Below are 72,089 nucleotides of genomic sequence, written 5' to 3'. Positions count from 1 at the left end.
TGTTTAAAAAACACCCAAATCAACACCGATCGACTCAAAAATAATTTACACCAAAAAGTCAACTCCACAGATTTTGCTGTGTACAGCAACTGCAAAAGGACAAAAGTCATACAACTTTTGCATCACGTTACATACAGTGGGGCAAATAAGTATTTAGTCAACCACTAATTGTGCAAGTTCTCCCACTTGAAATTATTAGAGAGGCCTGTAATTCTCAACGTGGGTAAACCTCAACCATGAGAGACAGAATGTGGGAAAAAAAACAGAAAATCACATTGTTTGATTTTTAAAGAATTTATTTGCTAATCATGGTGGAAAATAAGTATTTGGTCAATACCAAAAGTTCATCTCAATACTTTGTTATGTACCATTTGTTGGCAATAACGGAGGCCAAACGTTTTCTGTAACTTTTCACAAGCTTTTCACACACTGTTGCTGGTATTTTGGCCCATTCCTCCATGCAGATCTCCTCTAGAGCAGTGATGTTTTGGGGCTTTCGTTGGGCAACACGGACTTTCAACTCCCGCCACAGATTTTCTATGGGGTTGAGATCTGGAGACTGGCTAGGCCACTACAGGACCTTGAAATGCTTCTAACGAAGCCACTCCTTTGTTGCCCTGGCTGTGTGTTTGGGATCATTGTCATGCTGAAAGACCCAGCCAAGTCTCATCTCCAATGCCCATGCTGATGGAAGGAGATTTTCATTCAAAATCTCTCGATACATGGCCCCATTCATTCTTTCCTTTACACAGATCAGTCATCCTGGTCCCTTTGCAGAAAAACAGCCTCAAGCAGGATGTTTCCACCCCCATGCTTCACAGTGGGTATGGTGTTCTTCAGATGCAATTCAGTATTCTTTCTCCTCCAAACACGAGAATCTGTGTTACTACCAAAAAGTTCTATTCTGGTTTCATCTGACCATAACACATTCTCCCAGTCCTCTTCTGGATCATCCAAATGCTCTCTAGCGAACTGCAGACGGGCCTGGGCGCGTACTTTCTTCAGCAGGGGGACACGTGTGGCAGTGCAGGATTTGAGTCCCTGTCGGCGCATTGTGTTACTGATAGTAGCGTTTGTTACTGTGGTCCCAGCTCTCTGTAGGTCTTTCACTAGGTCCCCGCGTGTGGTTTTGGGATTTTTGCTCACCGTTCTTGTTATCATTTTGACGCCACAGGGTGAGATCTTGCATGTAGCCTTGGATCGAGGGAGATTATCAGTGGTCTTGTATGTCTTCCATTTTCTAATAATTGCTCCCACAGTTGATTTCGTTACACCAAGCGTTTTACCTATTGCAGATTCTGTCTTCCCTGCCTGGTACAGGTCTACAATTATGTCTCTGGTGACCTTCGACAGCTCTTTGGTCTTGGCCACAGTGGAGTTTGGAATGTGACTGACTGAGGTTGTGGACAGGTGTCTTTTATACCGATAATGAGTTAAAACAGGTGCCATTAATACAGGTAACGAGTGGAGCCTCGTTTGACCTCGTTAGAAGAAGTTAGACCTCTTTGACAGCCAGAAATCTTGTAGTTGAAAGTTTGTAGGTGACCAAATACTTATTTTCCACTCTGATTTGGAAATAAATTCTTTAAAAATCAAACAATGTGCTTTTCTGTTTTTTTCCACATTCTGTCTCTCATGGTTGAGGTTTACCCATGTTGACAATTACAGGCCTCGCTAATCTTTTCAAGTAGTAGAACTTGCACAATTGGTGGTTGACTAAATACTTATTTGCCTCACTGAAGGCTATATATTAAGCAATGTTTTTTCATAAGTGTTTTAATTGACTCTCTTACATGATAAATACAACAATGGGTTCAGTAATTTGTAAAAACACAAAGCCAATATGTATATACGATAAAAAAACACCTATTTAAAATTTTATTTTTTATTTTATTTAATCAGATTACAAATGTATTTAGTATTGCTTTTTCATAAGTGTTTTAATTGACTCGCTTACGTAATTGATACAACAATGGATTCAGTTATGTGTAAAAACACAAAGCTAATGTGTATATAAAGTGGTACCACTACATACGCTCGCTTCGACACACAATCTTTTCGACATTCTACGTAAAATTTGACTCGCCATTTGTTTCTACATCCGCCGTCATGCTCGAAATACGACAATTTATTAAAGCGCTGCAGTTTCTTTGTTTTGCCGCAAGACGGACACACGGCGAATTTCTTGTGAGAGAAATCAAAATGGGTTCCAAGAATGTTAGTGCAGGTGGTGAAAAAAAGGTAAAAGGTGAGGCTTACCATTGAAATGATGATGGAAATCATAAACTATGAGCATGGTGGGCGCGTCCGTGAACTGGCTTGACAATAAGGCCGTAGAATGTCTACAATCTTGACGGTCCTCCTCCGACCTCTGTTCGCCAGTCTTGCTTAACTTTATAAGTTAAGGTGACAATTATTATTATCGTAACATTGCCAAAAAATCGCCAGCTTTTATCAGGTTTTTAATAGTGCTGTCAAATTTATCGCGTTAACGGGCGGTAATTAATTTTTTAAATTCATCACGTTAAAATATTTGACGCATTTAACGCATGCGCGGAATGACCCGCTCATGCATTGCCTCAAACAGATTACAATGACGCAGTTGCTAAGAGGCAGAGAAAGGCGAGTGACAAAGGCGTTCATTAGATCGTGCCGTTTATTGGCATAAGCTTCGGTAACTCCTTCACAACAAACATAAGTATCATTTAGTGAAAGCACAACAAAAATAATATCTCTCAAAAAATATAATGTTCACAAAAAGAAAAGTGCTGTATTAATGAGGCCCTATTTTCACACAGTTAAACAACAATGCAAAGAGAACTGGCATTCCCAATCAAAATAGCTATCCAAAATACACATAAAACTTACTCAGACTTTGGTCAAACTCTATTCAAACATTTTGTTTAGCCCAACAAATACACTGGATGGCAATATTTAGTCACAATATACAAACTATCAGAAGTCTCGTACGTTATGAAGCCAGCACTCAAATGACCTGGATGGACAACTAACAGGGAACTGCGGCATCAGTCGAGGGACAAAACACACTCATTGGCTTGATTTCTAAGTAATTTAAAACTCGCCATTGACACCTTGTGGTATATTTCAATCACTACCTTACGTAGTTAAAGACACTGTGGAAGAACGGCAGGGAACCCGATGTGACGTCACCGCTCGGCGACGTCAACAATGGCGAGCTACTAGTTTATTTTTTCATTGAAAATTTGACTAATTTTATTCAAACGAAAACATTAAGAATGGTTTTAATATAAAATTACTATAACTTGCACTAACATTTATCTTTTAAGAACTACAAGTCTTTCTATCCGTGGATCCCTTTAACAGAAAGAATGTTAATAATGTTAATGCCATCTTGTGGATTTATTGCTATAATAAACAAATACAGTACTTATGTACAGTATGTTGAATTTATATATCCGTCTTGTGTCTTAGCTTTCCATTCCAACAATAATTTACAGAAAAATATGGCATATTTTAGAGATGGTTTGAATTGTAATTAATTATGATTAATTAATTTTTAAGCTGTGATTAACTCTATTAAAATGTTTAATTGTTTGACAGCCCTAGTTTGTAATCATTTATTGCAGAACTTGTGCAACACAACATTCTTACTGTCTGCCACAGCTATGAAAAGTGAAAGTAAAAGGTCCTCTCTCACTCTGGTACGTCAGCCACACGGTGCATTCAGGTACACCATGCAAAACACATCTGCCACCTTAGAACCCCATTCGTTACATTATTACAGGTATTATCATTATTATTATTATTATTACTATGATTATAATTATATTTTTATTCTAATTTTTATTCATAATTTATTTGTTTTGCTCTGTGTAATTGCTATTTGCAATAGTACCAACATTCATTCATTAGTGTAGGTTTTCGGGCTGTGGAACAAATTAATGGAATTATAATGTATTCTTACGGGAAAATCCTGCTTGACATCCGACCATTTCGACTTACAAACAAGGTCCTGGAATGATTTAACTTCATATGTAAATGTACCACTGTACAATGAAAAACACCTCTCTAAAAGTTAAAATCATGTTATGTACAGTATATATTAAGCAATGCTTATTCATAAGTGTTTTAACTGGCTCTCTTACATGATAAATACAACAATGGATTCAGTATTGTGCAGAGGTGGGTAGTAACGCGTTACAAGTACTCCGTTACATTTCCTTGAGGAACTTTTTGAGAAAAATGTATTTATAAGAGTAGTTTTACCAAGCCATACCTTTTACTTTTACTTGAGTAGATTTTAGAAGGAAAAAAATGCTATTCTTACTCCGCTACTTTGGGCTACACAAGAGTCGTTACATTTTTCCTCCTCCTTTTTTTTTTTTTGCTAGAGATGCTATTGCCATGAGTAACGCTTCTAATTTCACCAATGAGACGGTGCACATCACATAATCACGTGACTCCGTTACACCAATGAGACGCAAGCTTGCCGTTCTATGATCACGCCAGCCTGTTCAGTCACATGGCGCCTTTGAAGCACCGTAACAAATGGAGTATTTGACATAGAGCGGTGCCCTCAACATGAATCAAAAGTGCGGCTTTAAAACAACTCTCAGTTATTTTTGGCACCGATCGACCACGATATGATCCTTTTAATTTCATAATTGTAACTATGAAGGAACTACAGTATTCACTATTCAAACTAGGAACTATTTTCTCCACTAGAGGGCAGGGCACTCATGCTCTTTGGATGAATAATGCTTCATTGTTTTTGTTTTTTTCTCTCTTGCTGGAATTTAATGATTTTTTCCCCCCTTTGGCTTAATGTGGTTATGTAATGGGTTATTGTACAGTATCATTATAACAGCAGTTCATGTAGATAAGTTTGTGCTGAGAGAAAAAAATACCATTGTTTGAAAAAAAATAAAAAATAAGCAGTTACTCAAAATGTTACTCATTACTTGAGTATTCTTTTCACTGGATACGTTTTTACTTGTACTTGAGTGCATTTGAATTGAATTTATGCTCTGACAAGTTCACCTTTCCAAATATTAATTGATTTAGATCAAAGGCGTAGGTTTGCATAGGGACAGTAGGGACAAAACACTGCCAACTTTTCAGGATGCTACCAACTTCTAAGCAACCTTATTTGCGTTATACACTCACTAGCCACTTTATTAGGTTCATCATGCTAGTAATGGGAGCACTCAATTGGTACCAAGGGGCCCAAAGAGTGCCAGGAAAATATTCCCCACACCATTACACTACCACCACCAACCTGAACCGTTGATACAAGGGAGGATGGATCCATGCTTTCATGTTGTTGACGCCAAATTCTGACCCTACCATCCGAATGTCGCAGCAGAAATCGAGACTCATCAGACTAGGCAACGTTATTCCATTCTTCTATTGTCCAATTTCGATGAGCTTCTGCAAACTGTAGCCTCAGTTTCCTGTTCTTAGCTGAAAGAAGTGGCACCCGGTGTGGTCTTCTGCTGCTGTAGCCCATCTGAGATGCTCTTCTGCCTACCTTGGTTGTAACGGGTGGTTATTTGAGTCACTGTTGCCTTTCTATCAGCTCGAACCAGTCTGGCCATTCTCCTCTGACCTCTGGCATCAACAAGGCATTTCCGCCCACAGAACTGCCGCTCACTGGATATTTTTTCTTTTTCGGACCATTCTCTGCAAACCCTAGAGACAGTTGTGCATGAATATCGCAATAGATCAGCAGTTTCTGAAATAGTCAGACCAGCCCTTCTGGCACCAACAACCATGCCACATTCAAAGTCACTCAAATCACCTTTCTTCCCCATACTGATGCTCGGTTTGAACTGCAGGAGATTGTCTTAAACCGTGTCTACATGCCTAAATGCACTGAGTTGCCGCCATGTGATTGGCTGATTAGAAATCAAGTGTTAATGAGCAGTTGGACAGGTGTACCTAATAAAGTGGCCGGTGAGTGTATAAAGACTTCAGTTTTATAGGTCATTTAGATTGTCTTCCCATATGTTTTAATAGTTGTAATTGACCCCACCATTATTAAGTGAATTATTTTCATGATGTTCAGACCTACATGTACCTCTTTTGACTTTCTGAATGTGCCGGTCCATTTTTTTCCCTCTTAAGCGCACATTGGATTGGCTGATGACTTCAACACACACAAACACACATTAGATATTAGAGATAATAGCAAAGGCCTAGGTTTACATATGGACAGTAGAGACATAACACCAGCACCTTTTCAGGATGCTTAAATTGTCCACACCAACTTTTAAGCAAATCTTATTTGCATTATGTAATGAGTTCACTCATATAGGTTATATAGATTGTCTCCTCATATGTTGTAAGAATACAAGTGACCCTACCATTATTAAACTAATCGATTTCATGATGTTCATACTAAGATATACCCCTTTTCACCTTTTGAATGTGCCAGTCCATTTTTCCCCCTCAAACGCACGAGTGATTGGCTGATGACTTGCATTTATTTAAAATAAATTTATTTTCTATATTATTAAAAAATATATTTTTATTTGCAGCCTATGCGGACATTTTTTTTTCCAGAATATCATACATTAATTATAATCGTTATAAGTTTGGCTGTTCTTGTGGGAAAAAAAACAGTAGTGTTTTACCATGAGGGAAGGCTCTATTTTATGAATTTATTTTTGTTATGCCCTGACTCAGGACATTTTCAGTTATATTTTGATTTATTTCGACAAATATTAGTCTTAAATGAATAATAGTCTTAAAACAAATGTTTACATTTTCGAATTCTTGGATTGTTAAGAGATTCTTTACAAGTTTGAATTTATTGTGTATGTTAATATAATTTAAGTTCCAATATTGTTATTTAAGTTTGCTAATAAAATCCAGACACATCCAAGTTTTGAAAATGTTTCTGTAGTTTTTCAAAACAAAGGTTTGAATCGAATGGTTTATCACCTGAACCAATACACATGAAAGTTAGTAAAAGTCAATACAGATTTATTTTGCATTGATCATTCAGCCTATCAATTGATTAGGTTCATATTCGCGCAAAATGAGGCCCTGACCCCTGTTCACCCAATCTGTTTGGTCTTATTAATGTACCATCCCCAGCAAAAAAGTGTACATGCATGTTACGCTGTTATATCCTCCCTACCAATATTGAGACCAAAACCTACGCCCTTGGATATTAGGAATATTGTAAGTTTTTTTTTCAGGCAGCAGCAGCCACTGTAAGAAATGTAAAAAGACATCAATGTTGTGGAAGTGGGGAACACACCACTAATTTTGCTACTGAAAGTCTGACCTGCATTAGAGTTAGCATAACATTCAATTGTGTGAACTTGCTAACCTGGAAAACTCGAGTAGGAAGCTGCTTACAGAGAAGTGTGCTCCTTTACATGTTTTCTACATTTAACGTTAATTAAACTGTGAAAAATGTAGTGAACTGAGGTTTACCCCCATTTCCCCAATTTTACTTTTTATATTATTTATGTGGTCTTAAAGCAGCCCACAGGAGCTTTTTTTTTTTTCTTTTTTTTTTTTTGTTGAGTTTGGTTTTGCTTGTGGTCAAAAGCAGTCATGTTTTCACTGACAAACAAGTTTTTTTTTCAGTTATATTTAATTTAGACAGTTTTGAGTGGTCATAATACAAATGTTTATTTTTTGCTCTTATGGATAGTTAAGAGATGATTAACAAGCTTGCACTTATTGTGTAAATACAATTTAAGTTATGTTTCAAATAATGCAATTTAAATTTGCTCATAAGATCTGTTTTCAAAATATTTAATAGTTTTTGAAAACAAAGGTTTGAATTGAACGGTGTAGGCTGAACTTAAAGTGCATATGACACCAAAAAGCATGTTTATTTCAATTTTCACTCGGTTTTTTAGCTCCTGAATGAAATGGACCGCTTGGATGTGTGTGGAAGCAATCGTTTTATGTATTCAGTTTTTGAATCCTGCGCCATGAAAATGAGTGACGACCGGTTTCAGTCTCGGGTTTAGGATGAATGCGAATGTGACGTCACCTGGGTCAGCATCCCACAATACAGCATTAATTTATAGCATGCAGATGGACTACGGATTCAGTTGATTTTGCGGATTAATTGGTTTATTTTTTGCATCAGGCCAGCCAAACGGCTGCTGCAAATTGTTGCTGCACCAGTGAGAGGCATGTGAGCCTTTTTGGGTTTCAAAAGGTTCCCGTTCACCGCGGATATTGGCCAAAACAAGCCCTACTACTGTGCGACCATTGGACTTACAAGGAAGTGAGTAAACATCGTATTTTGTATTATGTGAAATACTGGGATCATGGCACACGTTTTAATACAGAGGTGGCTTGCATTTTGTGGCTGATTGTCCAGAATGCCACTTGGCCGACGACTGGCGGCTTGTTTGCACCCCCCCCCCCCCCCCATACTCGGCTTATTGACCTCTTCGTGCGCCCGGTGATCTGTCAAATTTTCAAGCCCATCAGAAATTTCAACATTGTGTTAAAAATGGCCACGAATACAGCGATTACAAAGTAAACACCACAAACTTTCTTTAAATAAAGGGCTATTTAATTACGTTTGATCATGGACTGACATCTAGAGAAGTTCTCCTACATATCCTGCCTTGTTAGCTGCAAAACAACTGCAAGCAGCCCTCTGTTTATGTCGTCGCCGTGTAGTTAAGCATTATTTTACGCCATATTCGTGGCAGCTATGCTCTCCTCTGACGTCGGCCGGTTTGTCCGGCGGTACTCTCCAGCTGCTTCCCCGGCGAGCTCTCCTGTCCGTAGCAGGGCAACGAGCTGTAACTTACATTGAGCCAATGGACAACCCCGCCACCGTGTGATATGAGCCAAGTTAGTTTTGTGTGATTTTTCACTTCGAAAAGCGAAATTAAGACTTTGAGACGTCACCCAGTTCAGTTTAGCATGTCGGCTAGCTGTCACGCCTTTTGGTTTGTTTACATTCTCCGAAGCCGGGGCAGGGAAATGACAAAAGCCTGACTAACTACGGTGGCATAAAGTATCGTTCGGCAGGTGCAACAGTAAAGGTTAAGTCGACAGTTTTGACAGTTATGGAGTAATTTTTCCATGTCATACTGAGTAAATGCATTTTTATTATTTCATATTCCATTTAGCACAAGACTATTATTTGTCATGACCATACCATTTATTTAGCAATCGGGTAAAAATGATTCGATAAAAAGAATATCCTGTAAAAATATTGGCGTAGAGAGACTGAAACAATTACATTTTACGGCTATCGTTGCCGCATTTTCCTCATTCTGAATAATTCCCCCTCAATGGGCTGAATTGGAAATCAGATGAAACAATCACCCTGCCGACGTCATCCACCTGTTGGGGACGCTAGAGCCCTATAATGGTAGGCGTGGCTAAACGGCAGATAAAAAGAGTAATTTCTCATCATCTGTGCTTTGCCAAATTGTTGTATGTAGTCAAATCGTCTCAAAATATGATTCTAATCAGGGGTGTTACGGGGGGGGGCATTGCCCACCAACGTATACGCTCTGCCCACCCAAAGAAAACTGGATGTAGTACTAACGGCAATCTGGGCACCGCGTATGGTATCCCATTCATATAGTACTGATGTGTTCTAAGTTTTAACCTTTGTGTTGTTACCTCATCTTTCTCCTTAAAAAGAAAAAAAAAAAAAAAAAGAAATGAAATGTTGGTTTGTTCATAGGGGGAGCTACACACATGTATGCATATTTTTATTTATGTATTTTATTTTTTTTTACATTTTATCAAAGTTTTCACCAGTGTTCACCTGGCTGTTGAGTTTTGAAGGATTCGGAGGGGTCAAAGTGGGGCTCAAAGCGTCGGCGGGACAAAGAATGACTGCTAGGGGGCGCTACATAGTGTATTTGGAATTTGTCTTTACTGTTAGGTTTTGTGTTGGTTTCTCCTAGTGTGACTTGTCCCTGTGATTGCCCATTGCTCTCACCTGTGTGTGTTCTCCCAGTGTATCCTGCAATCTGCATCCACCTGTGTTACCCAGCTGTTCCTCGTGTCATTATCCCTTGTCTGCGTGTGTCTTTTTTTGTCACTCCTTGTTGCGTCATTTGCCACGTTTACATGGAGCCAAATATTCCAATTACAATCGGAATATTTGTTCAAACCGAATAAATGTGTTCCATATAAACACCTCATTCGGAATGAACAGGCCCAAACCAAATGGAATTTCATTCCGATTCACAGGGGTGGAATATTCCTTTTCCCAAACCGATTAGAAGTAAAATTATATCATGTAAACAGGGAAGCGGAATGGTGTCTGGTTGCGTTCTTTCTGCGCATGCTCCGTACTGACGTGGTGACGTCACTCGGTGACGTAAGTAACGTCACTTGCAACATGGCTTCCAAGCACACGCACAGCGCACCCACACAACTTTTTAAATGAACGGCATATCATTCTGAAGTTTTGGTTCCACTCGAAAGTTAAAACAGCAGCTGATCTGACGATCGATCTCCATGTTTTGCAACGTGACGCTTTGTTTTGATTAATCTGCGCATGTCAGACGGCAGTTGTCAAACGTCCTTTCGGGATAAAGGCAGTCACATGTAAACGCTGGATCGGAATAGATGAAGTGACATGTAAACAGCTGATGTGAAATTTCCATTCGGAATGATTTGAATCGGTATGAATAAAAGTCAGCATGTAAACGTGGCTATTGTCTATGTCAATGTCAGCGTCTTTGTCTGTGTCAAAGCCAAGATCTTCCAAGCCCTCGTGTTCCGTGTAAGTTTTTGAAAAGCAGTCTTTTGTTAGTGATACTTTTGTTTGCCTCAGTGCTATCTTTTGATTACCACAACCTCTGTTTTGTACTTTGTTTTTAGTTGGCTTTAATTAAATCCTTTTTGCACTGTTATCTGCTTCGCCTTTGTTTTCCCTGCAATTGGGTCCGCACAACCTGCCTGCCCCACACTACCTGACAGAATGACGCAACCACTCCTGGACCCAGCGGGAAAGATTCATTTTCGGCCAGCGCGCCGACACCCTCAACCCACCCACAGACCACAACACATTTTTTGGGATTCTGATTTTTCAGACTTTGAGGAGGATCACAATTTATATGACCTCCTCTATTCTGATTCTAACTCCGACCCAGATTTTTTTTCCATGCCCTTTTCTTCACCCTCTCGGTTTTTTTCAGGCCTCCCTCATTCCATGCCACCCAGTCTGTCCATGAACCCTGTCCAAAAGTCTCGGCGATCTCGTCCACGCCGACGTCGTGGGCATGTCTTGACGGCTCGGCTTCCCGAGGCTCCCGCGCCGGGTCCCCGCAGTCAAGTTCCTCCCGCGCCGGCTCCCCGCAGTCAAGTTCCTCCCGCGCCGAGTCCCCGCAGTCCTGTGCCCGCGCCGACTCCCCGCAGTCCTGTGCCAGCAGACCCCTGCGACTCCGCTGCTGTTCTGCCAGCAGACCCCTGCGACTCCGATGCTGTCCCGCCAGCAGACCCCTGCGACTCCGCTGCTGTCCCGCCAGCAGACCCCTGCGACTCCGCTGCTGTCCCGCCAGCAGACACCTGCGACTCCGCTGCTGTCCCGCCAGCAGACGACCACGCTGCTGTCCCGCCAGCAGACGACACCGCTGCTGTCCCGCCAGCAGACGACACCGCTGCTGTCCCGCCAGCAGACGACACCGCTGCTGTCCCGCCAGCAGACTCCGAAGTTCCTGGCCCTCGCCCCGACGATGCTGCTCCCCGCTTCTTGCCACGGCTTGGCGGCATGAAAGACCGAGCACTGCCTCGTCTGGGACACCCGCCTGATCGGCCCGTGCGGTCGCCCAACGTCTGGCGCCCTGGACGCCCTCCAGATCGACCCTTGCGGTCAGCCCATGTCTGGCGTCCTGGATGCCCGCCTGACTGGCCCTGACGGGCTGGTGTTGCTAACTCCTCCGAGCAACCTTCTGACTTTTCGTTTCTTCGGGACGTCTGGGATCCGTCCCTTGAGGGGGGGGTACTGTTAGGTTTTGTGTTGGTTTCTCCTAGTGTGACTTGTCCCTGTGATTGCCCATTGCTCTCACCTGTGTGTGTTCTCCCAGTGTATCCTGCAATCTGCATCCACCTGTGTTACCCAGCTGTTCCTCGTCTCGTTATCCCTTGTCTGCGTGTGTATATAATGACCCAGTTTCTTGTCACTCCTTGTTGCGTCATTGTCTATGTCAATGTCAGCGTCTACGTCCGTGTCAAAGCCAAGATCTTCCAAGCCCTCGTGTTCCGTGTAAGTTTTTGAAAAGCAGTCTTTTGTTAGTGATACTTTTGTTTGCCTCAGTGCTATCTTTTGATTACCATAGCCTTTGTTTTGTACTTTGTTTTTAGTTGGCTTTAATTAAATCCTTTTTGCACCGTTATCTGCTTCGCCCTTGTTTTCCCTGCAATTGGGTCCGCACAACCTGCCTGCCCCGCACTACCTGACACTTTACAATGTATCAAAGATTGCACCTGTGTTGACCTGCCTGCCGATTTTGGTGCATTTTGAAGCATTCTAAGCGGGTCAAATTGAGCTCAAAGGGGCTGCGGAACAAAGAATAACTATAATAATAATAATAATAATAATAATAAAAAAACCGAGGAACCACAATAGGTTACCTAAAAAAAGAACATTGTTACCTGCATGTCCATACTGTTCATGTGTTCTAAGTCATATCAAATCAAATCAACTTTTATTTGTTTAGACCACACATGTCCAAAGTCCGGCCCGGGGGCCAAATGCGGCCCGTGGTCAAATTTCATCCGGCCCCCAGTCTCTGTCATAAAATCGCTAACGTCTGGCCCACACGCAGACTTAATAAATTGGTCAACAGTACTGCTACCAGCATGTGAAATAGCTTACACACTAAATGCTGCTCCTCATTTACCCACTAAAAGTCAGCAGCACCCTAAGAGACATTACTCCGTATGACCCTCTACTTCCAATTTTCTAAAATGGCAATAATCAACAAAAAAGAGAAAGTTGACTGCGTTGGCTGATGCTTCAAGGATAGGTGGAAATTGGACTATTTCTTCACTAAAATACGCAACAACTTGTCTGCCTCATTTGCAAAGAGACAGTCGCTGTTTTTAAAGAGTTCAATGTGAGGCGATATTACCAAACAAGACACACTGACATGTACGACAAGGTTACAGGGAAGATATGTAGCGAGAAATTGAAGCAACTTTAAGCTAGTTTAATTTCACAGCAGCAGTCTTTCGCAAGAGCCCGCAAGTTGAAAGAGAACGCCACAAAGGCTCGTTGTGAGATTGTTGAAGTTGTAAAAAATTGTAAAACAAAAGAAAATGTGACACACGGAATGGCTTGCTAAAATATATTGTTCTACGTAGAGGACGTCAGCCAAGGTCGGCCCCCCACATTTTTACCACACCAAATCTAGCCCCCTTTGCAAAAAGTTTGGACACCCCTGGTCTAAACTGTAAGTCCTGATAGGATTTTGAGTTTTAGCAGTGTTCAAAATAAATGCTGTGCTGTATTGGAGCACATTAGGCACCAGTGCTACTTGGTGTTGACAGTTGACAGTTTAATTGACAGTTAGCATTATTAAGTTTTTATTTTACACCCTAATCACTCTACAGCGCTGTTTTCACAGATTAAATAAAGCCTGTATGTAAGAGTTAGCCACGCATCGACAGTGGCCATAATGAATAGAAACCTAGCCCTCCGCAGGGATAACATTACGTGAGCAAGTGACAGTAACGTTAATCTTATTTATGAGCGCTGAGAAGTTTACTGCTTTAAGATGGCGGCTGTTTTATTAACGCCGCCGAGTCGGTAATTTCGCATCTAGTTCTACGTACATGTGATATCTATGACACGCATCAGACGCTACCTGCTACCACCGTAGCAACATGTGGGCGTAGTTTTTAGCAACGTCAACGCAGTTTGTAACAGCTGTCGGCTGCAGTAAGGTATTTTTTTATTGCTTCTTCCTCTACGCACGTGACGTCAGCACATTGTCCCGCATTAAAAGTAGTCCGGGCAAAACGCGATGCTTAGTGCTGGCAAAATGAAATGATTCCTCGAGGTGAATAAAATTACTCTGATCAGTTTTTAAACTGGAGTTACTCGAGTTGCTGAAAATGTGACACACAGAATGGCTTGCTAAAATATATTGTTCTACGTAGAGGACGTCAGCCAAGGTCAGCCCCCCACATTTTTACCACACCAAATGTGGCCCCCTTTGCAAAAATTTTGGACACCCCTGGTTTAGACCAAATCACAACAACAGTTATCTCAGGGAGAATACAAAACATGTTTTAAGGTGCAGTAGCCCTACGATGGATTTCTACCTACTTGTACCTTTTTTTTTTTTTTTCTGTTTTATTGTGTTATGTATATATTAGGCATAAGGTGTACATTTAACTAGGGCTGTCAAACAGACACCTTATTTGTTTCAACCCAGCCATAAAAAGAAAATAATTATATTTATTAGGGCTGTCAAACGATTAAAATTTTTAATCGAGTTAATCACAGCTTAAAAATTAATTAATCGTAATTAATCGCAATTCAAACCATCTCTAAAATATGCCATATTTGTCTGTAAATTATTGTTGGAATGGAAAGATAAGACGGATATATACATTCAACATACTGTACATAAGTACTGTATTTGTTTATTATAACAATAAATCCACAAGATGGCATTAACATTATTAACATTCTTTCTGTGAAAGGGATCCACGGATAGAAAGACTTGTAATTCTTAAAAAATAAATGTGAGTTTGTATATTGTGACTAAATATTGCCATCTAGTGTATTTGTTGAGCTTTCAGTAAATGATACTGTAGCGACTTAACTGAACAGTTAACTGTTCTGCCCAAATGCATGATGGGAAGTGGTGCAACCATGACTGTGTGTGGTGGCTGCAAGTGCTATATCTTCTCTGCGTTGGGTACACTACAGGGTATTAAGAAAAAGATCAACTCCTGTCATTCTTCCCCAAAATATTTATAGTTGCTGTGAGAGAGATGACAAAGCTTTTGCCAATTAAAAGCACGGCCCCAATGAATGCTTGTATCTACTCCACTCACTTGGCACTGCCTCTTATCTCTGTATACAAGTAAAACGGCGCTATTGTAGGCTGTTTGCGGCAATGCGTGAATGACTCGTACCGCGAATGCGTTATTTGCGATAAATATTTTCACGTTTTTTACCGCCCATTAACACGATAAATTTGACAGCCCTACATTTAACAAAACAAAATAAATTTGGGATGAAATGCATAACTGATGCTACAACAATCTAACGATATACTGGCAAGCGGGGTGGCCAACCAATTTATAGGGGTGGCCGTGGCCACCCCCTGGTGGCGCCACTGCCCTCCAAGACGTTCACTGGTGTCTACAGCCATGCTTTCCCCTGGAATAACCTCGCCTTAAGACCCAAAGCATGCGTGACAACTAAATGTGTCAGCGTGCGGGTCTGTGGGAGAGCAAAGTGCTCGAGATAAGCTAGTTTCTCGCTCTCACACACGCACGCAAGTAGTCATGTATTATTTATGCTGTTGCTCCACGTGTGCTGCCGCTCTGGGATGGTCCTTGTTCGGCCCTGTGATTGGACACACCTCCAGGCTCCATCGTCTCATCCAAGCGGGGGCGGGACCTGGCTTGCACACACACCCACGATTGGCCCCGAAAAAGAAAATTTACAGCTTTATCTCCGCGGGTTCGAGGAGCAGGTCGCGGTGTTATAAATAGAGCCTCCAGCCCGGCGGGGGAGTGAAAATGAGCATCGGCGTCCGGCGACCGCTCCATGATCACTGTGAGAAGGATGCTGCAGCAAGCTCTAAGAGTATCCGGCCGGAGCGCTGTCCCTCTCCTCAAGTGGATGGAAAGGTGGGCAGAGGGCGCTGCGGTCGCTCCCGACGGGACTGCGGTGAGGAGTCTGGACGACATGCCTGGCCCGTTGGTGCTCCGCTTCGCCTGGGACTTATTCGCCCGCCGGGGACTGTCCAAGTTGCATCAGTTGCAGGTAGGCGCGTGTTCAACTTGTCAGCACCCGAAGAAGATATTTGAATGCATTATGCAAATTGACTAAAGTTTGCAAATGACTGCTTTTACAGCGAGAAGGAGCTGGATTTAGCAGCAAAATGTTAATGTACTTTCTCACTACTTCTTCTAAAAGAAAAAGCTCAGTTTGGATCCAGAGAAAGTCTTTTAACTGTATTAAATTGTGCTGTTATTTTTTCTGATTGATTTGCCAGAAATGTTGAAAGTCATGCAAAGTATCAGTATGATCATGCAGATTAACAACCACGTGCTGTTAATTTAACGCTTTTTGAGAGTGCAATTAAAACTTGAATTTAAGGTTCTTTGCAAAGCCAGGTACTCTTATCTTGCATTTCACCCAGTAGCCTTGCCTATTGCTTTTGCCAGTGAGGATATATGGAGTATATCAAGGGCGTAGGTTTGCATAGACTTAACACTACCAACTTTTCAGGATGCTCAAATTGTCCCCACCAACTTTTAAGCAACCTTATTTGAAAGAGTGCAGTTATATTAGTAATGTAATAAGGTAATTTAGATTGTCTTCCCATGTTGTCATGATAGAGATGTCCCGATCACGTCATTTTCAAAGTATCGGAATCGGCAAAAAAAATATCGGCCATGCCTTTTTTTTAATATATATATATATATATTTTTTTATTTTTTTTTTTAATTAAATCGTTTTCTAATTGTATTTAACGTTACAGACATAATATGTTACACTCATCCAGAGTATTTAGTTTAGGCTTAAGGTAGGATTAACAGATTTATCCCAATAACGGTGGTAATTCATTTTTTAAAAATGTATCACGTTAAAAAATTTAACGCAATTAATGCATGCACTGCACGACCCATGCACGCATTGTCGCGCTCCATCTGAAATGGCGCCGTTTTACCTATATAGAGAGATAAAAGGCAGTGTAAAATGAGTAGAGTGAATTTTGGCAGCCTTTGGAGCCTTTTTTTAATTGGCTAAAGCCTTACAATCCCTCTCTCTACGATTACAAATATCTTGGGAAGCAATGTGGGGAAGCAAGGTAGCAATTGATCTCTTTCTTAACACCTTATGTTATTTCCCAACGCAGAGAAGATATATCAATTGGTAGTACTACGCACAGTCATGGATCCACTTCCCATCATGCGTTTGGGCATGGCCACAGTATCATTTACTGAAATCTCAACAAATACACTAGATGGCAATATTTAGTCACAATATACAAAGTCACAAGTCTTTCTATCCATGGATCCCTCTCACAGAAAGAATTTTAATAATGTAAATGCCAGTGTTGTTAATCTTACTGAAAAAAAGTAATTAATTATAGTTACAAATTACTTCTCCCAAAAAGTAATTGCGTTACTAACTCAATTACCTGAATGTAAGAGTAATCAGTTACTTGGCAAAGTAATTGGTGATAATTACTTTTTTTTTTTTTTTTCCTCAAAAAAAAAAAAAAAAAAAAAAAAAAAAACGTTGGCCACACTATGTGAAGTTTTTTGTGGAGGTTTTTGGTACAATTGGCCCGAGCCCAATTCTTTACCCTAATTTACCCTTTACCCTGAATCAACTGTTAAAAGTTGTTAAAATTGCTCCCATTATTGCATTAGTTCCCTTCTCTCTACTTTCGACATATGAAAGTTTTAAAACTGTTTCATCATTTAAAGAAAGATTCAAGTCAAGATTTTGCCGATTTAGAAGTATTTTAGATAAAAAGTTACTTAGGTTCGCGAGGTTCTTCTCTACAATAGAGCCGTCCTAAAAAGCCTACTGCTTTAAGATGGCGGCTGTCATTTTGCATCTAGTTATATCTATATACAGTACATGGGATATCTACCATGTCTACCATATCTACCATAACATGCGGGCGTAGTATGTCCGGCTATCGGCTACAACATGTATTATTGGAGCTACCTAGCATCGCGTTTGCTCGGCGTCACAACTCTCTTGCCTCCTCCCCGCTCCTGCTCTGCTCTGTCGTCTCGGTGAGTCCGTCTCCCTCAGACTTTTCGACCAATATAGTAACGCATAGTAACGCATGCCTTTCCGTCCTCAGTAACGGTAACGGCGTTGCCAAGATGAGAAAAGTAATTAATTAGATTACCCACTACTGAAAAAAATAACGCCGTTAGTAACGCCGTTATATTGTAACGCCGTTATTAACAACACTGGTAAATGCCATCTTGAGGATTTATTGTCATAATAAACAAATACAGTACTTATGTACTGTATGTAGAATGTATATATTTGTCGGAGTTTTATTCATTTTTTTCTTAATGCATTGCCAAAATGTATATGATCGGGAAAAATTATCGGGAATGATTGGAATTGAATCGGGAGCAAAAAAAAAGCAATCGGATCGGGAAATATCGGGATCGGCAGATACTCAAACTAAAACGATCGGGATCGGATCGGGAGCAAAAAAACATGATCGGAACAACCTACATGATAGTATACTGTAGACCAGTGGTCTCCAAACTATTCCACATAGGGCCGCAGTGGGTGCAGGATTTTGTTCCAACAAAACAAGACAACACCTTTGCACCAATCTGGTGTTTTCAGTTGATTGCAGCCAGATGCTGCTTGTTTTAGCAGGAACCTCATTGGTTAAACTGTCTGTGCTTGATCGGTAGGAACCAAAACCAGGACCCACAGGACTGGTTTGGAGACCCCTGCTGTAGACCCTACCATTATTAAGTGAATTATTTTCATTATATTCAGACTTGCATTTACATTTTTACCTTTTCAATTGCTGAATGTGCCAGTCCACCCCCCCTCAAACGAACGTTTGGTTGGCAGATGAGTTGAAGCCCCTCCGTCCCGTCACAAATCACACACACATACTCACACAACCCCAACAGATTCATGTCGACAACATGCCGCCTCCTCCGCCCCCTTCGGAGAGGAGGGATATAATTTTTTTTCGGCCAGCAGCAGGTAAAAAGACATCAATGTTGTGGAAGTGGGGGAAAAAACACTAATTTTGCTAATGAAAGTCTGACCTGCATTAGAGTTAGCATAACATTAAACTTGCTAACCTGCAAAACTACTGTGGTTAGGCCAGCAGCCTCCACAAGGAATAACGAAGTCAAGCCAGCCGTTCCTTATTTGGATCATTGTTTGCGTTATGTGGATTATGGTAATATCGTCCCTACCAATGTTGAGACCAAACCTACGCCCTTGGAGTATGAATAAAAGTGGATTAAAACATACAATTATTAGAAAGTAACTTTCCGATATGGCATGCAAGAGGAACATGTTTTTTATTTTGTTTTGTTTTGTTTTGTGCAAATATAACCAGAACTTGAAGAGAGCTTTTTGAAGATATATTGTAAAATTTTTATTGTAACATTGCAGTTAAGTCCCCTAAAAAGTACGACAAAAAGTGGGACCTCTTTTTAATTAGCATTGTTCGATACAAGGGCGTAGGTTTGCATAGGGACGGGAGGGACATAACACTGCCAACTTTTCTGGATGCTCAAATTGTCCCCACCAACTTTAAAGCAAACTTATTTGCATTACTGTAGAAAGAGTTCAGTTATATAGGTAATATAGATTGTCTTCCCATATGTTGTAATGATAGAATAGACCCTTCCATTATTAAGTGAATTATTGTCATTATATTCAGACTTACATTTATCCATCTTCACTTGCTGAATGTCCTGGTCCATTCCATCCCCCCCCCCCCCCCCCCCCCCACCTCAAACGAACGTTTGGTTGGCTGATGAGTTGAAGCCCCCCCGTACCGTCACAAAAACACACGCATATTCACACAGCCCCAACAGATTCATGTCGACAACATGCCGCCTCCTCCGCCCCCTTCGGAGAGGAGGGATACAAGTTTTTTTTCCGGCCAGCAACAGGTAAAAAGTAGGGCTGTCAAAAGGATCGCGTTAACGGGCGCTAATTAATTTTTTAAATTAATCACGTTAAAATATTTGACGCATTTAACGCACATGCCCCGCTCAAACAGATTAAAATGACAGCAGTGTCATGGCCACTTGTTACTTGTGTTTTTTGGTGTTTTGTCGCCCTCTGCTGGCAATTGGGTGTGACTGATTTTATGGGTTTCAGGCTTTCAGCACCATGAGCCTTGTGTAATTACTGACATCCAACAATGGCGAGCTACTGGTTTATTTTTTGATTGAAATTTTTACAAATTTTATTAAAACGAAATCATTAAGAGGGGTTTTAATATAAAATTTCTACAACTTGTACTAACATTTATCTTTTAAGAACTACAAGTCTTTCTATCTATGGATCGATTTAACAGAATGTTAATAATGTTAATGCCATCTTGTTGATATATTGTCTTAATAAACAAATACAGTACTTTTGTACAGTATGTTGAATGTATATATCTGTCTTGTGTCTTATCTTTCCATTCCAACAATAATTTACAGAAAACTATGGCATATTTTATAAATGGTTTGAATTGCGATTAATTACGATTAATTAATTTTTAAGCTGTGATTAACTCGATTAAGAATTTAAATCGTTTGACAGCCCTAGTAAAAAGACGTCCTTGTTGTGAGAGTGGGGGAAAAAACACTCATTTTGCTACTGAAAGTCTGACCTGCATTACAGTTAGTATAACTTTAAACTTCCTAACCTGCAAAATTACTGCGGTCAGGCCAGCCTCCACAAGGAACAACGAAGTCAAGCCAGCCATTTCTTATTTGGATCATTGTTTGCGTTTTGCGCATTACGGTAATATCGTCCCTACCAATGCTGAGACCAAACTTACGCCCTAGGTTTGATAGAACAGCTTCATTCATGTTTCTGTTTGCCTTCTGCGGAATGACGAATGAGATCATTGGTAGTCCCCATGTAATAAAGTCAGAGCAGTCATTAACTTTGGTCAAAGAAGAAAACGTCCAGATGCGCACAAGTGTGGTAGTTTCATGAACTCAAATGTTTTATCCCAGCTGGAGGGAGTTCAACGGTACGGCCCCATGTGGAAGGCGAGCTTTGGCCCCATCACGACAGTCCATGTGGCACATCCAGCACTTATTGAGCAGGTGCTAAGGCAAGAAGGCCAACGCCCAATGCGCTCTAACCTTTCCTCCTGGAAGGACTACAGGAAGCTCAGAGGTCAGCACTACGGGCTGCTGACATCGTAAGTGTTCTTTTTTTTTTAACTTTTGAACTAAAATGATTGGCATCAAGCCAGCTGGGGCAAAGGCTGTGCTAGTGAATGACGTTTACTACTTCTCTTTCTGCTAATCAGTGTTGTTTTTGGCAGCCATTTTAATTTTCGTCCTAGTCTTTTGGGCAAAAATACTTATTAGTCTTAGTCATATTTTAGTTATTTCAAAATGTGTTCGTCTTCATCTAGTTTCAGTCAACGAAAACTCAGACAATTTCGTCTAGTATTAGTCGACAATTCTCAAGATGGTTCCGTCTATAAACTTCAAAACTTTTATTCCACGAATAAATAAATACAAGGTTTCCAACAATTTCGAATGAACATGACAGACGAGCACATAACTGTAGAGTCTACAAGGACATCACCATTTTAACGTTGATAATACACACTCAGCAGGAAAACAGCACATTATTTTCAATTAATTGAACTCACCTGGACGCCAGGAACTGCATGTAAAATGTTTTCCAAAAGTTTAAGAAGACACAGAGTCACCACACTAAATGCTAATGCTAACGCGAATGGAATGCTAACGCGAACGCTATGCTAACGGTACAAGTTAGTGTAATGTGTGATGATCACTCAGCACCAGAGGTGGGTAGCAGCGAGTTACATGTACTCCGTTACATTTACTTGAGTAACTTTTTGAGAAAATTGTACTCCTAAGAGTAGTTTTACTAAGCTATACTTTTTACTTGAGTAGATTTGTCAAGAAAAAACGTTACTCTTACTCCGCTACTTTGGGCTACACAAGAGTCGTTACATTTTTCTTCTTTATTCTACATATTAGATTTTTTTTTTTTTTTTTTTTGCCGGCGATACCAAGAGTAGAGATGTGCCTGCTGTGTTACCGGCGTAGCTCTACCGATTTCACCAATGAGACGTCGCAACAATAATCACATGACTGCATTATACCAATCAGACGCTTGCCGTTCTAGCTTCACGCCAGTCTGTTAATGTGGTGTGTTTAAAGCACTGTAAAAAATAAAGTATTACATATAAAGCGCTGCTCTCAACATTTCTCGAAAGCGCGAATTTTAACTTCCCTCCCAGTTTTTATTTGGCACCGATTGACCACGGAAAACCGGAGTTATGATTTTTTAAATTTCAAAATAGTAATTATGAATAGGGATGTCAAATTTATCGTGTTAACGGGCGGTAATTATTTTTTTTTATTAATGACGTTAAAATATTAGACGCAATTAACACATGCACGGAATGACCCGTTCATGCGTTGCCTCAAACAGTTTACGATGACCCCGTTTTAGCACATTGAGAGCGAAGAGGCAGAAAAATGCGAGTGGACACAGGCGTTTATTGGATCGCGCCTTTTATTGGCTTAAGCTTTGGCAGCCACTACTAACAGGTTGCCCAAATTCCGATCATGCATTTGGGCGGAGCAAAAGACATCTCTTTCTTAACACGCTTAATTGAACACAACACAGAACATATTGTATACCATTGTCAGCCACTACTGACAGTCATTATTGCCCAACTTCCCATCATGCATTTGGGTGGAGCAGTTGAGTCGCTACAGTATCATTTAGTGAAAGCACAACAAAAATAATATTCCTATCTCTCAAAAAATAATGTTCACAAAACAAATAAATGGCGAACTATTAGTTTATTTTTTGATTGAATTTTTTCTAAATTTTATTAAAACGAAAACTAACTTTTTAACTAAACTATTATAATTAACTAACCTAACTTGTACTCAAATTTATCTTTTAAGAACTACAAGTCTTTCTATCCGTGGATCTCTTTAACAGAACGAATGTTAATAATGTTAATGCCATCTTGTGGATTAGTTTTATAATAAAAAAATACAGTACTTATGTACAGTATGTTGAATGTTTATGTCCGTCTTGTGTCTTCTCTTTCCATTCCAACAATAATTTACAGAAAAATGTGGCATATTTTAGAGATGGTTTGAATTGCAGTGAATTACAATTAATTAATTTTTAAGCTGTGATTAACTCGATAAAAAATTTAATTGTTTGACAGCCCTAATTATGAAAGAACTCTTCACTATTCAAACTAGGAACTATTTTCTCCACCAGAGGGCAGTCATGCTCTTTGGATGAATAATGCTGCATTTCAATGATTTTTTAAAATATTTTTATTTTTTTGTATTTCTTTGTTTTAATGTGGTTATGTAATGGGTTATTGTACAGTATCATTATAATAACAGTCCACATCGATAACTTTGTGCTCAGAGAAAAATACCGCTGTTTAAAAAAAAAAAAAATCCAACAAAAATATAAGCAGTTACTCCCAATGTTACTCACTACTTTTCACTGGATACTTTTTTACTTGTACTTGAGTACATTTTTTTGGATGACTACTTTTACTTTTACTTGAGTACTATTATTTTGAAGTAACTCTACTCTTACTTGAGTAAAATTTTTGGCTGCTCTACTCACCTCTGCTCAGCAACATGGCATAGCCAAGATACAAAAACAAAACTTACCAAGCACCACCTGACACGTTTCATAAAAGGAGCCTGGAATGGGCACACGCTCAAGCCTGTGTGTGGGACGGGGGGGTGTGGTAAATGCATTGTAATTACACATACAATAAGAAAATATCACACATTGTGAATTTATGAATGAAAAAAATTTTCATTTCGTCCCCGGGTCGTCAAACGACGACTGGCATCCATCTCGTTATGCTTTAGTCTCCCAAGACACGTTTTCAGCGCATAATCGTGACGTCATCGTCATGAAAAAAATTGTTTGTTGACGAAATATTCTCGTTATCGTCATCGTTGACGAAAACAACACTGCTGCTAATTTGGTGAATAAGCAGAGTTTGACTTTTGGGGCCAGGGGGGGCACAATATGTTGATGACCCTGAAACGCAGTGTCAACAATGAAATTAACTTCCAAGAATTTTTATGATGATAAGTTGAAAATGAACGTTTTTATGTTTCCCATCATTCTTGAGGGGAATTCTAAATCAGGCTGCTTAGGACAGCTATACGTTCCGCCAAGATCGTCATCCATTGAATATGGTACGCCCGCTGGTGTCGTGCCAATGTAGTTACCCCTTTCAAACTTTGCATCCCCTAGGCGGAGTCACTGCGCTGCACTGATTTACTTGATTTCCGTGCTTTGGTGATGTAATTATCTATGAGGTTTTAAAACATGGCCCATGCATCAAAAAAAAAAAAAAAAAACGTATAACGTAACATATATACTGAACGTAAAAATAGGCAATGTTACACAGTTTTACTCGTAGGATAACCTATAACTGTTATTACTGTAATTCAAGTCCTGTATGGAGTTTCTCCAGTTTAATAAACGTCGGTGTCCAAAATATATACTGTGGTTCTTTTCTGGCTTCAATTGATTGTTTAAGTTGACATAACTCATAACTAATCGGTGTTTGTGTGCGCCTCCTCGGCCAGGGGATACAATTTTTGACGAGGGTAACTACATGGGCAAGACACCGGTGGTGGCTCTGTTGTACAATTAGCGTCTTTAGTGGGGCAAATTGAAACTCCACTCACCATTTTGACGGTGTCTCTGGCCTTTCATGGTCCACATTTTCAATCCTTGGTTCTTGCTCTGTAGTTGTTGTTGCTTTTAAAAGCTTAGGTTTGAAAAAAATACGTATATCCATTTTGCCTCTTTGGTCCTCAGGTGGTTTTGGCTAAGCAAAGCAAATGACCGCCTAAGGTGTTAGTCACATGATCTGTTCGAAAAATAATTTTGACCCATTATAAAAAATATCTTTTTTTTGTTCATTTCATTCATTTTTGTTGTTTGTTTTATTGCTTTACAACTGTTATAGACAATATTTTACCAGAAAACTCATAATTTTAAAAATCATATATAGGAAAGTCAATTACATGCAATGACACTTTCCGACCATCAGGAAGGGCCTGGCCCCCCCCTTAAACTCCGCGTATGATTTGGTGAGTTTTTTGTCTAACGTAAATAACAGTGTTATAATCATCCCAAATAAAGTCGTATGGCAGTAATTAAGATACAGTAAATTAGTAGGCCTAAGTGTTCATCAAATTCAAGACAAAGGTTTTACTCCTAAAATATGACTCTAACAATATGAACATTTTGAACTTTAACACTACAGGAAATTTCACTTGAATAACTAAATTCAAATGTATTGTAAAACTACAGTGTTTATTGAAAGTGTTACATTAAGTGTTTCAAAATATTTATGATTGCATGCAAATGTGGTTTACTTAAAAAGTAGCTACAACTTTACAGAACAGTCCACGGGGCATCCATCAACAACCTTTAATGATCACTGACATAAGATACAGTAGCTAAGTGATCTTCCAGGTAGTGTGGCAAACTAAAATCTGTGTTTAAAAGAAGTCCCTTTATTCATAAAACAGAACAAACAAAAGCCATTTAGCATATGAGTCGCAGCTTTTCCAATGTAGTGAAGATGAGATGTTGCCTTAATTATTTACTCCAACGTGCTTAGTGTCACATCTAACGTAAATCACTTGTTAATTAAGGTCAGATTAGTGAATTGTTCATTCGAGAGCCGGATGTTCCCGGCCGGCTTTGGGTTGAACGCTCAACTCGATATTTTGCTAAATAGGTTTGACTAAGATCTATTTTAGTCATAATTATAATGGGCCATTACTCTGTTATCAATAGTGTAAAGGGAACACTAGTTGTGCATAGTACTTGAAGAGGGGGGAAAAACATAAATGAACGAGACATTAAATTTAGTGGGTGTTATTGAATTAACCTTACTAACTTGACTAATGAGTACTTAAAAGTTAAGTACTGATTGTCACGATCAGAGGTGGGTAGAGTAACCCAAATTTTACTCAAGTAAGAGTAGCAATACTTCAAATTAATATTACTCAAGTAAAAGTAGTCAGCCAAAAAATGTACTCAAGCACAAGTAAAAAAGTATTTTGTGAAAAGAACTCAAGTCACGAGTAACATTGTGAGTAACTACTTACGATGTTAGATTTTTTTTTTTTAAACAATTGTATATTTTTTCTCAGCACAAAGTTATCTACAGTTATCCCTCGTTTGTCACGGTTAATGGGGACCAGAACCCGCCGTGATAAGTGAAAAACCGCGAAGTAGCGCCCCCCCAATATAAATATATGTATATATATATATATATATATATATATATATATATATATATATATATATACAGTGATACCTCAGCTCACGAACATAATTGGTTCCCAGAAAGTGTGTGTAAGGCGAAAAGTTCGTCTTCCGGACATTTATTTCCCATAAGAAACCATTAAAATTAAAATAATCCGTTCCCAGGTCCACCATAAAACATAATTTTCTACTAAATAAGCCTTAAAACTACACAAAAATATACCTTATTTTCTTTAATGTCTTCTTAGGCTTAACACTAGCCTGTGGTGGGGTCTTTTTCGGTCCCATAATAGCAAAAGTACACTCAATATGGTCCAAAATGTCTATCAAACACAAACCATGTCCACACTCAACGAAAGGGAAGGGACGAACTGGGACGCCGTGAGCGTGCGTCAGCTTCTCGTGGCGCTGTTCGACCGCGTGGTTTGGTTCGTCCGCCGAAAACTAGTTCGTCAGCAGAGACTATATGCTCGCGAATTTAATGTTACTTCTTAAGGCGAAAAGATCGTGAGCTTAAGCGTTCGTGAGCTGAAGCATCACTGTATATATATATATATATATATATATATATATATATATATATATATATATATATATATTTATGTGTGTGTGTGTGTATGTATGTATGTATATATATGTATATATATGTGTGTGTGTGTGTGTGTGTGTGTGTGTGTATATATATATACATACATATATATATTAGGGCTGTCAAAATTATCGCGTTAACGGGCGGTAATTAATTTTTTCATTAATCACGTTAAAATATTTGATGCAATTAACGCACATGCCCCGCTCAAACATTAAAATGACAGCCCAGTGAAATGTGTACTTGTTGTGTTTTTCGGACTTTTGTCGCCCTCTGCTGGCACTTGGGTGCGACTGATTTTATAGGCTTCAGGACCCATTAGCATTGAGTAAGTAATTATTGGCATCAACAATGGCGGGCTACTAGTTTAGTTTTTGATTGAAAATTTTACAAATTTTATTAAAACGAAAACATTAAGACAGGTTTTAATATAAAATTTGTATAACTTGTACTAACATTTATCTTTTCAGAACTACAAGTCTTTCTATCCATGGATCGCTTTAACAGAATGTTAATAATGGTAATGCCATCTTGTGGATTTATTGTTATAATAAACAAATACAGTACTTATGTACCCGATGTTGAATGTATATATAAATCTTGTGTCTCATCTTTCCATTCCAACAATAATTTACAGAAAAATATGGCATAGTTTATAGATGGTTTGAATTGCGATTAATTACGATTAATTAATTTTTAAACTGTGATTAACTCGATTAAAAATGTTAATCGTTTGACACCCCTAATATATATATATACATACTGTATATATACACATACATACATACATACATACATACATACATACATACATATATATTAAGAAATTGTTTTTAAGCACTTCAAATGTAATAATCATGATAAGTTTTAAACATGTAACTGTCCCACCGAATTATCTTTAAACAAAAAACACTGTAGACGCCCAATCCATTTTTAAAAAGTTGAAAAATGCTTGTTTTAATTAAATGCTTCATTGAGTGAGTTCACTCAAGCTGCTCTCTTACACACAATGAGTTGCCACAGCAACTGTTTAACAAGGTAAACGATGTTGACGCATGCGGCGCTTTGAAATCTCGGCTTACCAGCATCTCTGGTAAGATCAAAGCTTAACTGTCTGTCAATCATTGTTAACTTTAATAAGCAACTCCAGTACACTGCCTGACCATCAAAGAGCAGGGAGAGGGAGGGAAGGAGGAAGTTAAAGTGAGACTACGTGATCGGCTCGGGACAGCTCATCTGTATTTATTTTTTAATTGAAAAAAAAAATCCGTGATGGACTGAGGGCGCAAAGATTGAAGCGCGAAGAACTGAGTGATCACTGTATATGAACTGTTATTATTATTATACTGTACTATTAAGTATTACATAACCACATTTTAAGCCCAGAAATACTAAAATAAAGAATTCCAACTAGAGAAAATAAATATACATAAATGAAGCATTATTGGTCCAAAGAGCATGAGTGCCCTGTAATGAACAAAATATTTCCTATTATGAAATTAAAAGGACCATATATACGGTTTTCCATGGTCAACTGGTACAAAATAAAAACTGGGAGAGAGGTTTAAATCCGCGCTTTCGAGTCATGTTTAGGGCAGCGCTCTATATCAAATATTTCATTTTACACGGTGCTTTAAAGACGCCACGTGAATGAACAGGCTGGCGTCATCATGGAACGGCAAGCTTGCGTCAGATTGGTGTAATGGAGTCATGTGATTATTGTTGCAACGTCTCAGCATCATTTCTGGCAAAATCTAATGTGAAGAAAAAAGAAAAATGTAACGATTAGTGTAACCCAAAGTTGCGGAGTAGCTTTTCTTCTTCACAAACCTACTCAAGTAAAGTAAAAAGAATGGCTTAGTAAACTACTCTTAGAAGTCAGTTTTTCTCAAAAATGTATTCAAGTAAATGTAACGGAGTGAATGCAACGCATTACTACCCACCTCTGGTCACAATATCGTGATATTGTGATAATGAAGGGTACCTTGATGTCATGGTCTTGTCTTAGTATAAAGTAAAGAAAATTTTAATACCTAAAACTTAGTCTTTGGTTAGCTAACAGTGCTAACAGTGCTATGTCCCCTTCCACGCACCTGATACCATAACCCATGTGATCATATCAGAAGACAGACACTGATTGTTAGCTGATTGGCAAACATGAATTCCATTTAGAAATCAATTCACAATGGGGTGCCATGGACGGCGATGTACAGTACATCCAACACCGTCAGTGGCAGCCAATGAGTTTATTGCCCCATGAAAAATAAACACAAATTGGGGCTGAGGAATTTTATTGCATCACCCTTTAGTCAAAGCCAAACCTCGAAAAAATTCAACTTTTCTTACTTACTTACTTACTTTTGTAGTTAATTCTATTCTGACAATAGGCAGTTTTAGGCTTTTAGGTCCAAACTGAAATTGTTGAAATACCTCTATGTATGTTTTAATATCGTGTATTGGCATCAGTAGGTCCTTGGAGGTGTGTGGAATGTTTGTGTAAGCCATTACATATTAATGAAAATGTTGATTTGTGTTGTGCTCAGCGAAGGCGAGGAGTGGCAGGAGGTGCGGAGCCTCCTCGCAAAACACATGTTGCGGCCCAAGGCGGTGGAAGCTTACGACAAAACCCTGAACGGCGTGGTCAGCGACCTCATCGTCAAACTTCGCCAGCGCAGACATGCCGAAGGCCTCGTGGCCGACGTCGCCAGGGAGTTTTATTACTTCGGTCTCGAGGGTGAGGTCAAACGGAGCTTGGAGGAGTGTTATGTGATAAAGCTGACAGTTCCAACATGTGTGCATGTTATAGCCTGACTTGACCTATTTTCTCTCTCACTTTTCCACTCATGTAGAATCATTTTATAGTCATCCTTATCATTGTAACTATAAGTAATTAAGACACGATAAGTTGTCATACAACTACTTTTAAAGAGAACCACGGAATAGAAAGACTTGTACCATAATTTTCAGAATATAAGACGCTACTTTTTCCCCTTATTTTGAATCCTGCGGCTTATAGTCCAGTGCGGTTTATTCGTTGATTTATTTGGGTTAATAGCTAACACTTTTTTTGAGGGTAGCGTCATAAGACTGTCGTAAGACCATCGTAATTATGACATGACACTATCATGAGCATTAATGACATTTTGAATTAGGTCACTAACACTATTTATATCCAGCTCGGATCTTTACATCCATTCAAAAGTGAGATAATTTGCCGGATGACTCAAAATGCCATCTGTCATCAGCATTCATTAATGCACATGGCAGTGTCATGTCATAATTATAATGGTCTTATGACATGCTTATGGCACCACTGTCAAAGTGTTACCAAATACCATAACTGGCAAATAATGAAACAAGTGGAGCAGTAATTGAAGAAATAATTAGCACAGAACATGAATTTATATTGTTATTTACATCTGTAGCGCTGCAATGCATGTTTGGAAGCATGTTGGACGACAACCGTGTTAACAGCAGGTGGCAACGGAGGTTGAATGTCTCCCCCAAAGAAAGAGTGATGGCCTAATGAAGCTTCTTGAAGCAATGAAGCTTTGCAGCCAATTGGTTCAAAGCTTCATGGTGGTTCATTTGGTCTTATGACAGTCTTATGATGCAATTGTCAAATATAGTGTTACCGGGTAATATCTTTTGGTGTAACAATCCCATAATACAGTGAAGACAGCTGCGGCTTATAGTCCAGTGTGGTTATCTATGAACAAATGCCGTTTTCTTGTCAATTTTGGTGGGTGGCAGCTTATAGTCAGGTGCACCTTATGGAAAATTACAGTAGTTTGAAAGATAACATTATTGTGAGTTAAAATAATTTGATATTAAAACTAGGGCTGTCAAACGATTAAAATTTTTAATCGAGTTCATCACAGCTTAAAAATTAATTAATCGTAATTAATCTCAATTCAAACCATTCATAAAATATGCCATATTTTTCTGTAAAATTATTGTTGGAATGGAAAGACAAGACACAAGACGGATATATACATTCAACATACGGTACATAAGTACTGTATTTGTTTATTATAACAATAAATCAAAAAGATGGCATTAACATTATTAACATTCTGTTAAAGTGATCCATGGATAGAAAGACTTGTAGTTCTTAAAAGACAGATGTTAGTACAAGTTATAGAAATTTTATATTAAAACCCCTCTTAGTGTTTCCGTTTTAATAAAATTTGTAAAATTTTCATTCAAAAAATAAACTAGTAGCTCGCCATTGTTGATGTCAATAATTACACAGTGCTAATGGTGCTGAAACCCATAAAATCAGTTGCACCCAAGCGCCAGCAGAGGGCGACAAAACACCAAAAAACACAAGTAACAAGTGGACATTACACTGTGCTGTCATTTTAATCTGTTTGAGCGGGGCATGTGCGTTAAATGCGTCAAATATTTTAACGTGATTAATTTTAAAAATCAATTACCACCCGTTAACGCGATAATTTTGCCAGCCCTAATTAAAACCCCTCTTGATGTTTTCGTTGCTACACAATTTTTAAAATTAGTTTAACTAGTAGGTTGCCATTGTTGTTGATGTCACAGGGTGGTGACTTCCCTTGGCTACGCTGCCTGGCTTCCAGAGTATGACTGTAGGGACATAAACATGTCTGTTCAGCCCTTTCAATTTGAACCCAAGAGGAACATTAATGAGCAATGCAGCACTCTCGATATTTCAAAAAACTGGCAGCAAAAGCGAAATGAACAGGAAAGACGGAATGAGACGAGACGAGAGTAGGACAAAACCGGTGTTCTGCCAAAATGTGCTACACCGGCGAAACGTCCTGCAAGAGCCGAATTTGACACCCAAAGTACTACCCTGCGCTTTCAGCTTGTTTTGTTTAGATGCATACAGGCAGAACATACTAAAGATGCCTTAAGAAAATAATTAAATGCAGTAATATCAAATAAGGGTGGTTTAAATACGCTACGTAACTAATGTGGTCAACAGATCAACCATCTGCCTTAAAGCTATCGCAAGAAAACACAATGCCTTAAAGTATGAGAGGGAAACACATGCAAAACGTTTTTTGAGGCAATGAAAAGGTAATAAAAGCCTCAATAAAAACACAAATCGTAAGTACTCGCTGCTTTTAACCGATGTGCAAATGTGTTGGACATCTCTACACGGAATTGGAATTGCAGAACACCGGTAGTGTTCGTCTAGTGACAGTGACTAACTATGTCATCACCCCGAGCGTCCACTGCGCGCATAAAACATGGTGCCCTCCGTAGGTCAAAATATGTACTAAATATTATAAATTTAATTAAATCAATGGCAATATTTTATGTGTTTCTAACAACATATTACAGTAAAAGAGCACAATTGTGGCTTATTAGAGCCTACAAGTCTTTAAGTCCGAGGTTCCCTCTAAGACTTGCATACTCAATAATGTTTAAAATGACATTTTAGCAGTGTGACATGTTTTGACTCTAATTGTTTTTTCCCCATGTTTTCGGACAGGAATCTCATCTGTGTTGTTTGAGTCCAGAATTGGCTGCCTTGAGCCAGTCGTTCCAAAAGAAACAGAACTCTTCATTGAGTCTATCAACACCATGTTTGTAAAAACGCTTCTTACAATGGTCATGCCAAAATGGATGCACTCGCTCTTCCCCAAACCATGGAACACCTTCTGTCAGTGCTGGGACAACATGTTTGAATTTGGTAGGTTGCTTCAAAATTTGTCTTCCGATTAATGTTTGGATCAACTTTTTTGTGTAAAATATGCCCCCTTAGCCTCATTAATGTTGAGAAACACTGATTTGAATAGTCAGATCTCAATTGTTCCGCCAGCTCACTTGACGGCGCATATGTACCTAATAGAGTTCTGATAGCCTTTGTGCTGAATTTCCAGCTAAAGGCCACATTGACCAGCGCCTGAGGGAAGCAGAAAAAGAAAACAATGGAGACAAAATGGAGGGCAACTACATCGCCTACTTCCTCTCCAAGACAGATTTGCCCATAAAGACTGTTTACAGCAACATCACAGAACTGCTGCTTGCAGGCGTCGACACCGTAAGCCCAGCCATCCACTTTGTCACATTCCGTTTAAAATTAGTAACTGGACCATTTATAGCAGTGTTTTTCAGCCTAATCTGAGCCACGGCACGTTTTTACTTCGGAAAAAAAGGTCGCTTTTGAATGGATGTGAAAGAGCCGTGCTGGACATAAATGGAGTTAGTGACACAGATGACACTTGATGACATCTGTCTTAAGTATTCATTTATGCCCATAATAGTGTCATATCATAATTATGACGGTTTTATGACAGTGTTATGACGCCGCTGTCAAATAAAGGGATGCCTATTAACCCAAATAAATCAACAAATAAGCCGCACTTGACTATAAGCCACAGGATTCAAAATGAGGGAATAAAATAGCGTCTTATTGTCCGAAAATTACGGTATGTATTTATTTATTTATTTATTTATGTTGAAATTTTTCATTTAATCTGAATTTTCTGTTCATTATTTCTGCTGTCTGGCGTTTCGGGTTAACATGATCTCTCCATCAGGGAATCTCTTCAACACTTTCCTTTCTCTTAAAGAGCTGATCAATTTTCCGTTGCATTGCCCTTTTTTCTTTATCGCATTAATAATAAGAATTAAACAAGCTTGTTCTGTTTTTTGTTTTGTTTTTTGGTCCCATAAAATGTGTACATTTGAACCAATCAGAGCTAACTATCCATGCTGATCACATGTCAGTATGTCAGACAATTGAACGGATAACTGGAGTACAGGACAGGGAAGGTGGTTAGCTGAGAGCATGTGCACATCGACGCGACTCGTCAGACTTACATCTGCTGCTTGTTGTTCACACTTGTGTATGTAAATCTGACGTTAGTAAATTGTTTTCTTCATGGAGATGGGGTGGCAGCCTGGCTTTTGTTTTTTTTACATGGAAGTTTGACGGTTGCCGTCATATTTATGGGATCAAAGCACCGTTCTGCCCCTGAATTTCATACCGGAACAGCGTTCCAGACCGTTCCGGCCTACTTTCATCCCTGGCGTCGTAACGTATGGATAAAATGGAAAGGCCACTTTCGTGTATATCAACACTTGACAAGTCTCATCAAATGATGTACAGAAGAGGTGCTGGGGTCCACATTGTCGCAGACAGCAAGGTAGCTGATAGCTACAAATCCGAGCAGTTCTTGAACGCGACACAAGCAATAACTTGCTCACCGCAACGTTCTACCTATTCCTTCCTTCCTTCCTACTGCAACTCCGCCCGACGACGTACAAAAAAAAAATGTTGAATAATTTCTCAAGTCAATCCAAACGATCTCTCACGGCACACTGGTTGAAAAACACTGATCTGTAGTAGTATTGGCCTGAATATAAAACAGTGTTTTCTGCATTGAAATAAGACTGAAAAAGTGGGTGTCGTCTTATATTCGCGGTCTAGAGGTTATACCCATTCACGAAGCTAGATGACGCCAGATTTCATTGAAGCGATGTTCTGTCATGACAGATCTCAGCTACTCTCAAGTTTAACCAGTTTGCATTATTATATTGCAATGATTTTCCTTATTTAGATTTGTTTCAAGACTACAGTTACAGTTAGACTTCACTTTGATGGTTAATGCAGTTATTGCAATTTTGTTGTTTTATCACGATAGATTGGTTTATTTACAAAAACCAGAAGCCATTCATTTACGAATGTGATTGCACTTTAGTTTACATATTTAAATGTTCAAAGATTTTAATGAGGCAAAATAACATGCTTTTTCTCTCAAATATATTGTTATCATCATTTGTTTCAGATTTACTGTAATTATTTTTTGTATAGAAATTAATTTGGTGTTCAAAAAGTCTTTTTTCAAACTTGAGTCTTGAAAAAGAGGGGGTCATCTTATAATCAGGGCTGTCTTATATTCGGGCCAATACGGTAATACTGTAATTTACTTTAGAAAACATCTGGAGCAGTTCAGAAAAAAAACACATCTAATCCATTTAGATTGTGTGTGACAGTGATGAACGTCCCATCCATCTGGACTGGGAGGGTGGTGGCGATAATTAATAGGACGTCTTCGACATCAATGGCAGCTAATGAACTATAACACAACAAAAACATAAATAATAATACAAATGAATGTGCTTTTGCTAGTGTTTAGCTGGCCACGACCGATGTTTGCAATCATAATAATCTTTGTGTGATTTTCAGATATCCAGCACAATGTCCTGGTCATTGTACGAGCTGTCGCGTCATCCTGAGGTGCAGGCCTCACTGCGCGATGAGGTCCTGACGGTACTAGAAGGCAGAAAGGTGCCTCAAGCAGAAGATGTAGCTCGCATGCCTCTTATGAAGGCTACAGTCAAAGAAGTGCTCAGGTAGGATTCTTCTGGAAGAGGCGAAGTTTGATCATGCTCACAACTGGCGGCCTTTTTCAGGTTGTATCCGGTCATTCCTGCTAACGCTCGAGTCATCACTGAGAAAGACATCCAGGTTGGAGGTTACCTCATTCCTAAAAATGTGAGTGTTGAAAAAAATCCCAAACACTCCAGCAGCATCAGCATTAATATAACTAATACTCAAATCACTCCTTGCAGACTCTGATTACGCTGTGCCACTTTGCAACATCCCGCGATCCAGCTGTCTTTCCAAATCCCAATGAGTTCCTGCCGAACAGATGGTTAAACAAGGACCAGACTCACCACCCATACGCCTCCGTGCCTTTCGGGGTGGGGAAACGCAGCTGCATAGGCCGACGTATCGCTGAGCTGGAACTCTACCTTGCTCTCGCCAGGGTGAGAAAGCTCTCAGTTCTCTCGATTAAAGTTTTAATTGGGGTAAATGAGTGTAAAAGTGACACTGAGAGATCTTTTATACTACAGTATTCTGTCATAATATATTGCAATAATAACTGCTCAAATTTGACTGATTTTGTCAAGTTAGTAATTATTTGATAGTACATTTAATTAATACTGTAATGCCGTCATGATGCTGTAATGCATCAACAGGTGGAAAATTACTCAATTTCATATAATTTGTTTGAAAATGATGATTTATTTACTACAAATAATCTTTAGTCATCTATCTATGCCAGCAAAATATAGTGACAGGCAGAACAATTAAATGCCATATGACATTTTGTACATTCGGTAATTAACCTGTAGCAGTGGCGGAACAAATGTGAACAGGTCCCAGGTACAATATGTATAAACGGGCCCCCCAAGGTGAATGTCCGGTAGGTAGGGGGGGGTCCTAGGGGATGATGATTTGCGGGACCCTCCACACTTTCGTAGGCCCTTCAAGACGATCGATTGGATAAGGACGGATAATGGCCTAAAACGTGTAATTAGTTTGACTATACGGCATGCCGGCTACGCTAATATACCTCTTATCCATGCAAGAACTTACACAGATAAGTTATTAAGTTAGTCGGCTATTATTACCCGCCGCTTAATATAGACGAGTGTCTCCGTACAACAGTTGGATACAAAAGAAGTGACGTCATGGAGCGTGCCATTGCCATTTTCAGTGCGGCAAGACGCAATTGTAAACAATGGAGGCGGACGATCAAAACGTGGCATTCCTGCTTTTCTTTTCCACAGTCATTGTTTACATTTATCATCTAGAGTGTAGAACAGGTGTCAGGAACCTATGTTTTCGCGAGTCACTTCTGGCTCTTTTGATAAGTGCATCTGCCTCTCTGCGCTGCCAACCCGTAATTTTAAATTTGGTATCGGCCTTTTCGCTCGACTTGAACGAGCTGTGATGAGCTGATAATGCATTCACACATTTTTCTTGAACCTTCAAACATACGTCACAATAATATGCTTCAATACAATGCCCATTGGTGGTCCTCCCATTGCTGATTACACGGAAATGAGCGTTTTATTACAGAGCTCGTCTCCCGTTTTAACGTCCCAACTCAATGACGACAAATCTGGACTATATAAAAATGTGTAGGGGAAAATTAAACCTTGAAAAGTGAGTCACAGAGGTGCGCGATCAGTTTTTTTCATGACATTTCCACCAGTCAAAACTGTCGCCACTTCCAGGATCGCTGTTATGCACTAGCACTCCTTGTTGCGATTTCCACTTCCAGGAAATATACTCAGCGCCACACCATATGTTTCTATTTGTTATTTTCCAAGTGGTGAGTGCACAACTGAGCATCGATTGTAACATCCCAAGTAACAATGTCAGGCTTTCGTTGTTGTTTTCTAAAGATTTATTTCAATCACAACTCAGTAACTGATCGTAAAAGCCGAGTGTGCCCTCAGTCCCTTCACTCTAGCTCCCGCATGATGCGTTCAAATGCGTTCCCAAAAAAAACAGTGATCACAAAACGGAGTTACCGACCCCTGGTGTTCAAGGTGTCATAATTTCAAAATTTCCCACCAGCAAGTAACGAGTTTCCGGTTCAGAGGTAAACCGCGCGGACGATGACGTAACACATAAGGCTGCTTCTTTCTATAAATGCGTAGTTTGCGCAAATGCAGGCATACCTTGCAGAAGCGGGGGGGGCTCAAACACACCTTAGACATAATGCGGACAGGTATAAAAATAGTTGGCAAAATACCCCGGAGAAAATTGTCTGTCCTAGTGTAGCCGTAGCCTTAAACACTATATTCCAGCTTCGAGCATCATCTTAGCTTTTTGTTTGACCCTCCCCTCGCCCAACTACGCCTGCAAAGCGGGCTTTCGGGGGGAGTGGAGGGTGAATTATATTTTAACACTTAAACACTATATTGTAGCTCCCTGCATTATCTTACTATTCTGTTTGACCCTCCCCTCGCCCAACCACATCCCTCCTACACTTGCAAACCGGGCCCCCTAGTGGCCTGGGCCCAGGTGCTCCTGCACCACCTTTAGCTCCGCCCCTGACCTTTAGTGTAAACTGTACATCCACCTAGCTCCCTGCATTATCTTACTATTCTGTTTGACCCTCCCCTCGCCCAACCACACCCCTCCTACCCCTGCAAACCGGGCCCCCTAGTGGCCTGGGCCCAGGTGCTCCCGCACCACCCTTAGCTCCGCCCCTGACCTGTAGTGTAAACCAGAGCCGGCCCAGGCCATTTGGGGGCCCTAAGCAAAATAATGCAAAGGGGCACATATTTTTGGCCCACCATTTCGTCACAGTGTACTGTGAAACCCATACATGCAATCCAACCCATACGTCCATATTTTGTATATTAATCAGATTTTGTTGCACTGCATACTTCAAACTTCTCACCCCAAATGATTGTCAGTAGTTACAGTAGATAGCGCCAAACCTTTTTCTAAAAGTGGAAAGAAAGAAGTTAAGGAAGAATTTTAATTTTTTTAAGCTTGTAATCAGGTATCAAAACTCACAAAAGTCAAATAAAGCAAACTGTAGTAAACAAAATAGAATAAAAATAAAACTATTGCCAGATTGGGGGCCCCCTAGTGGCCAGGGGCCCTAAGCAGCTGCATAGTTTGCGTATAGGCTGGGCCGGCCCTGGTGTAAACTGTGCATCCACCTGTCGCCATTCATATGGAGTAGTACAAGCAGTGGCACTTGTATGGGGAATTTGCGCCCCCTTGTGGAGTAGCATTTCTGACAAGCGATGCAAAAAGAGATGGTAAAGGGGCATCTTGATTTAGGAATGAAATGAAATTTACATATTTATTGTGAACATGGAGCAGAAAAGGTCAAAACTATTAGGAGCGATTTCAAAAGAGCAGAAAAGAAGAGTAGAATGAATGGCGTTATTTAAAAAAGTTCATACTAAGTAAATTGTGAATGTACGTGTTTAGTGAGTAAATTTGCGAGTAAATTAAAATAGATTTTTGGTAACATTTGTGTGGTGGTGATGGTGTCACGTGAATGAAAAACACTGCTCAGCTCTTGTATATCACAAAACTGAAAATATTAGAAGTACCCCTCAATTTGATTGAGACCTCTGCAATTTCCAATCCAAAAACTAAACGTATTCTACCATTAAGTGTGTCACACAAAACTGAGATTTACTGTATTCAATACAGTAGTTGTGTGCCGATGTGCCTAATGTTGTGGTCGTCAGTACGATGCATCGGTTCTACACTGTGTCACTTTAACCAATAAGTAAAGTCAAAGAACTCCTCATGTATACGGATCAACTTTCAGCCTCCGTTCTCTGCTTTTGGTCTCAACAGATCCTGATAGAGTTTGACGTACGGCCAGACCCGAAAGGCGTTTCTGTGAAGCCCATGACACGGACGCTGCTCGTTCCTGAAAGTGTCATTAACCTGCAGTTTGTTGAACGATGACCCGCTCTTGTGAGCGAGGCTGAGTTACGTGAAAGGTACCACGGATCTCAAGAGCACATAGCACACGGGCAAGAGGCGACCTGTTCAGGATCATGTCAAAAAAGCTAAAGGCCCACAGGAGGCCTCTTGGGTAGAAAACAGGGACTCAGGCACTCCATGGGAAATTAACTAGCCTTTGGATTTACGATAGCGTATATTTGCACAAAGTTCCCATGAATGTCGTTGAAAAATGCTCCTCCGATCCTGTTTCATTTATTGTAATTGGACTAAGCCTTTGAAGCTGATTTTTGTATGAGAGCAAATGAAGCCAGTGTGATTAAGAAAATTTCATTCAGGATATGACTTCCCACATCTTAATCTTGTGTGTGTTATTAAAATGTGATAGCAAGGGCATTAGAGTGAAAATGCCAAAGTTGAACAGTGTTCAGGGAAGCTAGTTGACTTACACATTGTTCTAATTTCTAATGTGTTTTTCTCCATTATGAATCAGGTCAATGTTTTCTAGCTCATATTACCATGCTTTATTAACGCTACAGGTAATGTTTTAACTAATATTTTATCATTATTAAATCAAACTCACTAATATAACAAACATAATAAATAAGTTTATTTCTGTGGAATTAAACTAAAAAAAAAAAAAAAAAAAGCTTAAAAAAGGGGAGCTCTACTACCCCTTTGCGAATTAGTAGTAATGGCATTTTACATTATCTGCTTGATAAAATTTGTAAAGTACAGTATATGTAATTGATTTTTTTTTTTTTAATTTGTTTTGTTCAGCTAAGAAGCCATGTTATTTTCAATTTTATAATAAGTTTCATTTATAGTTTATGTTATCAACTTTTTTTTTTTTTTTGCCATTAGTGATTATTTATGGCATTATTAAAAAACAACAACAACAAAAAAACGATACATTGGAGTGGAGTTAAATGCTCAGTGACTTTAGGTGTCATGAGTTATGCTTCACTGTCCCGTGTGATAATTGAAAGTCAAGTTCTGTTTGACATTTGATAATGTTTTGGTTAAAACCAGAGGTGGGTAACATAACCAAAACTTTTTACTCAAGTCAGAGTAGCATTATTTCTAAATAATATTACTAAGGTAAATGTAAAAGTAGTCATCCCAAAATTTATTCAAGTACAAGTAAAAAAGTATTCAATGAAAAGAATACTCAAGTAATGAGTAACATTGTGAGCAACTGCTTACAATGTCTGATTTTTTTTTAAACATGGTGTATTTTTTTCTTAGCACAACTTCATACATATGAACTGTTATTGTTATTCTGTACTGTTAGCTATTACATTACCATATTAGGCCAAAAAGATGACCCAAAAAAAATTTGAATTTGGGCCAGAACAACGCTATGAAACATCACCTGTCCAAAGAGCATGAGTGCCCTCCAGTGGAGAAAAAACATTGTTAGCTCTGACTTTTATACAGTGATCCCTCGCTACTTCATTCTTCAAACTTCACGCCCTCAGTTCATTGCGGATTTTTTTTTTCAATTAAAAAAATTATTCAATAAATACAGATGAGCTGTCCAGATCCGATCACATAGTCTCCTTCTCCCTCCTTCTCCTTTTTTTGTTCTGGCAGTGCACTGGAGTTGCTTATTAAAGTTAACGATGATTGACAGACGTTAAGGTTTGATCTTGCCAGAGATGCTTGGAAGCCAAAACTTCAAAGCGCTGCTTGCGTCAATCATCATTTAGCCTGTTAAACAGTTGCTGTGGCAACTTATTGTGTGTAAGTGAGCCACTTGAGCGAATTTGAGTGGACTCACTAAATGAAGCATTTAATAAAGACAAGTATTTTTCTACTTTATTCTTGTTTAAAAATAATTCGGTGGGACGGTAACATGTTAAAAACTTATCATGATTATTACATTTGAAGTGCTTAAAAACCATATTTTAAAATATATATTGCAGAAAACACGCAGGTGACTGGAATTTCCACTCTGAGACCCCCAATTTAGCCAAATTTCAAAACTGTCCTATATGCCTGTGTGATACATCATTGGAAAGCTTAAAACCTTTTTAAAAAGCAAAACCCTAACTGGAGTAGTGACGGGATCTGTCGTTCACTTGAGTAAACGAATCCATTCCGGTTCGTTCAGTAAAACGATTCGTTCAAACGAATCGTTCAACGAATCGTTCGCCCCCCTCATCTCCCTCCCCACCCAAATGAATCGTTCGGTTAGTGAACGGGAAGTGACGTTGCCGAACGAATCCCCAAAGACCGCTTCGCAGTATAACTGAACGGGAAGTGACATTGCTTGGTCCCTCCCTCTCTTGCACATTGACCACTCGTCGTAGTTTCAGAAATGAATGACAGGCGATATCATTCTGCTCTCAGAGACAGCCTCGTCTCCCTCCCGCTGCTGCAAAAGCGAGGGAGAACTTCCGCGTCGCCTGTCCTAGTTTAATGGGATCAAAGTCATGGCTCGTGCTTGCATTTCGATTGAGGACACGGTTAAACATTTTCCTTTTGTGGGGGGAGCGGGGGGTTGGGGTCGGGGGCGCACGGACTTTCTTTAGCATGATCTTGCTCACATATACAATGCTGCTGCTAACAGCCAACGCGGCATGCCTGCTGTCACGAAAACAAAAATAAATCGAAAGTTTAATTTCTAATTATGGAACGGCCAACACATCATATTAACCTCTCGCTCTGTTGTATTTTTGTTTTTTATTATTAAGATGATCGTTTTGAATTTTTGCACTGGTATTAATAAATAAAATAATCCGGTCAGCTCCCCTGTCGTCCCCGCATCTCAGATCGTCAAATGCTGACGAGAAATAATTGTTTGCTTTATGATTTCGCCTTTCTACTCTCATTAGTCTGTTAAGAAAAATGTAGACATATTGCGACATCTCCCATGTCCGCGCGCTTTGTTTTTGGGGCGCTTGAGTAGCACATGATGGACGGATTGACATAATTTGTCAAACCAACCGACACCCTCTAACACGAAAAAAAAAAAAAAAAAAAAAACACTCGGAAAAAATTGACATGTATATACAGTTTCATTGCAAATCAGTATTATGGTGATCATACTAAATATTATTTTTTTTCTGTGCACATATGAGGTACATATCGCTGCCATGAAGCCTCCATATAGTGACAGTTCTCTGCCCGCTTCACTGCCGTCACGCGACCGCAGCTCAGGTTTTGCTTGCCTCGTAGCTACGCGTGTTTTAAATTACTGTAAATTTGATAGTATATCGTCATAGGCACAGTCCCGAGTCTGTTGAGAAAAGTAGAACACTAAACCATGCTCGCTAGATTTGTGTGGTGTTTTTGTCTTTTTGAGCAGCATTTGATAGGCTCAACGTTAACAAATATGTGACAAAGTCGTTTCCTTTCATTTTATGACTCGTTCACCGCATAGTCATTACTGGAAAGTCAAGTTAGCAGCAAGCTAGGTCAGGAACCGGAGGACCGAATCACTGAACGGGAAGTGACAAAACTCAGTCTTTCCCCCCTGCCTGCACGCTGGCTGCTTATTGGCCACACGTGGAAATGAGTGACATACGCCATGATTCTGTTTCCGCTCCCTCCCCTGCCCGCGATGAGGCTGGCGTCTGATTGGTCGTGTGCGATGTCAGAAGACGCTGCCGCTTGCTCAACGCCCTCCCACGCAGCGAACAAGCACCACCAACTTCATAGAACGAATCAGTGCAGATGGTGATTAGTTCGGTCTCGTTCACCCAAACAATTCGTTCAAAAAGAACGAATCGTTCGCGACCGATACAACACTAAACTGGAGGTGAGAGCTAGAAAGAGCATAATTAAAGACGGCATGATTTTAACGAGATATTATCGCGTAGTTATCTTTTTCGATCCAAAAACTCCATGTAGCATGCATCACTGAGTGTCAAGACACAGCTGTGAATGGCCACAGCTGGATTTTTGGGGGATATTATGGGTGAAACACAGTAATATAACAAGGGTCGTGATGCAGAAATTGTAGACATCAAGGAGTGGTCGAAATTTACTTTTTCATATATTTACCCTTTTAAACATTTTTTTAAATTTTTCTTTGTTGGATCGATTATTTATCACCTAAAATATTGGGGGAAATGCGACAGTAACAAAAAAAATACAATTAAGCGATAATTATGAGGTAGATATCTGTGACTTATTTACAGACACTATTTTTTTCATTGTGACGTAATTTGTTTAAAAGTTTAAAATATGTGAGTGAATAATTTTTTTAAGTCGTTTTTTTGTACGCAAAATATTAGACATCAATTAATGATTCTAAACTAAAAATGACAGACATTTCGAATAATAATTATAATTATTTACCTTCTTTTTATGGCTTGGTTGAAACAAAAGCGGTAACAAAAGCATAGGGTCGGTTGCCAACGGGCTTACACTCACAAAGGATTCACACGATTACTGGGTTCTAAATCACAGAGCTGATTTGTGTACACTCTACCCATTCCAATCACTTAGCTTATAGACCTCCCCACCCATGCTAGCCAATGAACTTCTCCGTTCTCCGCTCGCGCCGCGCTAGTTTCTTGCCGCCAGGGCCATGCTTGTTGCTTTACGAAGGTCACGTTTGCTCGTCCCTGATTGGTCCACTCCACTGTCTGTTTGCTGTGGCTTGCTCTGCCCTGGAAATCTGATTTGCCGGACGGTCGCCAGACTCAGTCGCTGGAACAGTGGTGAGTCTGGTGTACCAGGCAAGCGTCAACCGGAAATACATCTAGCCGACGATAGCACCAACATATTAATACAGGACTGTCTCAGATAATTAGAATATTGTGATAAAGTTCTTTACTTTCTGTAATGCAATTAAAAAAACAAAAATGTCATACATTCTGGATTCATTACACATCAACTGAACTATTTCAAGCCTTTTATTATTTGAATATTGCTGATTTTGGCTTACAGCTTAAGAAACCTCAAAAATCCTATATCAAAAAATTAGAATACTTCCTCAGACCAAGTAAAAAAATAATTTTATAACAGCAAAACTAAATCAAACATTTGAAAATGTGCATTGATGCACTCAGTACTTGGTTGGGAATCCTTTTGCACGGATTACTGCATCAATCCGGCGTGGCATGGAGGCAATCAGCCTGTGGCATTGCTGAGGTGTTATTGATGCCCAGGATGCTTCGATAGCGGCCTTCAGCTCATTTGCATTTGTAGGTCTGGTGTCTTTCATCTTCTTCTTAACTATACCCCACAAATTCTCGATGGGGTTCAGGTCAGGGGAATTAGCAGGCCAATCAAGGACAGTGATGCCATGGTCAGTGCACCAGTTACTGGTGGTTTTGGCACTGTGGGCAGGTGCCAGATCATGCTGGAAAATGAAATCCTCATCTCCATAGAGCTTTTCAGCAGATGGAAGCATGTAGTGCTCTAAAATCTCTTGGTACACAGTTGCATTTACTCTGGACTTGATGAAACACAGTGGACCAACACCAGCAGCTGACATGGCTCCCCAAACCATTGCTGACTGTGGGAACTTCACACTGGATTTCAAGCAACTTGGATTTTGCTCCTCTCCAGCCTTTCTCCAGACTCTGGCGCCTTGACTTCCAAATGAAATGCAAAACTTGCTTTCGTCTGAAAAGAGGACTTTGGACCACTCTGCAACTGTCCAGTGCTTCTTCTCCATAGCCCAAGTCAGACGCTTCTTCCGTTGTCATGAGTTCAGAAGTGGCTTGACCATGGGAATACGGCTATTGTAGCCCATTTCCCGGACACGTCTGTGAACTGTGGCTTTTGATACCTGGACTCCAGCTTCAGCCCACTGTCTTTGAAGCTCCCCCAAATTCTGGAAGTGGCTCTTCTTCACAATTTTGTTAAGGCTGCGGTCATCTCTCTTGGTTGTGCAGCGTTTCCGGCCACATTTTTCCTTTTAGTGGATATGCTTTGAAACTGCACTCTGTGAACAGCCTGCTCTTTGAGAAATTTCTTTTTGTGTCTTACCCTCCTGATGGATGGTATCAATGATGGTCCTCTGGACAGCAGTCAGATCAGCAGTCTTCCCCATACTTGTGATTTAGTTTACTGAACCAAGCTGAGTGTTTTTAAGGCTCAGGAAACCCTCGCAGGTGTTTCGAGTTAATTAGATGATTCAGGTGATTAGTTGAATAGCCTACTTGTATACTTTTTCATGATATTCTAATATTTTGAGATAGGATTTTTGAGTTTTTGTTAAGCTGTAAGCCAAATTCAGCAATATTAAAATAATAAAAGGCTTGAAATAGTTCAGTTGATGTGTAATGAATCCAGAATGTACGACATTTTTGTTTTTTTAATTGCATTACAGAAAGTAAAGAACTTTATCACAATATTCTAATTATCTGAGACAGTCCTGTAGTTAGTGTTGGCGTTCAATGTATTTCTTGTTGTTGTTTGTGTTTCTTTTCTTTTTTTTCTTGTGTTCCTTTTCTTCTGTCCCCCCATAACCCTTCCTGTTCGCTGTTTTGTCATAATAAACGAGATATGTTGAAAGACCACAATGGAAATAAATTATAATCTCAATGTGAAACATTAAAACTGTTCAGACCAACTGGGCACTTAGACTTCCCTTCTCCGTGACAAACAGCTGAACAGGACAGGTTAAAAAGAAGAGAAAAAAAAAAAGAAACAAAACCGGTTGCGTGACGTCTGTAAACGGGGGTCTCCAGGTTTAAAATAGACAGATTAAAAATAGTTCGGGGGCTTGATACACCATGAATCTGCTATGGCAGCATATCGACATATTGTTCTATCAAACACAACAGTTCTTTTGGCTTAAAATACAACAGTTTATTTTAAAGAGGTTGCAAGAGCAGAAACTGCTTCTTCAGCCTTGTCTGTGTTTTTCGCCGTATACATAGTTTTTTTTTAATTATACTTTGGGGAAAAAAGTGAAAATGTCTTATTTGTATATATTTCCAATGTTAAATCTGAATGAATACATTGAACGCACACAAAAAAATTGGGGGTCGGCGCTACTCTGTGGTTTTTCACTTATTGCGACGGGTTCTAGTCCCCATTAACCGCGAAAAACGAAGGATCACTGTAATGGAGTCATGTGGTTATTGTTGCGACGACTTATTGGTGAAACTGAGACAGTCACTGTCCGCATGTATGGCAAAAAAAAGTCAATATGTAGAATAAAGAGGGAAAATGTAACGACTCTAGTGTAGCCCAAAGTAGTCAGAGTATTGTTTCTTCTTTCCAAATCTACTCAAGTAAAAAGTATTGAGTGGTAAAGTATATTTTTCTCAAAAAGTTACTCAAGTAAATGTAACTCGTTACTACCCACTTCTGGTTAAAACTCCAGATTGTTCTACATCATTTTTATTTTTTTAAGCGCCACTTAAAAAAGAAATTTAAGAAGAGCTCTGGGCATGGAAAAAATGATTACAAATTTACAATCTGATATGTTGATGGAAAAGTTTGTGATGAGGTTGCTAAGGTTAAAAATTGTAAAACAAAAAACACGGGTTCTTTTGACGAATCTGCGCTCAAATGGCAGCTGTGCAAAATGTTACTTCGGATCAAGAAACGGGGTGAAAATATTTTGAATTCACAAATACATTGTAAATATGGCTGTATACTGTTGAAGCAATGCACACACATTTTTTTTCTTTTTACATTTTGTAAGTGTAGCAACATTTGTGTCTGAATTCTGTATTTATTGTAATTTAATATGGATTTTTGAAACTATACATCACAATAAAATCCCAGGTACAAGAACAGTGTTTTGTCCATTTGTCCCAATGTGAAGCCCAAATCATTGGGCCTACTATTGCAAGTTTTATTGAAATGATTAGACTTTCTTTGAAATGGCTGTAACGAAACTTTTGGCACATCAACATGAATTTCTTAGAAATATGTTATTCAATGTCTAGGTTCTTGTGTGTAGATTGCACAGAGTCAATAATTCTGACTAGATAACTCATCGTGTTTGCATTTGCAACAGACAATGCGTCAACAAGAAATTGATTTTTACATAAAGAGCTACTGTAAAAATATTCTCTTTCCAAATGTCAATCTTCAAATGACCACACACAGGTTATGGCGGCCTTCCATTTGAGATCGTATTCCATTGTTGTGGCAATGCCATGAATTCAGCTGTAACTGAGCAAATCTTTTTGTGTCCTGTGACAATTTATCTTGTTCTGTGCACCAATTGTAAGCTTAGAGCAGTGGTTCAATCGAACCCCAGGGGTTCATGGGTAAGTCTAAGGGGTTCGGTGAAGGTAAAGACACGCAGAGCCATATTTTCCTACGGTAGTTAAATCGAGGCAAAGTGGCTTTTTAGAACAGGGTTTGGATTGGTTTGCTCCCAAATTACAGGCTTAACCCATTTATTTTAACTGCTAGGCCTCGATCTGATGGGAGGAGGAACTGGTTTGCTCAGTAGAAGGTTGACTCACACTTGGTATGAGGGAATAAAACAGACCAATGGGCAGCGTGGTCTCAAATTTTGACCTGTTTATAAAAAGTGCTGTCAAAATGAGAAGAATTTTGAACAGGAATTTGCTAAATTATTAGCTTGCTAGTTTAGATATATCGGTTTTGAATTTGAAAAAAATTGAATTATCATCTAATTCCAAAGGTTTCGGTGAATCCACATGGAGCACATGTGGGGTTTGGTACCTTTAGCCAGGTTAAGAACCACTGGCTTAGAGTGTGTTCATAAAACAAGGACCCTCTAATTATGGAGTTGAGCACTCTGAAGTGGGAATCAGGGAATCAATTTGATCAGCAGGGCCCAGAACGAAAAATGGTATTTGGTATGTGGCAAAATTGATTTTGCAATGTGGCTTTTTTTTTTTTTTTTTTTTTTTTGCCATGTGGCATTTTTTTTTTGCCGCGTGGCAAAATGTATTTTGGCATGTTGCATTTTTTGCCAAGTGGCATTTTTTGGGGTATGTGGCAAAATGGATTTTGGCATGTGGCATTTTTATTTGCCATGTGGCATGTTTTTTTGTATGTGGCATAATGGATTTTGGCATGTGGCATTTTTTTTCTTTTGCCATTTGGCATTTCTTTTGGTATGTGGCAAAATTGCTTTTTTTGTATGTGGCAACATTGATTTTGCCATGTGGCTTCTTTTTTTTTTTTTTTTTTTTTTTTTTTGGTCACGTAGCAAAATGTATTTTGGAATGTGGCTTTTTTTTGCGATGCGCCATTTTTTTGTATGTAGCAAGATTTATTTTGGCATTTGGCATTTTTTGGGGCATTTCTTTTGGTATGTGGCAAAATGGATTTTGGTATGTGACAATTTTTGGTATGTCGTATTTTTGGTGTATAGGCTATGACATTTTTTCAGGCCATGCACGTCCATACCATTGACTGCTATGCACGTCCAAATTTTCCATTCATTTTAAATGGCATTTGTGGCTGTGATTTTTGACAATACACTTAACATTACAGCGCATTGACATTCAACTAGCACTTGATCTTCAAAATGTGCCGAAGGGCCAGGTCATCATAGACTGGTTAGATTGTTTATTTTTTTTAAGTGGTTAAAATGCTAAATATTTCAATAATAGTACTGTATAGCAATCTCTGCTCATTTTTTTAATCATTCATTTGAAAAAGTGAATTCTTAACACTGCGTTTAGATTAATATTTTAGCACTGATATATGGTGTAACAATGGTCTCCACTCTCCAGCACCCCCGTAAACCTCGTGTGGATAAGCAGTACACAAAATGAATGAATGTTGTTCAACAAACGCTTTTTAAACCATTTTAGGGGCTAAAAAACCTCCAGATTAATATAACTTGGCTTTATGTGAACGTTCATTAGACTTCTGAAGTATGCTGCCAAAATTAAAAATAAAAATAATTTGAAAAATAAATAAATCAATAAGAGGCAAAATAAAAACGACTATAAATACAAAAATAAGAAATAAGATACAAAAATTAATAATAAATATGGAAATAAATAGCTAATTAAATAAAAATAGAAATAAAAATGAATATATATACAAAAATAAGATATCTTTTTGTATGTATAACATTTTATTTTTTTAATTCACATTCGGTTGTATTTTCCCTTTTATTTATATATGTATTTATTTTCATATTTGTTTTTGCATTAATTTTGAATTTTGAATCTGATTTCTTGTTTTTGTATTCATAGTGATTTTTTTTTATTTTTTACTGTTATTCTTTTTTTTTTCTCTTTTTTTATTGGGCAGCTTTGGTCCTCTTTACTGAAGAAGAACACTGCGGCCGTAAAGGCCAAATCCTTTTTTTTTTGTTTTATTTTTTTGCCACAACCTGAAGTTCCACCAAGCCACAAGATGGCGCAAGTTTTCAGAGAACATGTCAAGGGGACTTCACCACTTTCGTAGAAGGAAGAAAACAACCACAAAGAGCTATATGCTAACTATACCTGGTAGGAACAACGCCATGTAATAAAATAACGCACCTTACGAGATTTGTATCAACTACGCGTGAATTTATAGACAAATTACACTACGATTAACGGATCGAATCCTACAAAAAACCATCGAAGGCACGGTGAGTTACGCGGAAGTGCTCCTCGCCAATATTAGCTTGCTAATCAACATTAGCTCTCTTTAGCTTTCTCAAAATTTTGTTTGAGCTCAGCAAATAATGTATAGCATTGGTCACCTTGTTTTCATCATATTATGCATGCGCAATTCATACTAATATTGTCTTAAATGGCTCATGACAGCTAACGTAACGGAGTGTGGCGTGTTTTGTTTATTGCGTCGGCCCTGTGGCTAACGCTCACATGTAAACAAAAATACTGTTAGGAAGTGGCATTGCTTACATTCGAATGTAAAAAAAAGAATTGAATTAATAGGGTTTATAATTAGATAAAGTGCCATTGTATGGGATAGTTTCGTCAAACACTTTTTCACATTTCATGTAGTACAAGTATTTTAAAATGGAGGTGGCAACGCAAAATGTTTTGGTAAAATAATGTGGACGCTTCTACAGATTTTTACATTTTCCCCCATTTTCTACTCATGTCAATGGAAGAATACTCTATCTACAGACTATATGAAATACCTCATACAGTGTATCACAAAAGTGAGTACACCCCTCGCATTTCGCAGATATTTAAGTAAATCTTTTCATGGGACATGGAAAAGACAAAATGACACTTTGACACAATAAAAAGTAGTCTGTGTGCAGCTTATATAATAAAGTTCATTTATTTTCTCCTCAAAATAACTCAAAATATAGCCATTAATATCTAAACCCCTGGCAACAAAAGTGAGTACACCGCATGGGAACTACGTACATCCCTGTCCAAATTGAGTACTGCTTGTCATTTTCCCTCTAAAATGTCATGTGACTCGTTACAGGAGTGCTGTCAGCATTGCTGCAGAGATTGAAGAGGTGGGGGGTAGAGCAGGGCGGTAAACCGAAAATTTACCGTCACCGAAATTCTTAACGATGACCGACGTAATTTTGACCATGTCGGTAAATTCGGTAAATTAATAAAACAAGAAAATAGTCTTTTCATCCCGCTTTGATTCTGTGTTGTTCGTCCATGTTCATTCCCCTTTAAGAAAGTAGTGAATGTGCTTACGTAGGGAGTCACGTGATCATCAGGAAGCCAATCAAACAAAAGCCCGGTAAGCTAACGCTAGCAGCTAACGCTACAAGCAAAACGTGATGGAGTGTGGCTTAAGGGAGGTTCACCAAACTTTCAACCGACATTTAGTAGACTCTTGGTGGCATCCAGACGGGCTTTCACCCGCTGTCCTCCTTTGTTCTCACGATTTCCGGACATGGTGCTTTCAGTGCTTTCTACTGGTAGCCAGGCTAACGCTAGCTAGCGGCTAACGCTACAAATGAACGTTATGGAGTCGGATAGAGGCTCTAACCTTGTCGAAACGGCTGAACTTAATGAGTGGATTGGGCACGGACTGCATCTAGCAATTACTATGTGGCGTTATTTTGTATCTGTCTGTGTGTGTGATTCCTCTGATAGCTTTTGTGATGGTAAAGAATTCTGCATAAAGTACAATCCAACGGCGAAACTAAAATGACCGAGAAATGGCCCCAGCTATTTTTATTGTGCGTGCATTTATTAAAAAATGCACTGGGGGGAAAAAACCCTTAAACCATAAAGTAAACACTTGTATTTAATAATTATATCACAGCAGCCATTAACAATAAGTTGTCTTTTTGAAGTGTACTGTTCAAGCTGCAAGTCATTTGTGTTACAATTACATGTTTGCACAGGCATATTGATTTTGACAATGTACATTGTTCAAGTCATACACGCTGTTATAAATGTTCATACTTGAATTCTCATTGCTTACAATACATTTTTATTAGGGCTGTCGAACGATTAAAATTTTTAATCGAGTTAATTACAGCTTAAAAATTAATTAATCGTAATTAATCGCAATTAATCGCAATTCAAACCATCTATATAATATGCCATATTTTTCTCTAAATTATTGTTGGAATGGAAAGATAAGACGCAAGATGGATATATATTTTCAACATGCGGTACATAAGGACTGTATTTGTTTATTATAACAATAAATCAGTTCTAAATCAGTTATAGAAATTTTATATTAAAACCCCTCTTAATGTTTTCGTTTTAATAAAATTTGTTAAATTTTCAATCAAAAAATAAACTATTAACCCGCCATTGTTGATGGCAATAATTACTTACGCTATAAAATCAGTCGCACCCAAACGCCAGCAGAGGGCAGCAAAACTCCGCAAAACACAATTAACAAGTGGGCCTTTCACTCTAGTGACATTTAAATATGTCTGAGCTGGGCAAGTGCGTTAATTGCGTCAAATATTTTAACGTGATTAATTAAAAAAATTAATTAACGCCAGTTAACGCGATAATTTTGACAGCCCTAATTTTTAAAAATTTAATGTTTAGACTGCATGTACAATTGTTAAATACAGTATATCAAATTGAATGCTGGTAAATAAATCAACAAGAAATAGTTAATCTGTATTTCATGCATTGATTCAGATTTTCAAATTATATAACAGTCCGCTTGGGCGAATTTATCGTCATTTATCGTTATCGAGATAAATCTGCTCAATTTATCGCGATACATGTTTAAGGCCATATCGCCCAGCCCTAGTGGGGGGGGTCAATCCCACTACCATGCTTGACTGTAAGCATGACACACGTATCTTTGTACTCCTCACCTGGTTGCCGCCACACATGCTTGAGACCATCGGAACCAAACAAATTAATCTTCGTCTCATCAGACCATAGGACATAGTTCAGTTCCAGCAATCCATGTGCTTTGTTGACATGTCTTCAGCAAACTGTTTACGGGCTTTCTTGTGTACCGTCTTCAGAAGAGGCTTCCTCCTGGGGTGACAGCCATGCACACCAATTTGATGTAGAGTACAGTGTATAGTCTGAGCACTAACAGGCTGACCCCCTACCGCTTCAATCTCTGCAGCAATGCCGACAGCACTCTTGTAACGAGTCACATGACATTTTGGAGGGAAAATGACAAGCAGTACTCAATTTGGACATTTAGGGATGTACGTCGTTCCTATGCGGTGTACTCACTTTCGTTGCCAGGGGTTTAGATATGAATGGCTATAGTTTGAGTTATTTTGAGGGTAAAATAAATGAACTCTATTATCTCATTCACTCCTAGCCATTTTCACCATAGCAAGGCCCTTCGCTCCCGGCCGTTTTTCTGGATTTTGACTGATTTTGCAAGGCCCACAGAAAATTCTGTTCTATTTCTAAATAAACATGGAATCCACCAAAAGAAAGATTAGACTCTCTTCTTTCAGCGGAAAAAAAGTAAGTTCATGTCTTTTTCCATTCTTTAGAAATCAGCATTAGAAAATAGCTTAGTGTGAGCAATTTTCCAATTTCTGATGAAAAAACTGAGAAAATGAGCTTTTTGTAAACGCATACATTTCAAACATAACTTTGACTTTTAACAAAGCTATTTTTTGCATTAGTTACATCCCAAACATCTGAATGATGTTTTCCTTTTACAAAATACCATGAACAACCAGAGAAATAGAGCTTTTGAGAGCAAAGTAACAATTTATTCACACATGACTACCGAGAGATGACGGTTTGTCGCTGAGATGACGCCGTTGTCGCCAGGTCAGCCGCGTAAACTTATCCCTCATCGTTGTCTATCTCACAAAGATGGATTATTTTTGAGTTTCTGCGGGGTCTGCTTAGCGAGCCGCTGCACTGGTGGTCCCACTCGTTTTGCTCGGTCGTCCAGCGCCTGGCCTCCTAGGCGTCCTCTCGGTTGTTTTGTTCGGTCAGAGCGCCGCCTGGCATCATGCCGCCAGCGCTCCGACCGTGTTGCCCGACCGTTCATTGCTGTTGAATCGGGTTGCCTGGTCTTACAAAATGCGCTACTGCCCTCCAGTGGCCAGTTTTATTGCTTTAAAATGGGTTTGGAGCTTTGTTCTTTGTTTCTCAGATAGAGCGGAAGCTATATATGCTTCTTTTAAATTAAAAAAAAAAAAAAACGCAAAAGACGTATAAATAAGTTTTTGGGACAATGAAGCATTTAAAAATAGAAGTTATTTATACGTTTCTGGGAGCAAGTGAGTTATATAAGCTGCACACAGACTACTTTTCATTGTGTCAAAGTGTCATTTTGTCAGTGTTGTCCCATGAAAAGATATACTTAAATATCTGCAGAAATGCCAGGGGTGTACTCACTTTTGTGATACAGTGCATGCGCGGCTCAGTTTTGTCAAAGTCTTTTATTACGTGAATACAGGCTTATTATTACCGTAACTTTTATTTAAGTGATTTTAATGTCTAATTGGTCTCTAGATGTGATGATTCACAAATAAGGCCAGCAAGTCATTTTCTTCTTTGTTCTGTTGAGAAGATGCAAGCGGGTGAGCCTGGTGTACCGATGGTTGTCGCAGGTTCACACAGCCGCTCAGAAGACGAAGAATCGCTTGTTATCAAAGATGTGAAAAGGACAGCCACGCAAGCTTTTGGCAGCGGTGTTCCCAAACGCCGAAGTTCATCCAGGTTCCATTTTACCTTCTATTTTTACCATGGTACTCGTATTGTGTTGCGTTAGAATATAAATGTACATGTGTTCCATCTGTGTTCCAGGTCAATAAAGAGAAAGAAGTTTGACGATGAGCTGGTCGAAAGCAGCCTTGTCAAATCATCAAGCAGAGTTAAAGGTACTCCACTTATGGAGCCCTTACGCTGCTCAGGTAGTGAGCCTTCATCCAGCGAGAAAAAAAAGGTAAAGAGCATCAAAGCATTGAAAATCCTGAGCGGATCACAATTCCAATACCCCTATTCTCCCACACTATCCTGTCAGCTGTCAAAATCCGGACCTACTTTGATGCCACCTCTCGCGATGCTGATGCATCCTACGCCGATGGCCAAAAGAGTGAAGAAAAATAAACAGGCGCTACACATCACGAAAGACTTAGGCCGCTGGAAGCCTACCGATGACCTGCTTCTTATTAATGCAGTGCTGCAGGTGAGTTGCACTGAACATGTTATACACACTCGGCGGCATGGCTCAATTTGGTATCGGTTCTGAATAGGGCTGCAGCTATCCATTATTTCAGCAGTCGATTAATCTATCAACGACATTTTGCTGCTCTGTGCTGTATTTTCCTCGTTCTGAATCTTCCCTCTCAATGGGCTGAATTCTAAATCAGCTGAAATCGTGACCCTGCCGACGTCATCCTCCAGCTGGGGACGCTAGAGCGCTATAATGACAAGCGTGGCTAAAAGGCAGATTAAAAGACTCATTTCTCATCATCTGCGCTTTGCCAAATTGTTGTATGTAGTCAAATCGTCTTAAAGTATGATTCTAATTCACATAATAATGCTATTTAAGACTTTTTTTTTTATCCTGTCATAGGTACTTTAAAATAAATAAATGAGGATCAAAGTGCAACAAAAGATCAATTGGCTAACTTGCATAGCAAAAGTCCGCTAGCTTAAATGTTATAAAATGCTAACGTTTTTTGACAATGCTCTTTACAAATCGTCCAAACACATAATACCCCCGAAAACGGCTCAATATTAGAGGAGCTCAAAAAAATTGATTATTAAATGCATCGCGATTCGACACATGACGATTCGATTACGATTCATAAAGGTTCAAAAACGATGATTTTTCCACATAACTTTATGACAGCCGCTCGTAGCGAAACGAAATTCAAGACACGTCTGCCGCCCGGACACCTTTAACGGATGCACGCACAACTTTATAATGGATGCTGCCTGTAACTGAGTGGGAGATTTACTCCTTTTCAAAAGACTGGAAAATAAATTTGTGTATGAGACAGGCAGGCACCGCAGTTATTTTTTAGAGCGAGACGGGAAGAGATATACAGTGGGGAGAACAAGTATTTGATACACTGCCAATTGGTTTTCCCAAGTATTTGATACACTGCCAATGGGTTTTCCCATTGGCAGTGTATCAAATACGTGTTCTCCCCACTGTAGTTCGTTGCTCATTGTCTTTCAGATGTCCAGCTGTAGTTTTAAGTCATGTAAATTGAAAAATGTCCTGAGTGTGTTGCTAAGACCCGTGTGCCTCTATAAGAGATGACTACACGAACCCTCTTGTACTGTTTAGTCTTTATTGTTGTTGTTTTTGAGGTGTTAATAGTTTGCGCCGAGCGCTAAGCTAATTAGCTAATTCGCTAACGTGTATTTATTTCATACGCAGAACGTACTAAACCATGATTAAGTACTGCGGTAACACCACAAACATGCAAAATAGTACAGAAATCTGTGAAAACAAAGTATATTGGTTAAAAGAAGTCTTATTTCTAAAGACACTTTGGCTAGGTTCATACTACAGGTCTTGATGCACAAATCCGATTTTTTGCCATATGTGTTTTTTTTGGCGTGCCCGTTCAGACTGCCTTTGTACATTGAGACAGTTCAAGTATCGCGCATGCGCACTAATTTCGCAGTCCAAGATGCGCTCAGGAAAGAGACCCGAATGCGCAGAAGTATTAAAACAAATTACACATGCTAGCTTTATGTCATTACAGAGTGATCATATTTTGATTTCCAAAAAGAGGACACAAATAACAGACATTGATAATCCCCGTTTAGCCTTATATTCAAAGTTTATATGGATTGATAGAACGCATACACGCACACACATGGGCCTTGACGTGTGTGCGTGAAATGACGTGGGTGCATCAGTTTGCCCCGACTCAGCCATGTGTGCAATAATGAAATATTGCTCATTCGGTGCAAAATTATAAGGCTTATTCTTTTCCTCATTTTATTATTTTTTATGACTGTGGTCAAGCCCGCTTTGTGCTTAAAAGCAGAGTTCAAGCTAGGCGCTAATGCCTACATGGCTGCCGTCCTCCGTGCGTCTTGCTTTTTGCTGACGTTAATGCTGCACGAATTCCGATTTGGGACTCTTGACAGTTCAGACTAGGCCTGAACGATATTGGAAAAAACTATTGTTGCGATTTTTTTGAGGTGTGCAATATATTGCGATATTATATTGCGATAGTAAAAAAATATATATATATATATGCGGCACGGTGGCTGAGTGGTTAGCACATCTGCCTCACAGTTCTGAGATCAAGGGTTCAATCCCGGGCTTCGGCCTTCCTGTGTGGAGTTTGCAAGTTCTCCCCGTGCCTGCGTGGGTTTCCTCCGGGAACTCCGGTTTCCTCCCACGTCCCAAAAACATGCATGGTAGGCTGATTGAACACTCTAAATTGTCCGTAGGTATGAGTGTGTGCGTGAATGGTTGTGTGTCTCCTTGTGCCCTGCGATTGGCTGGCAACCAGTTCAGGGTGTCCCCTGCCTACTGCCCGTTGTTAGCTGGGATAGGCTCCAGCACCTCCGCGACCCTCGTGAGGAATAAGCGGCATGGAAAATGAATGAATGAATATATATATATATATATATATATATATATATATTTTTTTTTTTTTTTTTTTTTTTTTTTTAAAGAAATTTTCACTAGATGACTTGAATAGCTGTTTGGAAATACTTTGCATGACACACCGTGACCACAGTGTATTCATATAATACCGTTTCATTTGTGAATGATTAAGATTGCTGTATTATTATGAAGGGATCCAGGAAGCCATGTCTGCACAAAATAGATAATTTATTGAACACAATATTTGACACTTCAACAGCAGCAAATACATTAAATGACAAATAAAAGAGCAGGTGCATTCGTCCCCTACGTTTTTGACAAAATATAACAATAAATAAAAACTTCTGTAAAATAACAACAAAGTTGTAAACATATTTGAACAAAAATATTAAATATGACAAATAAGAATTGTTCACAAACTATAACAATAAATAAAAACCTCAGTAAAACAACAATAAAGTTGTCAACATATTTGAACTTAAATATTAAATCTGTCAAATAAAAGTGCAAGTGCATTAGTCCCGAGTTGTTTACACAAAATATAACAATATAAAACTGCAAAACTGCAACTAAGTTGTAAAAATATTTAAAAAATATTAAGTATCAAAACTTTATGTGCAGCTGTACTATAGTTATTTGAAAAATACGATTTACAATTAATTTAAATATAAAAGAAACAGAAACTTAATTGAACTTGTAAATAATTGAACTGAATAACAGCAAATAACTGATGAATAACAGAACCATTTTAACTCCCAAATTTCCTGCCTTCCTGATAGCTGTCACATGAATAAAAAGAAGAAAAGACATTCCTGCAGCTGTGTTATGTATTTGTCTGCATATCGTCCACCTTGCTCAGCAATTCTCAACTGGGTCTCATAGGTTTTTGGCCAAGACTACTAGTTTATCCACCATTGCAGGCTTGAGACAAGAACGTTGGCACGTAACAATGTTCCCACCTGTACTAAAAAGCCTCTGATGGGAAGCTCGTAGCAGGAATGCATAGATACCTGCGTTTTAAATGGTCCCACATGTTCGACGGATTATTTCTTGTTGAGGCAACCACGGCGAGGCACTGTCGACAGGGCTGTTTTTTGTTCCTTATATTCTTGACGATAGCCAAAATACTTCCAAAACTCCTTTTGGAGACAGTCTTCCCTATTCAATGTGTTGTTTGCTTGCTTGCTTGCTTTCACTTTGAAAACGGCCCCTCCTCCCTCCGCTCTGCTGTTCGGCCCCTCCTCCCTCCACTCCGCTGTAGCAGGTGAGGGGGAGGAGCCGATGACTGCGAGCTGGAGGGAATGAGAGGCTGCGCACTCTCCTTCCCGTTCCTTCCTCAAAACAAACGTTTGTGGATTTTAAAAAATGAAATGAAGAAACTATCGCACGTCCTCGCGATGGGACTATTGCGCATGCGCACATCGCGATGGCGATGTTTAAACGATATATCGTTCAGGCCTAGTTCAGACCGCCAGTCACGTTCTGAAAAAATGTGGCCCAGATCGGATTTGAACCACATACGAAAGTGACTTCTATGCGACTTGTCCCATTCAGACCGTCAAGTTAATGCCTGACTCGAGTCGGAAAAACACAAAAAAATCGGATTCGTGCATTAAGACATGTAGTATGAACCTAGACTTGTTTCCAGAAAATGTGGAATTCACTCCACCTATGTAAATTTTATTGTATTGTTCAGAGAAATAAGTACTCCCTTTAAAATGGTTAATGTTATTGCACTTTCTTGTAAAAATAGATAAATAAAAAAGCAGCTTAAGGGCAGCTTTTTGTTGTATGGGCATGTTTCCATCGTGCCTGTTGAATCATTAGGATATTTTAAATAAATAATGGACAAAAATTTGTTTGTCTACTTCATTAATTAGTAATGTACGATGCAGCGATAATCTTTATAACCGTGATCATCATCAATACTAGAGGTGGGAATCTTTGGGGACCTAACGATTAAATTACGATTCAGAGGCTCCGATTCGATTATAAATCGATTATTGATGCACCACAACCCCCCCCCCCCCCCATCCCCCTTCCCTAGTACACTAGTTCCAAAATTGTTCAAAAATCCTCTCAGGCTAAACAAACTACAATTTTAGTATCAAGTTAACAGTTAAAAACAGTAAATAAAATACTCAAGTCCATATTCTGTATCGGCAGCTTTAAACTACATTCAATTAATTTAATGTTGTGAATCAACCGTTAGAGTTGTTAAAATTGCTTCCGTTATTCCATAATTTCCCTTCTGTCTACTTTCGACGTGAAAGTTTTAAAACGGTTTCATCATTTAAAGATAGATTCAAGTCAAGATTTTGCCGATTTTTTTTCTTTCTTTTTTTTTTTAGATAAAAAGTAATTAGGTTCGCTACATCAGAGCCTTCTAGAGAAGTCTACTGCTTTAAGATGGCGCCTGTTTACTAGCGCGGGAAAGTGTCATTTCGCATCTAGTTCTTGGTGTATGATCTAACACGGCCGTCGTCTGTCATTTCACATGTAGTTCTAGATATACGTGATATCTACCATAGCCGTATGTTGCCGTATGTTTGTAGCAACTAGAAACTGGCTGACAGCCGCAGTCAGGCATTATTGTTTTTTTTTTTTTTTTTTTTATCTAGCGGCATCAGTTGAACATGATATTTTACAGTCGGTCCATTCCTCATTGCGTCCTGAAGACCGCGCTGTTTTATTTCCGCTTTACCTGGTGTAATTCAATAATCGGAATTTGGATGTTTATGAATCGTTCTCGAATCTTCTACGGCCGAATCGCGAATAATCTAAGAATCGGAAATTTTGCACGCCTCTGATTTGAACTGATTTGTGTACACTCTACCCCTTTCAATCACTTAGCTTATAGTCTTATAGACACCCCCACCCCCATTCTCCTCTCTCACTGGCCAATAGGCCCCCACATGGTGTAAACCGGAAATACATCTCGCTGACGATAGCACCAGCATATTAGTAACTAGTTTAGATGTTCAATGTATTTCTTGTTGTTGTTTGTGTATGTGTTTCTTTTCTTTCTTCTTTTGTATTTCTTTTCTTCTGTCCCCCCATAATCCCTTCCTGTTCGCTGCTTTGTCATAATAAAAAGGTATTTTGAATGATCAAAATGGGAGTATGTCAGACCCTCAATGTGAAACATTAAAACTGTTCAGAATCCGGGCACTTAGACTTCCATTCTCTGTGTCAAACAGCTGAACAGGACAGGTTTTAAAAAAAAAAAAAAAAAAAAAATTTTGCACGCCTCTAGTCAACACCGGGATCATCGTCCAGTAATCGAATCGTAGCCCCCTGAATCGTAATCGAATTGAATCGCGGGGTGCCTAAGATGGCACACTCCTACTAAATATACCTATAAATGCAATGCATAAAAACTAGGGCTGTCAAAATTATCGCGTTAACGGGCGGTAATTAATTTTTTAAATTAATCACGTTAAAATATTTGACGCAATTAACGCACTTGCCCAGCTCAGACAAATTTAAATGACAGAAGAGTGAAAGGCCCACTTGTTAATTGTGTTTTGCGGCGTTTTGCTGCCCTCTGCTGGCGCTTGGGTGCGACTGATTTTATAGGCTTCAGTACCCAGGAGCATTGTGTAAGTAATTATTGACATCAACAATGTTTATTTTTTGATTGAAAATTTTACAAATCTTATTAAAACGAAAACATTAAGAGGGGTTTTAATATAATATTTCTATAACTTGTACTAACATTTTCTTTTAAGAACTACAAGTCCTTCTATCCATGGATCGCTTTAACAGAATGTTAATAGTGTTAATGCCATCTTGTTGATTTATTGTTATAATAAACAAATACAGTCCTTATGTACCGCATGTTGAATATATATATCCATCGTGTGTCTTATCTTTCCATTCCAACAATAATTTACAGAAAAATATGGCATATTACATAGATGTTTTGAATTGCGATTAATTACGATTAATTAATTTTTAAGCTGCAATTAACTCGATTAAAAATTTTAATCGTTTGACAGCCCTAATAAAAACATATTAGCTCGATCCACCTTATGTTGGTCTTAACAGGGAGCAGCTGGATTCAGCCATGTCAAATAAGTTATGTCATATTCACTGTTCCCACTAGAGGGCAGTGTAGCCACCCAAATCTTCAAACCTAAAACATTTCAAATCGTTGCCTGTTGTCACAGCTTGTATGTGATCCTAAATGTTTTTCTATCTTCCCCAGACCACAGACCTCACATCTGTTCATCTGGGAGTCAAGTTCAGCTGTCGTTTCACATTACGGGAAATTAAAGAGCGGTGGTACGCTCTCCTCTATGATCCTGTCATCTCAAAGTAAGACAGCAGGCATACCCAGAGAAAGTCCTTCTTTCCCTATGTCAAAATATTGACCTTTGACTTTTCTCCCTGTGCTTATGGTTGATCAGACTTGCTTGGCAAGCAATGCGGCAGCTTCATCCTGAAGCTGTAGCGGCGATACAGAGCAAAGCTCTCTTCAGCCAGGCTGAAGAAGTGCTACTATCCAAAATTGGTTCGGTTAGTACATGTGATTCTTGAAAGATTGCCTCACTGTTGTCAGAATACAGTGGAACCAGCTTCATGTTCATTTATCTGACATAAAATAGACGAGTCAGCCCAAACTGGACGTATTCCAGGAGCTTTTGAGTAAGCATCCAAGTGTCTTTCACCAATCTCGCACCCCCAAAAGTCTGCTGGTCCACTGGCAACTTTTGAAGCAGTACTACCTTCTGGATGACCAGAGCGGTGAGTTGACATGCGCATCCAAACCAAGAAATCTGGCACTAGGGTTTCCTTTTATATTGAGCAGAAAATAGTCAATTTCCTTAATAATTGTTTGTTGTGTTGCAGTCCAACCACTCCCAAAGGGGGATCAAGTCCTAAACTTCTCTGATGCTGAGCAGATTGTTGATGAGGTCAAGTTAAAGTAAGCCGCACATTTATTTTTGATGGATGTATTTTTAGAAGTATACCTCAAAATTCAAAAGAATTTGTTTTATTTGTTAGACTCCAGGCAACGGGCCTCTAAGATTTACCTTTTTGTCGGTTGTCTCAAAGAATCAGTCACTTTTTGGGGTCCTGAACATGTCAGAACTCTCCTTTTTCAACTTTTGACATGACTATTATAACAGGAGGTGTTGAAGAAAAGTCATAAGAAAGTGATAAGAGCCTATGCTAGGAATTAAAAGGGGAATTGTTTTCTTCAATGATAACGAAGATATAATAAATATAAACGAATAATTTTTTCATGACGATGACGAGCTAACGTTTCTTGTCAGACTAAAACATAACAAGACGAATGCCGGTTTTCATGTGACGAGACGCCAACAAGAGGAAAATGCTTCATAGTTCCGTGTGACATTTTCTCATTGTATGTGTAGTTAGTCAGCCTGCATCTTAGCAGTGTGTGGTTTTGTGTCACTTATGTGACTTGTCCTGCACTCAAATCTTGCTTGTTTTGAAACACACGGTAAGATTTGTTATTTTATCTTAGCAAGAGAGAATATGCAATGTTGCGTGACCTTTCAAAAGTCTGTGCTGAGTGATCATCACACCCTAAATGTTATTCGTAGTGTTAGTATAGCATTCACATTAGCATTAACTTTAGCGTAGCGACATCCTTTTAAACGTTTGTTGTGGTGTTTTCGTTTTGTTGGCGTCTGCTACGACTTCCAGCTTCCGGTCGCAAATAAAACCATTGGAAAATCCTCATGAAGTCAGTGTTATCCTTATAGACGCTACAATACGTGCTCGTCTGTCAATGTTCATTCAAAATTGTTGGAAACCTTTATTTTTAAATTTATTTTTGGAGTATAACGTTTAAATTTTTACAGACGAAACCATTTAGAGTATTTGTCGATGAAAACTAGACAAAGATGTAACACATTTTTAAATGACTAAAATTTGACTAAGACTGATAAGTATTTTGTCCAAAAGACAAAGACAAAAATCAAAACGGCTGCTAAAATCAACATTGGAAGCAGTAAATTCAAAGGCTCATACCTCGACCATCCTCCTACGAGGAAATAGGCAGCCCCAATTGACATCAAGTACATCACGTTACGTGTTTGCCTCTGATCATTTTGTCATCTTCTCCTCACTCACAGGGAGACCAGAGACGAAGTGTTGGAACACGGTAAGAGGGGTGACAGTTTCTGTTTGTATTATTAAATATACCAAATGAAAAAAAAACAGTGCTTTTTCTTCGCAGAATTAATGATATCTGACCGGCACCAAAAAAGAGAAATCAGGCAGTTGGAGCAAGAGTTACCTCGCTGGCAGGTTCTTGTGGACAGTATCACAGGTATGTAGAAAATTTTTCTTTTACTAAACGAATAACTTATGTACTAAAAGATTGATCAGTTTGAGTGTTTAACCCCTGAATTTAGATTTAACAATTATACATCAAAAAGCACTGGGGGAATAAATAAGAACATAATTTTAAAAAAACAACAACTTAATATAGAAAATTAAATTGAAAAATACAACAATTTGGAAAAATCCTCACTCATTGACTTCACTATGAGGAGGTGGCCATTTTCAGAAACTTAAAATTCAAACATTTTCAAAACCAAAGCCACGAGCGACCTAAAACCAAAACAGACACCTCCCTTTGGCATATATGAGTCTCCATTAGCAGCGGTATCAAAAAATTCAAAGTCGTTCCCTAATAAAATCCTGATTAATTATTTTTTAAACAAGTATAACAAAACTTAAAATGGCTGTTAAATTCTCTGATTTTACGCTAGATGCACAAAAATCACCAAATACAGAGATAATCACATATATTTTCGGGATCAATAGCAATATTTAACATATCAAATAAGTTTTTAGCCGAAATAGTGACTTACATTTTTTTTATTTAGTGCACTTTTGAGTTTACAACAGCTAATAAATCACTAATTTTCACATCATAAACTTAATACTTGAGGAAAGCTTGCAGAATCATCTTAATTTTACTCAACAAAAGCAAATTTAGCATTTTTATATATTCAATCACAACTTATTTAGTTTGAATTTCGCTGTCACTATTGCCTCTGCAAGTCTTGCCGGCTATCTGGCCCTTGCCGTTTTTAGATTGAAATGCTATATAAAATAAAACGTAAAAGCAGAGGTTTTTTCTTGGTATGGAAGCAGAAATGTCTAAATTACTATTTTTTTAATCCTAAAAACGGGCAGTTGGCCGAAAATTACCTAATTATTTGAATTAGTGCTGCAACGATTAATCGATTAACTTGAGTATTCGATTAGAAAAAAATATTTGGATTAAATTTTGCTGCTTCGAGTATTCGGTTAATTAAAGTGGCGTTGTAATGGTTTGTTTTGAAAGTGTTTGCCTTTAGTTTTATTGATTTGGGTGGATGCACTGCCATGTGGTCTGCCTAAAGGCCGGGTTATACTTCCGCGTCAGACCTACGCCGTCAAGGAAGAATCGAGTTACGACCCTACGCCGTAGCCTGACGCGCACCTCTCGATTTTTCTAACCTTCGCGTCGCGTAGACGCGTTGACGTAGCGAAAACGGACTGTGATTGGTCCGCTCAGACTGTTGTTTCCGGGCGAAAACACCACCATTGTAGAATAGAATCAAACATTATTTTCTACACGCAAAAATGCACCAAGGCGACGGGAGTATCATCGAAGAGCAAGTCTCGTCAAGAAATTATTATTGTGACTGCCAAATGGCAAGGTCGGCGATCGAAAAAATAAATAAATGGAAGAACCACCGAGACGTGGGTGGTCGGAATCGAGTGGCCACACGAAGCGGTGACACAGTCGGCCAAAAACTGCCAACTTTTTATCACTTTATGTCGTTATTTTTGGTTGGTGCACTTCATCATTTACTGTGTACATATGTTTCAAGTATATGAAGAATAAAGCACAGATTTGGTGTCAAAAGAGTTGTTTTGATCTTTAATTTTCAATAACAGACAGTTCACACACACAATACATCATCACTGATTGAGAGTGCCTCGGTGCTTTTTATGATAACCTTAAAATCAAGCCTCCCAACGCAGTTTGGGAAGTTCCCTAGACGCCAGAAATCTGCTATGGCTTCCCACTGGCTGGTTGTAGGACACGGCAAACAAATCAGGCTGGAGGGCTTTGCAGACCTTGAACGCAGTGCTCGACGCCAGTTTGAAGCTAGCCGCCACAGCTAGCTCTCTCCACCCGAGTCTAAAACTCTCTGTGCGGCATCAAAAGTCGGCCAGACCGCCTCGAAACCGTCTTCTGCGTCGCCTGCCCGTCAACATTTGTATGTTCAATATTTATTCAGTGTTGATGAGCAGAATATTTACTTTCAAGAGTTCCATCTTGCATTGTTTATTTTTTCTCCGACTAGCGGAAGTAGTCAACAATCATGCCCCAAAACCGTACAAACATAACGCCACATCCCTCTAGTGGCTTGGCGGTGAATTACAGAGCAACGCGTTCCCTCACCGCAGAACTATCGAATGTCGAATGACGCCGTAGTCGCTACGCCGTCACCGCAACGCGGGAGTATAACTCAGGCTTAATTCACATGGCTGAATCCATTTGCTCCCTGTTAAGACCAACATAAGCTGAGTTTTTGTTTGCGCTAATGTTTTTGTTCATGCTATCGTAATTTATTTTAAAGGTATATTTAGCCAATTTTAGTAGGAATATTTGTCTGAACCATTTGTTTAGAGAAAACAACGTTAGTATTTTATAGCATTTAAGCTAGCAGACTTTTACTATGCAAGTTAGCCAATTGTTCTTTTGCTGTACCTAGATTCTTATTTATTTGTTTATTCTCTATATCGTTTGAGGCTTAGCTAAGGTATTTTCATTTTTTATGTTCCTTATCTGATTACTCGATTATTCGAACTAACTAGTTAATCGATTAATCGACAGCTGCAGCCCTAATTTGAATGTAAAGTTACTATTGTGTATGGATATGAAATCCAACATGGCGGCCAACAGAAAACAGAGAGCTTTTTAAGTTGAAAATTCTTGTAAATTAATGCGTAAATCCCGGAATTTCTATAGATACAAATGTAAAACAGTCTAGATTTGGTTAAAAGCAAAAAAAAAAACGAGCAGGTATAATTCATTTTACTTAAATATTTCAAGCTAAAGTTACTCTAATTTTTTTCATTTCATTTTTTTCAAGTTTCAAAGTGCATGCATGGTGCTATTTTTTATAATAATTACCTTGAATCCTCGACCAAATCACTCGAGACACTCCTGCCTGCTTGTATGCACTAAAACTTTCCTCCTGTTTGAGTTTATCGCAGGGAAAGCTTCCGCGATGCTCTGCCTGGCCCGGCCCCCTACGGGAAGCCGTGGCGCAATGTCTGTAGGAGCTGTCTTGTCAACTGATAGTCAAGTCTATGAGTCACTTGCCCTTTAAAAGCTTAGCAGTCTTAAAGTGCATGTGACACGAAAAAGCATGTTTATTTCATAATACACGCGGTATTTTATGCTCCTGAATGATATGGACCGCTTGGATGTGTGTGGAAGCGATCGCTATATTTATTTAGTTTTTTGAATCCCGCGCCATGAAAATGAGTGACTTCCGGCTTCGGTCTTGCATTGAGGAGGAGGGCGCTGTGACGTGTACAGTAGAAGACGTCCTCTTCACTATACAGTGTACTGTTGTGTATGAGGACGGAGGATTCAGCAGATTTTGCGGATTAATACATTTATTTTTCGCATCACGCCAGCCAAACGGCTGCAGAAAAATCATTCCGTATGAGGGAGAGGCGTATGCGCCTTTTTGGAGTTTCAAAAGGTTCCCATTCACCGTGGATATTTACTGTGGGACCATTGGACTTACGAGGAAGTGAGTAAACATCTTGTTTTGTATTATGTCAAATACGAATACAGCGATTACAAAGTAAACACTACAAACTTTCTTTAAATAAAGGACTACTTACGTTTGATCATTGATAGGCATGTAAAAAGCTCTCCTCATGCACATTAGCAGCACGTTAGGTGCACAACAACTGCAGCCGCCCTCCTCCGGGGAACGAACTGTAAATTGTTCTCCGCCGGGCGGTTTGCCGATCCGCGAAGACAATCGACAACCCAGTCGTCATGCCAATAAATACAGGCTAGTTATGTGTGATTTTCCGCTTCGAAGACTTTGAAACATCACTCGGTTCGGGTTAGCATGTCGGCTAGCTGTCACGCCTTTTGGTTTGTTTACATTCTCTGAAGCCGGGGAAGGGAAATGACATATGTCCGATTTAGGTGTCATAAAATATCGTTCGGGAGGTGCGACAGTAAAGGTGAAGTCGACAATTTTGACCATTATGGAGTAATTTTGCCATGTCGTCCTGAATAAATGCATTTTTATTATTTCATATTCCATTTAGCACAAGACTGTTATTTGTCATGACCATGCCATTTATTTAGCAATTGGGGAAAATACTTGGATAAAAAGAATATCCTGTAAAAATATTGAAGTAAAGAGTCAGAAACAATGACATTTTGCAGCTCTCTTCGTCGCGTTTTCCTCGTTGTGAATAGTTCCCCCTCGACGGGCTGACTGGTCCTTCTCAAGCCATTTATATAGCTATTGGGGGAAAATACTTGGATAAAAAGAATATCCTGTAAAAATATTGGAGTAGAGAGACTAAAACGATGACATTTTGCGGCTGTCTTCGTCGCGTTTTCCTCGTTCTGAATAATTCCCCCTCAATGGGCTGAATAGTAAAACCGATGAGCCCAGTCTACCGCTGACGTCATCCACCTGTTGGGGACGCTAAAGCCCCATAATGGTAGGCGTGGCTAACTGGCAGATTAAAAGACTAATTTCTCGTCACCTGCGCTTTGCTAAATTGTTGTATATAGTCGAATCGTCTCAAAATATGATTCTAATTCACATAATAATGCCGTTTAAAGACTTTTTTTCCTCCTGTCGTATGCTCTTTAAGTGTCAACTTTTGAATCGCTGTCCGCTGATGTGATCACTGCCCTGAAAGGGTTCATCTCAATTTTGTGATTAGAGTGCTTGCACGATCCATTCTGCACTATGCACAAAAATCTGTGGTTTTCACCATTGCCATGATCGCACTTTATTCAAGTTAATTTATTTTACTTTCGAAATTGATCAGACAGATTGTTTTGAGACTGTAAAAGTAGTGTGTGAACGAGTGCTTGATGGTGGTCGGGAGGGCGGATGGCATGGATTGGCTGCCTCGCTTCTGTCATACTGCCCCAGGGCAGCTGTGGCTACAGCAGTGGCTTAACACCATCGAATGAGGAGTGAAAGAATGATGCAATTTTAAATTTTTTTTTTAAATTCTTTGCGCTATTTAAATCCGATGCGCTATTATTATAATTAAGATTTACTAGGATTTGATGTAAGTGAAAAGATGGTGTGTAACGGTGGGCACACCGACTTATCCAAATAAGTACCCGCTGGGAGTCCCATTACTAATGTCAGGTGTTTTCCGAATTACGTTTTTTATTATTTACTTTTTTTTATCTTTACCTGTGCTTCACAGGGATGAGCATGCCTGACTTTGACAACCAGACATTGGCCGCTCTACGTGGGCGTATGGTACGCTACCTCATGAGATCACGAGAGGTAAGTCTGATGTACACAGACCCACCGTTGTCCCAGTGAGGCAGATGGAATTGTACTTTTCTTACATTGATTTATGTATTCTCACTCAGATTACCCTTGGCCGGGCAACCAAAGATAAACAGATAGATGTTGATCTGTCATTAGAGGGTCCCGCCTGGAAAATATCAAGAAAACAAGGTGATTTAACATAAGCATAGAAATCAGAAAACACAAACCTTGCCATCTGTTAAGAACATGTAATGGTAAAATGTCATTTGATGTTTTCAGGAATCATTAAACTGAAGAATAACGGTGATTTCTTCATCGCTAACGAGGGAAGACGGCCCATCTACATTGATGGCAGACCCGTCCTGTCGGGCAACAAGTGGAAACTAAATAACAACTCAGTGGTGGAGGTGCGAATTGGAATTTGTAGCTGAGTTAAACAGTATGTGATTATTGTTTAGACATAGAATTCATAATGTATTGACAGGACACGGGGCGCAGGTCCGATAAATAGGGGGCCTGTATTGTTGGTGAGGCCGTCAAAGCTGACAGAGTAGAATCACAGATATAGAGCTTTTTTCGTTGAAAATTCTTGTGAATAAATGCTTAAATCCCTGACTTCTTTATAGATATGGACATAAAATATTCTCGATTCTTGGTCGAATATGTCGAAGTACAATGCTAGTCTGTTAGTGAATGTAGCTAGCGGCTGCCTGATCTAAACATAGCTTTTCCGGTGAAAATTCTTTTGAATAAATGCTTAAATCCCCTAATTCTTTATAGATATGGACGTAAAACAGTCTCGATTCTTCGTTAAAAGCAAAAAACGTGCATTAAGCATTTATTTTAGTTAAATATCTCGAAGTACAATGCTAGTCTGTTAGTGAATGTAGCTAGCGGCCGCCTGATGTAAACAGAGCTTTTCTGGCGAAAATTGTGAATAAATGCTTAAATCCCTGAATTCTTTATAGATATGGACGTAAAACAGTCTTGATTCTTGGTTAAAAGCAAAAAAAAGTGCAGTAAGCATTTATTTTACTTAAATATGCCGAAGTACAATGCTAGTCTGTTAGTGAATGTAGCTAGCGGCTGCCTGAGAGGCAGAGCTTTTCCGGTGAAAATTATTTTGAATAAATGCTTAAATCCCCGAATTCTTTATAGATATGAACGTAAAACAGTCTCGATTCTTCGTTAAAAGCAAAAAACGTGCAGTAAGCATTTATTTTAGTTAAATATGTCGAAGTACAATGCTAGTCTGTTAGTGAATGTAGCTAGCGGCTGCCTGATGTAAACAGAGCTTTTCTGACGAAAATTGTGAATAAATGCTTAAATCCCTGAATTCTTTATAGATATGGACGTGAAACAGTCTTGATTCTTGGTTAAAAGCAAAAAAACCGTGCAGTTAGCATTTATTTCACGTAAATATGTCGAAGTACAATGCTAGTCTGTTAGTGAATGTAGTTAGCGGCCGCCTGAGAGGCAGAGCTTTTCCGGTGAAAATTCTTGTGAATAAATGCTTAAATCCCCGAATTCTTTATAGATATGTACGTAAAGCAGTCTCGATTCTTGGTTAAAAGCAACAACAACAAAAAAACGTGAAGCAAGCATTTATTTTATGTAAATATTGCGAACTATAATGCCAATGCCATAGCCGCCAATTTCTCCCAGTGATTTTTTTCACAACGTTTCAAAATGCATGCATGGTACGAAAAATATATTTACCTTGAATCCTCGAACAAATCACTCCTGAGACAATCCTTCCTGTTTGTATGTGGTACAGCTTTCGTACTTTTATCCTAAATCCGTTGTTGAATGCTGCATGTGTCGCTGCGGCCGACTGCGAATAACTGAAGCGAATTGTGGGCTTTAAGGCGCTGCGCAGTGGCTGGCCGAATTGACCCGTCAATACAATTATGAAGTCTTTATGTGTTAAGATATGGATAGGGATAAGCAAAGAACCATGTTAGCACAAAGGTAAAATGCAAGTTAACAAGTAAACAAGTATGATTAAATTGTGTTAATAGCAATAGACCCTATTCATAATGAAACAAAACAAAAAATACTTGAATATACCATAGCAATGGATTAAATGTCACAAAAACACATATGTCTATTTTAGTAACTGTCTCCCTGAGGTTGTAAGATATTTAATGAATCCTCTGTAAAAAGCAAATACAGTGTAACATCTTGCTCTATTTCTTTCTGCAGATCGCAGGACTTCGCTTTGTGTTTCTAATAAACCTGGAACTCATCTCTCTCATCAAAGCCGAGGCAGCCAAGATGACGCAACAGTGAACGCTCGAAGGAATTCTTATCTTGATTTCACAAGCTGACCTATGGACATTATCCGTGTTGTGCTGTAGACACTCATGGTGGAGCCCGTTTTTTATCAGTTTTCCAGAATACTTTATTTAAATTGTGTAGTGAGTCTTTCCTACAATAATAAACTGTTATACACGCACATACAATTTGAATTCTCTGTATCGTCTTTGCAATGCATTGCATTTGAGTAACCCAGCAGCTGACACACAATTTACGTAAATGCTAACAAAACATCTAAATCCTTGCTTTCAGCATACTTCCTTGAGATTTTGCCAAATGAGTCGTCTCGGAATTCAAATGAAGGAATCTAAGAATAATTTTATGATTGCCCAATCTAATCTGAAAAGATGAACCAGAGATATCGTGACAATAAAAGGTGCAAGCACAGCCCAATTGAAAATAAATAAGGGGAGTAAATGCGTCATAATACTGTATGAGACTACAATCTAAAAATGAAATGAGGAATTAATTGTCATTTTTAGAAGTTTGCATGCATTCAGAATCTATAAATAAAAAGCCACTTTCTGTAATGGTTGAAAAAGACACAAAGTGCTTGTTTGGGAAGTAGAGGTGTTGATATTTAACTTTGCGGAGTTTGAAACCTCCTAAGACTACTGAAACCGTTTTGACACAGTTATTTCTATAACACATACAAAAACTGAGTTTCATTCAAAATTTTATTTTTTCAATGATTTGCAAAATAAAAGTTAACAAAAACAGCAATAACCTCAACCTCCATCTCCTAATTTTTATTTTCCCTCATTTCCTGACATACTAAATGCCAAATCTCAATTTTAACTACTTAAGAACATAGAATGAATATTAAAATGGAAGTTAATGCAAACATTTACTTTTGCTTTTTTTTTTTTAATAATAAAGATACAAGTAACATACATTCAGAAAAATAAGTACAAATGACTTATATTATGCAGAGTGAAATGGAATATATTTTGAAGATCACGCAAACATTGACTTTTTTTAAATCGTAAGGAAATTAATAAGTAGCCTAACATAAATGAACAAATATAAGTCCAAAGTGCACATTGACAGCTAAGATGTTCTGAATCTCCCCATCAGAGCAAATAAAACTAAATATGAAAAATAAGCCTCCTTAACTCTTTCCTTGCTTATAAACATTTGATCCATTTTCTGTTGCATGGCCTATTTTTTGTCGCATCAATTCAACCTTTTTTTTTTTTTTTTTTTTTTTTTGCTGTTCCAGAAAACATGCACATTTGAACCAATCAGAGGTCACTATCTCTGCTGATCACATGTCAGTATGTCAGCCATTTGAACGGATAAATGAGTCCAGGCGTTTTGCTTTGCTGCGTGCATTCGCACATTGACTGATTA

At 39.0% G+C, this 72,089-nt stretch overlaps 2 protein-coding genes across 3 annotated transcripts; both read left to right on the top strand.

Moving 5' to 3' along the window:
- Positions 1-15,650: 15,650 nt before the first annotated feature.
- On the top strand, positions 15,651-46,725 carry LOC130922167 (25-hydroxyvitamin D-1 alpha hydroxylase, mitochondrial). The gene is made up of 9 exons (XM_057846746.1): positions 15,651-15,946; positions 20,884-21,074; positions 29,342-29,532; positions 32,275-32,475; positions 32,666-32,826; positions 34,978-35,144; positions 35,205-35,286; positions 35,364-35,561; positions 38,920-46,725. The coding sequence occupies exons 1-9, from the start codon at positions 15,728-15,730 to the stop codon at positions 39,031-39,033; spliced, it is 1,524 nt and encodes a 507-aa protein (XP_057702729.1). The 5' UTR covers positions 15,651-15,727; the 3' UTR covers positions 39,034-46,725.
- A 2,555-nt stretch (positions 46,726-49,280) lies between these two features.
- On the top strand, positions 49,281-71,149 carry mcrs1 (microspherule protein 1). Of its 2 annotated transcripts, none has more exons than XM_057847148.1 (14): positions 49,281-49,397; positions 53,854-54,002; positions 54,090-54,228; positions 54,307-54,471; positions 61,079-61,188; positions 61,281-61,389; positions 61,479-61,617; positions 61,723-61,798; positions 62,979-63,007; positions 63,083-63,175; positions 68,347-68,429; positions 68,519-68,606; positions 68,697-68,824; positions 70,623-71,149. In XM_057847148.1, the coding sequence occupies exons 2-14, from the start codon at positions 53,854-53,856 to the stop codon at positions 70,707-70,709; spliced, it is 1,395 nt and encodes a 464-aa protein (XP_057703131.1). In that variant the 5' UTR covers positions 49,281-49,397; the 3' UTR covers positions 70,710-71,149. The 2 variants fall into 2 exon arrangements, with proteins under 2 accessions (XP_057703131.1, XP_057703130.1); XM_057847147.1 differs by having other exon boundaries at positions 49,327-49,522; positions 70,623-71,147.
- The last annotated feature ends 940 nt before the right edge of the window (positions 71,150-72,089 follow it).

The sequence above is a fragment of the Corythoichthys intestinalis genome, chromosome 9 (assembly GCF_030265065.1).
Source record: "Corythoichthys intestinalis isolate RoL2023-P3 chromosome 9, ASM3026506v1, whole genome shotgun sequence".
Lineage (NCBI taxonomy): Eukaryota > Metazoa > Chordata > Actinopteri > Syngnathiformes > Syngnathidae > Corythoichthys > Corythoichthys intestinalis.
Note: the sequence above shows the minus strand (reverse complement) of the source record. Positions and strands in the feature narration are given on the sequence as shown.

What these genes read in the sequence shown, in the direction of transcription:
- LOC130922167 (XM_057846746.1), top strand. Translation starts at nt 15,728, where the DNA reads ATGATCACTGTGAGAAGGATGCTGCAGCAAGCTCTAAGAGTATCCGGC. An exon ending in ACAGTCAAAGAAGTGCTCAG is followed by an intron (nt 35,145 to 35,204) that starts GTAGGATTCTTC and finishes GGCCTTTTTCAG; the next exon opens with GTTGTATCCGGTCATTCCTG. An exon ending in GTTACCTCATTCCTAAAAAT is followed by an intron (nt 35,287 to 35,363) that starts GTGAGTGTTGAA and finishes CACTCCTTGCAG; the next exon opens with ACTCTGATTACGCTGTGCCA.
- mcrs1 (XM_057847148.1), top strand. Translation starts at nt 53,854, where the DNA reads ATGCAAGCGGGTGAGCCTGGTGTACCGATGGTTGTCGCAGGTTCACAC. An exon ending in TATGATCCTGTCATCTCAAA is followed by an intron (nt 61,189 to 61,280) that starts GTAAGACAGCAG and finishes ATGGTTGATCAG; the next exon opens with ACTTGCTTGGCAAGCAATGC. An exon ending in GTTGATGAGGTCAAGTTAAA is followed by an intron (nt 61,799 to 62,978) that starts GTAAGCCGCACA and finishes CCTCACTCACAG; the next exon opens with GGAGACCAGAGACGAAGTGT.